The sequence below is a fragment of the Pholcus phalangioides genome, unplaced genomic scaffold, assembly GCF_987345545.1.
Source record: "Pholcus phalangioides strain wild (caught in Gottingen) unplaced genomic scaffold, Ppha-v1.0 ptg000008l_1, whole genome shotgun sequence".
NCBI classification, from domain to species: domain Eukaryota; kingdom Metazoa; phylum Arthropoda; class Arachnida; order Araneae; family Pholcidae; genus Pholcus; species Pholcus phalangioides.
Window position 1 is genome coordinate 11,169,592 of NW_028301601.1, and position 64,772 is coordinate 11,234,363.

At 38.7% G+C, this 64,772-nt stretch overlaps 2 protein-coding genes across 2 annotated transcripts; one reads left to right on the top strand and one right to left on the bottom strand.

Annotated features, from left to right (window-relative positions):
- Positions 1 to 8,618: 8,618 nt before the first annotated feature.
- On the bottom strand, positions 8,619 to 36,882 carry LOC149083677 (RNA-binding protein RO60-like). The gene is made up of 7 exons (XM_089234160.1): positions 36,810 to 36,882; positions 30,551 to 31,080; positions 26,786 to 26,997; positions 22,582 to 22,872; positions 19,010 to 19,252; positions 16,299 to 16,468; positions 8,619 to 12,274 (listed from the first exon to the last, which is right to left on the bottom strand). The coding sequence occupies exons 2-7, from the start codon at positions 31,071 to 31,073 to the stop codon at positions 12,142 to 12,144; spliced, it is 1,572 nt and encodes a 523-aa protein (XP_089090286.1). The 5' UTR covers positions 31,074 to 31,080; positions 36,810 to 36,882; the 3' UTR covers positions 8,619 to 12,141.
- A 205-nt stretch (positions 36,883 to 37,087) lies between these two features.
- On the top strand, positions 37,088 to 53,295 carry Surf6 (Surfeit locus protein 6). The gene is made up of 4 exons (XM_089234161.1): positions 37,088 to 37,338; positions 43,824 to 43,979; positions 47,997 to 48,086; positions 52,548 to 53,295. Exons 1-4 carry the CDS (start codon positions 37,140 to 37,142, stop codon positions 53,186 to 53,188), a joined length of 1,086 nt encoding a protein of 361 aa, XP_089090287.1. The 5' UTR covers positions 37,088 to 37,139; the 3' UTR covers positions 53,189 to 53,295.
- Positions 53,296 to 64,772: the final 11,477 nt, after the last annotated feature.

Consider the following 64,772-nt stretch of genomic DNA (forward strand, 5'->3'; position numbering starts at 1 on the left):
CTTCTGGTTGTTGCCCCCTAGATAGCAGCATCACCCTCCCCCAGGGAAGCCCGGGAGGGGCCCACAAACCCGAGTGAAAGCCATAGGAGTCCCATCCACACCCCCGCTGCCCGGTCCCAGAAGTCCCCTTTGTTTTATTGAAAGTAAGTAAAAATGAAGTAATGAATTTAATCTCACATGGGCGGGGCAGCGCCTTTGAACACATTTTTGTTTGATATTTGGATATATACAAATTTACAAGTTTTACGATATACTTGTTAGTTATTTCTTCACTGTCTTTGGTTAGATGGCTCGAGCGAGCCCGACAATTTTGTGTGGCCAGCCCAGGAACTTGGCCCACTTCTCTTCGGTCGCTGTCTCTGGCTCGGGTTGGCCCGTTGGTTCTGCGTGGCCAGCCCAGGTGCTGGGCCACTTCTTTTCTTTCGCTGTCCCTGGCTGGTTGGCTCGGGTAAGCCCGTTAGTTCTGCGTGGTCAAACTAGGGGGGGGGGGTCCGGTGCCCCGGGCGCAGGACAAAAGAGGAGGAGTAAATTTTACCCTTTAACCTCTCCTCCAAGAATTACAAGGGGGCGCCTAAATGAGTACCTACTTGAATGGCCGACCAAGTATCTAGTTGCGGCCCTTTTTTATTATGCCAGAGCCATGCGGGTTTCGTGTTCGAGAGAAGAAATGTGTCCCCATTTCTCTATGCCTACCCACGAGAGATTCGAGATTCTAATTTATATAATTAAGAAGCTCGCTCATTAAACTTAGTTCAACTTCCTTGTGTGCGAGTGACTTCCGTGGTTACAATCGGACATGAATCACGAGCGTAAAAGAGTCTCTGACCTCCAAGATTAACGTTGAAAAAGTAACGATAATGGAATCGTTTTGCTCAGGTTGTGGTGGTCGAGTGGTTATAGTGCCGGACTCGTGATGCGAGGATCCGGGTTCGAACCCCACAGTGGTGGTCGGCTGAAGTTGGTTTTCTGTGGTTTCCCAACTTCAAGGCGCAAATGCGAGCCGATCTCCCCGTTAAAAAAGTCTCGCCACAGAGAGCAACAGTCCTACAACGGTAAATCATTCAACCATAACACTTCACTCATAGTTAGTAAAACTTGGGGGCAGATGACAGCACTACACATAACAAGCATTACACAGAAACAAACTATACGTCAGGTTGCACTACACGTACACGCACATTCCCGCATTTACCGATTCGTTGGGGGGTTTCGCGGGGGGGGGGGTGCATGTGGGGTGTAGCAGTAGTAGGTCGGGGATCCATGATGTTCTTAAGTCAGCCACCTCGTTGGGCAATTTGCCTGTTGTGGCGTTGTATTTGTATTTGTATTTGTATTTGGCGGTGGAGTTCATCTTATTTTTTTTTTTTTTTGACGTCATCGCTCGCTTATCAGTCGACGCTCGCTCTTCAATGTGATCAAGTGGACGATAAACCGATACGATAAGCCAGACAGACCCTCATCTCACGAAAACAGCAGACTTATCGACTCGCAAAATACTGATAAGCGTATCGGAACACTCTCATCCTTTGTAGGTAAGGATGAGCGGCTGATAATGCTTTCCCGTCATAAATTGATAGTTCGTGTAATTACGAGTTAGGACCAGTGGCGTGTTTACGGGGGGGGGGGGGAACTTATAGCCCAGGGTCGCGAATGATTGACCAAGACAATTAGTGAAATAGGAGAAAGGCGGCACATTGTATAACCCTTAATAAATACACCTCTGCCCAGACAGCTGGGGGGGGGGGGGGGGGGGCTAGCTAAAAATAAGCGTCGAGATATTGCGTGGGCCATGGCTTTCCGGGCTGGCATCTAACTGAAAACAAGGACTTGCGGGGCTGTTTGACCTGATCTCCTGCTCTCTGGCTTACTCTTTTGGTCACTCATGCTCACATGCTTATATCTCTTCGTTGATACAGAGTGGCGGGCTATGTTCTGTTTAGGAGGTCACTCATGCTTTCCACATTCTCTAGGTCACTCACTGACTTGATCCAGAGATGTCATTTCAACTTTTTCCAGGGAGGGGCAAAGAACATGTACTCAATGTATATATATACCATTTTTAGTGTATTTTCAAAAGCCTTTACCCCCCCCCCCCAAATGACGGAACTGACCTGATCAATTGCTTTCTAGGTCACTTTTTTTTTGGTCATTTACATGCTTGCACGCACTCTTTTATCCACCCACATGCTTATAAAATCTCTGTAAGTCACTAGTTTTGGTCATTCGCTGACCTAGTTCCTTGCTGTCTAGCAGAAGCTGATCTATGGTTTTACCACCTGTGGGAGGGGGACACTCATAAAAATTTGCATTTGTCGCCCCTAACAACTTGTCGCTCTGGGCCAAGCCCCCTTCTCCGTAAATACGCCACTGTGAACCCTAGGTATGATTAGAAGACCCTGGCCAAACAGCGCAGTAGGTTCTTTGTTTTCGATTTTGAGGCAGTGCTTGGACTTGTTAAAATTAATACATGCATGGACATGAAAATTAATCATGTTAAAAGACGATCCAACAAGTTGTTAGAGGAGTAACTTTTCTTTGGCTCCGCAGTGTATGTTCAATAATAAACAGGGTCGGATTAACCAATAAGCACGAGCTTATGGCATCGGGAGAAAAGGCGCACCACAAAAAGTGGCAGAGGAATAAATTAATTGCCAACAAGAACTTAATGCTCGTTTTTGGATTGAGATCTTGCTCAATTTCCATAAAGTAAGCCCAGAGGCCATCTCAACAGCATCATAGGAGAACCCCTCTCCACAAGCATGGCTATAAATAACTACTACTACATTATACATGTACCTCGTCCATATTCCTCTGCGGAACCTCTAACGAATTCATACATTTTGGAATGTGAGTGTACGTGTACTGAAACCTGACGTGAAGTTGGTTTCTGTGTAATGATTGTTATGTATAGTGCTGCCATCTGCTACCAGTTTTTTATAGCTATGAGTGAAGTGTAATGATTGAATAATTGTATCGTTGATCTGTTGCTCTCTGTGGCGAGACTTTTCAATGAGGAAATCGGCTGGCATTTGCACCTCGAAGTTGGGAGCCAGAGGAAACCAACTTCAGCTATTATTACCTGCCAGTCAATTTGCACACTCTCACCCACTCTCCAAAATTATAACCAGATCAAATTGTCACGATGCCTCTCTGCTGGCATCATAGCGCCGCCCCCCCCCCCGGGCAAAAAATTACTTACCCCCTAAAAATACCTGCTCACTACTTTGGGGTCATTCAAATATTACGTCAGCATTGATGGGGGGGGGGGGTGTTTCCCGATTTGCTGACTTTTGATGACGGAGGGAGGGGGGGGGGGGTTTGGATGATGTTTACGTCATCAACCACCCCTTTATGAAAATATGAAATATTCTCAATAGCATCTTACTCGGTGCGCCAAAACGAGAAAAACCTTTCGCTAGTTTGTGGGCACGTGAACTAACATTCTCCCTATTGATAAGTGGTTCCCTACAGAGCCACTTTAGTCATCTCTGAATGTTTCACGGATCCTTTAAGTGCTCTGGAAATGTGTCCGGGCCGCTTAAGTGCCCTGGAACTGTGCCACGTATCACTCAAGTGATCCGTAATTATGCCATGGATCACTTGAGTAATCTGGGAATGTTCCGCGGGTAACTTGAGTAATGTAGAACCACACTGGGGACCGCTCAAGTGCTCTAAAACTGTGCCCCGTGTCACTCGAGGAATCTGTAGATGTGTCGCGGATTACTTAAGTGATCTTTGAGGCCTACTTCAGGGATCTGAAAATGTGCCGCTTAGTTCATTTTTACAAAATTAGGTTTGAGGGGGGCAAGCCACACCAGATAACCTTATGGGCCACATTTGGTCTGCAGTTCAAGGGTTTACCATATATGGCTTAAAGGATGGATGGACAATGAATTTCTTAAAGTGAAATTTTGAATTCTTACCCTTCAAATAGCACTGAAATTAGCAGAAATTGATTATAACAATATAAAGGTATTTTCCTTTCGAAACTTTATTTTTAAAAAGTACGTTTCTGATCCCAACAATATGCGTTAGGAGGACAGTGCTGACGGGGGGGGGGGGGGGGATCAAAAATGGCTACAAATACAAGTATTACGTAAGCAAATTTTTAGAAATTTTTGACCCCCTCCCCTTGTCAGCAAAATTTCGTCATCAGCTCTGCCCCTCTGAATCCCAACTCATATTTTCATAAAGGGTGGTTGATGGATGACGTAAGCATTATCCAAACACCCCCCCCCCCATCAAAAGTCAGCAAATCGGGAAACCCCCTCCCCCCACATCGATGACGACGTAATACTTGAACTGTCCCTTTACATACTTACTCTCGAAAATTGTAAGTAGACCTGTCATCAAGACTAGGGCTGAGAGGTAAAGGGGGCGAGGGGATGGCAACCAAAATTACTTGCATGCTTAGGCCCTTCATATGAATTATTCCGGCCCTGATAATGAACACGATCAGCCGAGTCGAGACACACATACAATACAAAGAATGAAGCGACAGGCGTATGGTATTTTGAATTTAATGAGAATTATGTATACACAGATTTTTCGGTTACAAAAAAAAGGAAATCAACGTCTCATTTTTTTTTCTTCCTACAACTCAAATGTAGTTCCGAACGTAATCACACGAAGAATAATCACAAAAGAAAAAAAAGAAGCTGCCTTTTACCCTATCGTCAAAAACTTTGCTGATTTTTTTAATGACCCCTCTTTCATTGCGTCGATCAATCATCAATCGAAATTACAAACAGTTTTATTAATCATCGCTAATTTTCTTCCCTTCAAAACTCAATATTGCTTTTAATCAATTGACACGAAATCGGCCGATTGAATTGAAGCGGAGGTAAAAAAAGGGCAATGTAATGGATTCATACAAAGATGAAACATTGCCTGGGTCGTCACTCTATTCCCACTGACCTGGGCAGTGTTCTTCGACTGCTCGTCCGGGGCCCGGTCCATGGGGAGTACATTTCGGCCCAATCTATTGCAGCCGATATATATTATTATCGGATTCGAAAAATAAAATATCTGTAAATTTGTTTTTATCGTCAATCGTTCTGTAAATTATCCCTCCTATTTGTTTCAGCATTTCTTGCCCCGTTCCGAATTATTCTTCCTATTCATCTTTTGCCGGTCCGCAAATTATTTTTTTCACATTTAGAGTCTTTGCGGTCCCAAATTACTGTTTTAATAACTATGTATATCTTGACGGTCCACTAGTTACCCCCCTCCTATCATTTATTTTTTGCTGATCCGAATTATTTCTCCAGTCCAAATTATCCCTCCGATTTATCTAATCTCATTTGCTGGTCCACAAATTATTTATTTTCTGTCATATTCCCCAGACCCTCCTCCCCCCGTTTTCATCCGTGCACAGAAAATTCACCGCCAGGAAAGTTCATCGACATGAGTGAGAATGAATGATCGAGTGGGCAAGTGAACGATTGAGTGAATGAGCTAGCTCACCACCAGGTCACTAACGTCCGTATTCACCGACAGAGTTTTAAACTACAATCGCATGTTAAAGGATTAGCGATCGACACGGATTAGTTAAAATCCTGAATTTAACCAATCCGTTTCGATTTCCAATCCTTTCACCTGCGATTGTAGTTTAAACACTGTCGGTGAATACAGTCGTCAGTCAATCACGAGGTAGCTCATTTTACTACTCATTCACTGGGTCGGCTCCCTCTGCCACTCACTCACTAGGTCGATCACTCTCACAATAGACTGGTCACTCACTTGATCTCTAGATTGCTCATTTACTTCCTAGGCCACTCACTCATTGTTGCTCACTTTTTCATTCACTCGCTGGGTCACTCATTCTATCATCAACTCACAATGTTGCTCACTCTGTTATGCACTCAATCACCTGGTTGCTCACTGTCACTAGCCCAGACTAAGTTGCTCATTCTATCACTAACTCACCGGGTTTCTCCCTCTGTCACTTGCTCACTAACTAGGTCACTCACTCTGTTACTCCTTGATTAGGTTGCTAGCTCTGTCACACACTCAATCACCTGGTCACGCACTTACTCACTCATTCTACCACTGGCTTGTGCTCACCATGACACACACTCACTAGGTTGCCCAATCACTCTCTATGTCACTTACTCTATCTCTAGGCCGCTCGCACTGTCACTCACTCACTCATTAGTTTGCTCACTCACAAACATTAACCCACTCTTTCAGTCATTCATTAATCACTGCATCATTTACTGACTCACTCACTGGCTCACTGACTCGTGTCGAACTGTTGTCAGTGAATTTTCCATAAACAGTTTTCAGTGGTCCACAGGTTTGAAAAGGTCGAAGAACACTAGTCCACTGGGTACTTGGGATGCAGGTTGTTAAGGAGCCCAGTTCTTTACAGAGTGCATCATGAACACCCCATGCTCCATTCATTAACTAAATTTTTGCTAGTTCTTTTCAAAATTTTCTGGGCATTTGACACGTAATAATGACAGCCCTGAATATCTTTGTACTACTTCATGATTGTAAATGTTATTGGCAGTGACTTATGTATAGGTGGTTACGGTTGAAGAATCACAGTATTATTATGACCATGGCCCTCTACAAGGGGAGAAAGTCAACAAGACCTGGAGCGCAACTATCGAAGTAACTTTATCAGTTACTGATGCTTTCTAAGCAATAGCCAATCTGGTTCCACTGAAGAAGTAAACCATAATAACTTGCGCCATATATCATCTAAAGGACGGGTGCACAACCTCCGGCTTGAAGGTCAAATGCGACCTGTGAAAAGTGTTCCGGCAGAAAAGTATCAATACACACACACAACACAATGAACCAAAGCTGGCCATGTTTCTTACATAAAAATACAGGAAATCAGGATACATACATACGGATATCACCAATTATCACAAAAAACTGCCATGTACAAGTAAAGTTGCCAATTATTGCAAAAAATATGTATATCAAAGGCAAATAAAGTTGCCAATTTCATAAAAAAAAAATTGCCAAAGGAATTAATTATATAATAAATGCCTTCGGCAATCTTTTAAGTCATAAGTTGTGAAAATAATCAAAAAAATTTTTTTTCAAACTCCAATTTAGCCTTGTTGGAAATAAGGTGAAAAACTGGACATTTTATGAAAAGATTGGGACAATGAAAATTATTACTAGAATGTCCCGTCACACTGCACGTCATAATAGTCACCCCATATACGCAAGCTTCTGGACCACGAGTGGCAGAATTACCACATATCTGGCCCGCAGACTGAAAAAATTTTATGCACACCCCCCCCCCCCCCCCCCGATCTAAAAACCATTCACAAGGTCCATCAAACTGTTCCATTTATTGTACTGGCCCTCGAGACAGAAAGATCCGGTAATCGATTCCTGTAATTTTGGTCATCCCAACTTTTTTTTCAAAAATATGACAGAAACACTGACATAAAGAAACTAACGTTTCATTTTTGTCTGGATAAATCACTGCTTTGATTTTACACCCATGTCACTACTTTTCACTGTGCCAACTTGAAATCAGTATTCAAATAAATACGCGGAGGAATTTGTTTAAACAATTCGTTTTTATAAACAAAAAAATATATTCAGATTTTTCATTAAGTTGTCTAATTATAATCAATCACGTGTTTATGCAAGATATCAACTATAGTCACCACAACAAAGCCTACAGGACATACAAATTCTACTAAAAAGACACCCTCCCTTTATCTAAAAAATAAAAATACATTTACGTATGTTATAAGCCTAATATACATTTGAAAAAACACTTTCAATATAACACACCTCCAAATGAATAAAACGTAATGTGGGGCTTTTTCGCCCCCTGCTATTCAATAAAAAAAAATCTCTCTATGCTATACTATCAACTTAAATTACTACATTATAAAACATCCTAGTCGTCATCTTCATCAACATCAAAGCCATTAGATTGTCAAAAACTTTGAAATTAAGGTGTCCGAATTGAAATTTTAAAACAATAATTGACTTGTATACCCACGGCCAAAATTATTAATGCATCTAATTAATCACTTTTTGTATGTGTTATTGGTCTACACATAAAAGATGGGGTGAATTAGGGTTACCAGAAGTCCTCCTTTTTTTGTCATTTCAAGCATCTTCCCATGTTTTAGAGAATTTGTGCTTTTGTCCTCTCTTTTTCAGGTTTCTGAAATTATTTTATACATATTCTACTGTTCATCGACATTCAATTGTGTTCCCCCCCCCCCTCACACATTTTTACACAATTTGACCAATCGCTGTCAAAATTTCCAGAATATAAGAACCCAAGTTGCCTCCAAGCATGGCAGATGCTAGCCTAACCACTTGTAAGCCCAACTTGCTCTGCGATAATATGAGAAAGACAGTCCGAAAAAACTCTCAAAGAAGAAAGCCCCAACACATCTCCAATTTAAGAATACCATTGGTATGCAAACACTCAATGCTGATTCCTATGGCGAAATCACCTCTAGCAAAAACAGCAATGCTCACGAAAGAAGAAAAGAAGCCTTCTCAGGGTAGGGAAAGAAAACCTCTTGTCTTGCTCCAAGCAAAGTAACAAAACTGACCAGAGTGTAAACAATTCATTATAAGTGAGCGGAGATGCATCATTATTTGTTGTTTTTTTTTTTTTTGCTCCAACTCATAATCAGGGGCGTCGGAGAGATATATGTACAAAATTTTGATTTCTGAATCAATTCTGAGGGTGCTCGGGCCCATGCCGCAAATTACCATGGGTGTTGAGCACCCCCGGCTCTGATCAAAATGACATTTTGACTCAGTTGAGCTACAGTATGTTTCAATTCCACGTATAGCTATTTGACTATCATCATCCTGCTATTCTTTCTGCCTGGTCTGAAATTCTTAGTGGGGGAGGGGATTGTTTTGGCGGTGATTTGTTATCAGTACAGCGGCACCATCTGTTGTTGAAATGGGAAATTGGGTAAAATGACACTATCAAGAGTGCAAGCACAGACGTCCTCCTTTCTCAGTTTTCAAATCTGGTAACCCTAGGTGAATGTATCAAGAAACACTGAATCCATATGCAAGAATACTAAATATGTCACTGATAATTTGAAAATGCAACATCTTTCAACAGAGTCGAAACATTCCTCTGGGGAATTTATAATAAATTGGTGTTGTACCAGAAAATATTGTGTGTGCATGTGTGACTCTAATGGTTATGGTTTTTTTTGTGAAGTATGGTTTATATGGCAATGCAAAACACAAATGCAAGCCAATCCACCATTTAAAACAGTCTCTCTACAGAGAGCAATGAGACAAACACTGTAGTAGATCTCGTTATGAAGTTTTTTTAAGAAAACCATCATAAAAAACGCTGTAAGTGGAAAACACTTTATGCAGACAGAGAGACCATCTTGGGATGGTTAGCGCACTTTAAGCAGGAAATCTTGATGAATATTAGTGGAGACCACAAAACTAAATCATACTAAGCTGGAAAAAATTATAAGTGGGATCCACAGCATTTCAAATTCATGCCTAGTACATGATACAGTCAAACTGAACTGCCAAATTGTTTGCTTCTGAATTTGGAAGACAGATGATAACACATGACAGTCATTCCTCAGAAACAAGTGTGACTTTAGATACACAACACCATGCACACACATATTCTCACATGCTCAGATTTGTTATAAGTGTTTCTCAGAAGGATTTTTATGAGGTTCATGCACAGTCTGATAGTAAAGCAACATGTGGGTGCCACAACATAAGGTTCAGAGTGTGCTTAAGTTAAGCTGCATTCAAATCACTGAATCGTGTTTAACACCATGTGAAATGTGATACCCCAACATGATTCAAAACAGTATCTGCAGCAGTTGGTTTAATAACACCTCAGATGCTGCTAAACACCTGACAAGATATCGACGTCTGCAGAGCCACTAAAGGAACTCACATCAGACTTTATTACTTTGCAAATAAACTTGAGTTGCCCTCTTTAATGCAAACTCACACTTATAACAAATCGTGTGGTTATCTCACTACAGTAGAGTCTCGATAATCCGTGGTGAATGGGACCGAGGCCACCTCAGATTACTGAAACCTGGGGTCATCCAAAAAAAATCAGCTTTTAGGGCTTTTGTTCTTAATTCAATGATTTAGTTCAGTGGTTGTCAAACTTTTTCTACCTGTGACTCTCCCCAGAATAGTCTAGAAAAGAATAGCTCTTCAAAATATTAAACAGGCACCAATCACTACGGGGGGGGGGGGGGGGGGGGGTCGTCAACGCATGGCCAGCAGAATACTTGTGGCCCACCAAGCTCTTTGATAACATGTTTAATATAGCTCAGTGTCCATGGGCCTGGTTGAAACTGAAAATGTGGCATGGTGAATCAACAGTTGGAAACCCCCTGCACTGCATCAACTCATGATGCCCCTGGCAGATGTTGGTGACGGCCCTTAAGAGCAGCAACGCATTTTGAAAACATCTCTGGCTTATAATTTTGTAAAGATTAGATCTGTCAAGACCGATGGCCTCTTTATGAGAGGCTAATGGGGGGCTCGTATTCCTGGGCCTCGATACAACTGTTATTAATTTTCTTGCATTATAAATTCATTATAGAAGGTCCTGTGGAAAATTCTGGCATGGGGTTTTACTGAAGATCTCAGCCTAAGGATCAAGATTCCTTAAAACTGGAATTACTCGCATTCGTTGAAAGAACCAAACAAAACAAATGTGAAAAGTGCTTTGAGAAGAACCTCAAAAAATTCTAGCACCTCAAATTATCCCAAACCTTGAACTTCCGAGGCTCGTATTATCAAGACTCTACTGTATAAGACTTCACTTTTGGATATGTTTAATTGTGCAGGTATTATAGTCTTTTTCCGATATAGTGCGAGCTGAGATTCTAATCACTTTCGTTTGACAAAGAATACACACATCTACTGAAGTGCTGCTGGTATTTTGAAGAACCTCCTCGTAGCATTTTCAATGACCATCAGTGTATAAAAAATATCATTAGCATTTTGGATTCTGGAAATATTGACAGAAGGTTTAATTTTGACCAATGAAAAAATTATTAAAGCATACACAATATCAAATTTTGCACGAAGTACACTAAAAATAAATCAAAACCATAATGCTCATAACAATCATATATACATTTTTTTTTCAGTGGATAGACTAAAACAACAATAAATCACAACAAAGATTATATGCAACGAAAAAGAAATCAAGAACACTAGAAAAACACTGAATGGCAATAAAGCAATGATTAGATTCGGCTCTGTTTGATTCAAAAAATGACACATGCACTTTATAAAAAATCAAGGATTAATCAAATCGGATTCACTGATCATGCATGCACATAGAAAACCAAACAGCAATAATGACTACATAAGCCTAACGATTATGATAACTCAAACTTTGTGACTATTGTTATCATGTGAAATCGATCAACCACAACAAAACTACATCCTTTGATAAAATTGACGCCTCTCACAAATTTCAACAATTCAGTTATTTTGATGAATTTTTTTTCCACAAAGGCTTGATAATGGTCTCGACAGGCAAAGAATGATTCTGTCGATAATGAAAGCTTCAGTAGAAAAACCCAGCCCCATGCTTTAGATAGAATTTTGAACACAATTTTCATGACTGACGTTCAGAATTTCTAAAAATTTTTGAAGGAAATTATACATAAACGAAAACTATACAACAATCATTCCCCCTTTCTATAAAAGCAGCGGGTTCAACATGAAAAACGTACAAATACACTTTAGATATCAATACAAGTATAAGAACTGCTACAGTTCTAGCACAAACACTGGGAAAAACATAATCATGTTATTTGCGCTCTACGCAAAGCAAACTCTTAAAATCTTAATTAAAAACCATGAAACAATCAAGTTCCAGTTTAGAAAAAAAGCTAAAACCATGAGAAAATATTTCAGGATATGATGAGAAATTTGTTATTAATTTCTATAATTTGCCCCTTCCCCCTTGGCAGCGAGCCTTACCATCTTGCGTTGATCCCACAACCAGCAGTGGGTATAAGATTCCACATTAATTTAGGAAGCTGGAAGGGTTAGAGGGGGAGGGACCATACAAAAAAGAGCGCTCCACGCATAGATTTCGGCATGTAAACTTGATAACCCAATCACTCTAGAATAATGTCATGGTGCACTTGATATTTAGGATTAGAATACACGACGTGCGAAATCCTGGATCACTCGCAACAGGCTGACATGAAAACCTGCAATGTCCAGCATGTCTGGTTCATCTGGAGGCGCTATCCGGAATTCACTGCAGCATAGAGCACAGGAGACGTATCTTGAAAGGGCAAAAAGAAAAAATTAAATATAAAAAAAAATTTTGGCAGAGAATTAAATAAAGCTCTCTTTAAGTTAAATAACATTCAATATGTGCTGTATTTTCTGGAATAAGAACAGCCTGGAAATATGTGGATTTAAAAAAAAATTTTAAATGTTTGTGCGATTAACTCAAGTGTCGCAAATTCCTACAGTAATGAAGTTCAACTTTTCATTAAATGTTTTCTTATATTATGAATGGACTTGGAAAGTTTATCAGAAAAGCAGAGACATATGTACATGGATCAGGGTGGCTACTATGATGCAAAATTCCCTCAAAAATATTATTTTTAAAAATTTCAATTGTATGTCCATTTAAATTAAGTACCTCATAGGCCCTGGAACCTAGGGGCTTAGGCCCCACAAGCCCCCTCCCCTCTTCCCCAAGCAATTTTGTGAGGTCGCAAGTTCTTTAGTAATTCATGAAGATTCAATGCAATCCCACCCTGCATATGCCTTTGTGGGTCATATATATAGAAGTCTAGCAATCCAAGAGCTCCCTGTTTTCTTTGTATCACAGCACATATGATGAAACATTCTCTCCCTAACAAGTTCTGCAAAGCTCGACCGGGCACTACAGGTGCAAATAAACCTGGGTCCAGAAACCCCCCTCTCAAAAAAGCTGTTTTTAACATACAGCACAGGGTGATTTTGACCGTGAAAACAATTTTTTACATGTTGGACACAGAATACATGAATGTAGTACACAAATGTTTCCCAATATAAAAGTGGATTCTCACATCCTGCATATTCTTCAATCTGATAATAGAGGTGCCGACACAAAGAAAATATTGGAAGGGTGGGAACTGAAAATTGCCAGTTGTTCCGTATATATGGGGACTCAAACGTGTATTTGGGAAGAGGAAGGGTGCGGTACATTGCATATTCATTAATTATTTATTAGGAAGGGCTCTTTTTCCCTCACAAAATTTATTTGGGGAGCTCAAATGGTCTCAGCCCTTTAGGTTCCAGCACCTATGTCTGATAACAATAACTTATGAGGGAGTACCCAAAAGTAATCAGAATTTTTTTTACAATTTGTTTATTCAATTTTTTCACAAAAACTTCTTCAATTCACTTGAATGTACTCTCTGTTAGAGCTAATAAATTTGTCAAGTCTTTTCTTTTTATTGCTGAAATTCATCTGTTTTGATGCTGGACAGCGTCTCCATCATTTTTGTTTTCACCTCATTCATGTTGTAAAAATGCTATTTCAGCTCCCTTTTCATTTCATCCGTAGGAATAAAGAAAAGTCACACTGAGCTAAATCAGGTGAATAGGCTGGGTGGGACACTGAAGTCATACTGTTTCAAATTAACAACTGGTGCACTTTGAAGGATGTGGGAAACGAAGCATTGTCATGATGCAAAAACCACTCGCCGTCTCTCACAAATTGAGTGTTTTCTGTGCACACTGTTTTGGCTTTTTTTTTTCAAACTGAGAACTCAGGGCTATCACCATGGGCAATTTACTACCTAGTGAGTTGTGTCAGAAGTGTGTGTGTACCTAACAGTCTGAATGTGTATCTAGTGTCTGATTTTTCAGTGCTGCCATCTATATTTCAGAAGTAAACTGAGTGAAGTGTGATTACTGAATATTTCTATTGCTTGTAGGGCTTGCTCTCTGTGTCACAAAACTTTTTCACAGGAAGATCAGCTCGCATTTGTGCCTCAAAGTTGGGAACCACAGAAAAGGAGGAACAGGCGCTAAACAGATTCCATGATAAAATTCACAGATGCCAAATACAACATTTCCAAGCAACGCCATTTTTCATATTGGCTCAAGAGAAGTGGCTTTACACTTATCGCCATGTGCTACAGATGCTCTGCTTACTGTAAGGGTATTCTGGTTATTTTTTGGTGCACCTCGGTATGAGGGTGAAAAAAAATGTGTACAACTTCAGCTTCAAAATGTTCACAAAAATGATTTTAAAAAATTAAAACCAAAATCCTGGTAACACAAAATGGTGATTTTTCCCATGTTGTGATATGGTATGTACTTAAGTGGAAGTAATGACAATACCCAATGACTTATTCCAATAAGTCATATCCTGTGTTATCAATCTTACTAATGCATTGTAGCAAGGTATTTGCTAATTTAAAAAAAATAAATTTTAATCAAATTAGAATGAACTCGATAAAATAATGATGTTTGATTGATATGACCAATAACATCAAGATGTGTCAAAAAAAAAGGCCAACTAAGAGTTGCCAACTACTACTGATGGCCGCACTCAACTATGGAGCTAGTACTCTTGATACTATGGAAATTGATTTTTTCTTCAATTGTATAATTTTAAATTTTTTTTTTTTTTCTGATAAGAATTTGGGTCTTTGGGGTTTCTTGCTGTATTAGACCTTTTTCTTTTTTTTGATAATCTTTTTATCGGAACAATAAATTCATTCATGCATGTGAGAGAGTTCAAGAGAAGACAAACTCAGTCCTGAAAAAGGGTCGGTGATGGCAAGCATATGTAGGAGATAGTTGCTCTTTTTTCCTCCAAACATCTCCTACATTAGGGTATACTATTGCCCCACTCCCCACTGTAAAAAAAAAAAAAAAGAATAAGTGAAATTCAGTGTAGCAAGATTGATAATGTTAACATTTCAAAACCAGTTTCGTGTAGGGAAAAAGTTAGAGCTGTCCAGTTTTTTCAAAACTAAAAGGGACTTATGTCATCTTACAAGATATACAGAAAACTGGATGTTGTGAAGATATTTATTATTTGAGATGTTAATTTTTTAAGGAAGGAAAAAACTCATCTCTGCTTCTACCGGGAGTCGAACCCGGGTCCCTCGATTGCCGGACGAGTGCTCTGACCACTAAGCTACAGAGGAGATAAGAGATTTTCCTTCGCTAGAGAGTATTTGTGCCGAACGGAACCATGTAATGGACGGTGAACCAATCAGCTAATAGCTCATGGACGACGAGCCACCAGATGGCTATATATATGACATGAATGTCGCTAGATGAGTTTTTTCCTTCCTTAAAAAATTAACATCTCAAATAATAAATATCTTCACAACATCCAGTTTTCTGTATATCTTGTATTAACAAGTGGAGAGCGACATTCATGTCATATTTATGTCATTTTATTTGCTTTGGATATACAGTCGATCCTGCTTCCGTCATGAAAAAATTTTGCAAGCGGGAAAATGCTTTAAACGGGAAATCTTAACAAGAATTAGAGTTGAGACCATGAAAATAGGTCATACTAAGATGGAAAGTGTTGCAAGTGGGAACGTTATAAGCAAGATCGACTGTAGTTATCAATAGGTTATTGTTATTAGAAACTCAAAAGTCAAATGTAATCGCATTAAACTACATGCAACATATTTCAGTGATTCTTGCATTTGTAAGAAACATGAGAGGCCACTCAATAAAATCTCCAAAATCGTAAAACCTCAGTTATTACAAGATTCATTGAAAGACTGAAAGACTGGTTATTTGTGGAGATGAAGACTACAAGGAAGAAAATTCATCTCTGCTCCCACAGGGACTTGAACCCAGTCTCTCGCTTGCCGGACGAGTGCTCTACCCTCTAAGCTATGGAAACAGAATATTTCAACCTCAGAGCATATGTATATGTTGAAAGGCTCCGTACATGGACAGCGGCCGCAATCAACTAATAGCTCATGAATGACATAGGCCACCAGATGGTCACATGCATATAGAAATGTCTTCTCTATTTGTTAATACAAGATTCATTGAAAGACTAGTTTCTCCATGCTCCAAGGTTGAAATATTCTATCTGTTACCATAGCTTAGATGGTAGAGCACTTGTCCTGCAAATGAGAGACTGGGGTTCGAGTCCCTGTGGGGGCAGAGATGAATTTTCTTCCTGGTAATCTGCACACACATCTCCACAAATAACCAGTCTTTCAATGAATCTTGTATTAACAAGTGGAGAGGACATTTCTATATACCTCAGTTATTGTACTCAGTCCTTTTTCTTGCACCTAACATCAAAATCAGAAAAAGCTTACCTTGTGTTAGGCAAATTCAATGCCTCTTTGTACTGTTTAAGAACTTCTGACGCTGAAACATTTCCTCGAGATGTCTGATTGTCTGTAAAAACTAAGATCACATCAAATGCTTTTTTCTTGTCCAGGGCCCACTGTATAGGAGCTACGAAATCAACTGGACCCATTGGAACCTGGAAAAAAAAACAAAAGAGTTACACATTTTCAATATAAAATAAAAAACTAATACCAACCAAAGCAGAGCTGCTCTTAAGGGTGTGTGATAAGTGTGGTCGTGACTTGGGAGGACCCACACTTATAGTAGAAATAAAAAAAAATATGTATACTATCAATTTTTTTTATAGTAAACTAGATATAATACCCGGCGCTGCCCGGGTTTGCTTCAATGAGGCTGTTTGGATCTCATGATATATCTATTCTTTGAGGGACATACAAACCGTGTCTAAGTTAGCCAATATGGTGGCTTTCTGAGCGACTTCATGAAATAAACAAATCTAGATTTAAAGAAACATAGAAACAAATATTTTTTTTCCTTTTTTAAGGGGCGCTAGGTATTTCGATCCTCCTCCTGAACTTCAAGTTACTTATTTCTGCCTGTTTCTGCTTCCAAAAATGCTTAATTAAAGCTGCGGAATTTCTACGATGTACTTTACAGATCCATAATTGATTTTAAAACAACCTAAACTATATCAATTTATGCAGATGAATATCAAAAGACAATACGGAGAACTTAATTTTCATGTTTGAGAAGATATAAATAAAAAGTTGAAATTAATATTATTGCCTGGATATCCAACTCAAAACTAGGTCCGGCAAATTACTTCCTATTTAATTTCCTGGGCTTCGTATATCTCTAAGCGAACTCAATATTTCAAAAATCGAGAATTCAATACAATTTTTAAAATTATTGATGTGTTGACACACCACCAAATTTTTGCATTTCTACAGTAAAATCAGCAATTTTAACACTGATTTCTATGAGGATCACCCTTCTCCTGACTATCAAAGCGATGCTGATGATGATTATGACGTCATTCAAAAAACCTCATTACTGGGAGTATTGAAAATGTGGCAAACCATTATAAAGGCATAAATATTATACATATACTGACAGCGTTGAAGAAATGACAAACCATTGTAAAGGCATGCATATACATGTCTTAAACGCATTGCTAGGAAACCACGGAAACCAAAGTAAACGTTCGGAAAGTGATTGTTGAGGCCGAGAAACCATTGTTGCTTGACAGTTTTTTGCCCTGCTCTGACAAAATTTTAAAGTAGCCTATCGTTTAAGTCGGGTCACATTTGGTATATATGCAAAATTTGGCGACGATCGATCTAAAATTGTAGATTTGTATAGAGAACATACACACACACACACACACAGACAGACAGAAAATCAATTTTATATATATAGATGAGGTGTGTGAGTTTCAACTGATTTGATTCTGGAATTTACATCAATTCTGGGAATTATTTTTCTCATTAATTTTGAATTATCAATTCTGATATTTTTCCTTTCATTAATTTTGAATTTTCATAGGTGCTGGAATTATATCTTTCAAGTATTTATCATTTTTTTATTCATCAATTCAAAATTTTCTTCAGTTGTAAATTTTCATTGATTTAAAACTTTTACTATAATATATATATATATATATATATATGAAATGGATATCTTTCAGCATTCCTGTATATTCTATGATAATATATAAATCTTTAAATGCCCGATTTCCCCACTCTCCCAAAAATGTAATTTTATATAATCAGGACCCCAAAATTATTTTTGCACCAGGACGAACATCTGATAAGGACAGCCCTGCATCAAAGCAATACAAATTCCCAAAAGAAAAATGTGAGATTTTATTTTCTACATCACACAATTAACTCAACCATGTAGGAATTTTCAAAGGGCTCCCCCTACAGTAAAAAATGTGAATTTTTAAAGTAGGTCTAAGTTTAGAAAAAAGTCTGGAATTCTAGCCTGAATGAGTTGTCACATCTTGATACAAAAAAAAACATTATTTTTATTATTAAAAAAAAACCATTTCCAGAGGTTATGACTCTCTCAAGCTTTCACTCGATTCAATGTAATTTTATGATAGAAAATAAACCCCATCTTTCCCCACATTACGAAAAAACCAGAGATCAATACAGGGTGATTCAGAAAAGATAAGAAAAACTTTAAGAGGTGGTAGTACACACCAATACAAACAATTGTCATCACAGAATGCATGGTCTAACATGAAACTCGAGCACACTAGCGTGTTTCCATTTCATGTTAGACCATACATTCTTTGATGGCAATTGTTTGTATTGGTGTGTACTACCACCTCTTAAAGTTTTTCCTATCTTTTCTGAATCACCCTGTAGACATATCCTTAAAACAGCTTTCCTCAAAGTGTGCACTGTGGCTCCAAGGGGCATCGATACACTTTGTCAGGGACGTCGTGGCAAGCTCTAAAGTGATTCTTTTATAAGTGTGAAAATACCCATTAAACTTCTGGGAAGCCGCAGATCAACCATGAATTGGGCAAGGAAGCCACAGGTGACAATAGTTTCAGAACTACTGCCTTGAAATAAACAGTTTGGTGAAGAAATCTCTCCTTGAATCACTTTCTATATCTGTATTTTGACACATATAAGAAGGAAAGAATTTTAATTAGTGCAACACATAATGCAATCGCAGCCAAATAAAACAAAATCATTAATACATTTCTCATTCTCTGTGCAATGTCAGTAAGAGACATTTTGTTGTTGATATCGATAGGTGCAAGCTCTTTGGCTGAAAATCCTAAAGCTGTCACGTTTGAGACATCTGAACGGGCTAGAGCCATCAATATCACAGCGCTGACATCAGCAGGAGACAAGCTCGAACATCCTGCGGTGTGAGTATTCACCATAGTACTCCTCACATCGACAGCTACAAGGTACCTCTTGCCTGTAGATGGAACCATCTGCAACAAATGAAAAAAATATGTTATGGCATGAATACAATACCTACCTAAACACACACAAAAAGACATTTTAGGTTTTTTTTTAAACTAAAAATGTTAACAAATAAACCCGAGACATAAATCAGAGATGTGACACATTAATGCTTACTAGGTTGAATGCCTTATTCACTTTCTATCTTGGACAAAGTTCTACTGTGTTACCTGTTTTGCTAGAGATGGGACAAGAATCAACTGCTTTAACGTTTGTAGTCAGCGCTCGTTTTTGTGAACCTGTACAGACTTGAAATTAGTTTGTAAATGAGAGAGACGAAAAAAAAATGTGGAAAATAAAAAACAAGTTGTCACTCACAATTATTTGACTATTTCCAGAAAATCACTTATTTTGTTTGCTTCATCATTGCATTCAGCAGCGATTTCAGTAATCAATGATTTTAGCTTCCCTTCTTTCCATTCACTGGTGACAGTTGTATCCACAGCTCTACTTTCTCCACATAGTATCTGAAAAGTTAGACTGTGCCTTTCCTCAAATTTCTTCTGCTGTCCATCTGATCTTTTGAAATCCTCTAAGTTTAACTTTGTGGCAAATAATGTAGTTTTTTTTGTTTCAAAACATTTAATTGATTGCCAAACATTTTCCTCAGCCAAACAACAAGTGTCTTTCCAAGTTCTGGAAATCTTGCTTTTCTGAAATGGTATAGTAGAATGCCGCTGGATCCACTTGCAGCAGAAACAAGCTTTTGCTGATCTTCAATTAGAATACTCATGCACATTTTGACAATTTGTTTTAGTAAGAGAGAGTTCGCACATTAATTTTTTTTTAAACTTTTTCCCCCATCCACTGTCAAGCACAATCTTTTCTGTTTAGTTGAAATGGTGAAGAGGAAAGTAGACAAACAGCATATATCGTACCATTTCTCAAATCATCAGTTTGTCCAATCATAATGCATAAAAGGTGAATTACATTGTCAACATATCTTCACTTCATGGTCAACCCCCAAACTATCATATATAAATTTTCATGTTGACGATGGCAAATTTATGAACTCTTTATACCCCCCCCCCCCTCTCTTTCTCTGTTTTCTCTTAAGACACGTAGATCTGAATTGAAGTTTACTTTTGGTTACAACGAAGTTGAAGTTGGATGGAAAATTTTTTAATAGCGCAAGAAAAAGAAGTTTGTGAAATAGAAAGTTAATAGAGTTCATAAAACAGAGCGAATTTTAACATTATCTCCATGGCATGCTGTTCAGGACAAAGGACCAGTCCATAAAAAAAGCCTGTTCATAAATTGGAGGTTCGTAAAATTAAGTGTCAAGTCTAGTTTGTTTCTTCGTAATCAGGAGTATGTTTCAGTATTTCAGACTACACCAATGGTTTCAACCAGAGGTCATTAGAGAGGTTTCAAGAACATTGTGAGCTTGGATTAGAAAATGATCAACTTAATGTTTTTACACCATTATATGCTGAAAATATTGTTCTGTGAAGGGGCCAATTGCCATTATCCTTGTAATTTGTAATTTCCAATGGAAAACTAAACTTACACCCTCCAATCTAGTCCCTTTGCAATTTTGAATGGAAAACTAAACTTACACCCTCCGATCTAGTCCCAGAAACATCAGACATTCCTACCCGTTCCAAGTTGCGGCCCTGGCTATGAAGCACATGTTCATTGAACATTCAGCAACAAAATTTGTGAGGTAGACCCATCTAGATTTGACTGCTTAAAAAGTGTATGGACTGGTCAACCTATCCCAACCTCTGACGAAATATTTTATTTTCTTCCTCAACTTTTATAAGAGCCTCTAAACCACCAGGGGTGCACAACCTTTTCAGTCTATGGACTGAATATGTGATGATACTGCTTGAAGGCCAGAAACTGGTATATATAAGGCAGGAGTTGACGAATCGAAAAAATATTTAGACGCTTGTGGTGCATTTGGATTAAGGAAGACAAATTATGTAGACAAAATGAGGAAGACTCAAGACATGTGGCATCTGTTTCAAGCCGAACACTTTACTAGAATAAATGTAAATAAACATGTGTTGCCATCCACTGGCAACTAAATCATAGAAAAATTATAATAGTGAACTACACAATTTATATCAAACTTTCATTATTGTACAATCAATATATCATATTCCTCCCTCCTTTCACAAATTGAGCCTATCTGGGAGTTTTGTGCTTCTTCTGGTTTGTCGTAGAGCCAACAGCATGTCTGCAAACTTGAGCACAAGACCATGTCCTTTAACAGGATTTGGTTTGGTCATGGTTGAACTGCCCACCTCCGGTGATGGAACATCAGTTTCTTCAAGTGATGGTGCTTGTACTGGGTCAGGGGTTACATCATGCAATGGTGTTAGCACGATAGCGGAGGAAATTCAAGCTATGCTTGGTACAACTGGACGAATCTGGTCATGGTTAGCGTCAGCCCAATTTCTTTGGAGTGAAGCATGGTATTTTGCACAAGAAAAACAGTCTTAAACAAAGTTTAATTCTATTTTTCCCATGTTAAGAGACATAGCGTAATGAAATCATAAAAATTTGCGTCACCCTTAGATTCCAATTCAGTAACCACATGCCCATACAGATTTTTTAGTAGCCATAGCGACCTGGTGCCTAGAATTTGCCCAACCATGATATAAGGTGGCCATATTGCCCATATTTTACAAGACATTTCTGTTTTTTCTGTAATTTTGGTCCTCCCGACTTTTTCTTAAAAAATCTACCATATTTTCAACGAAGCTTACTTGAAGTTTTATTTTTTTACTGAAATTAAAGATCAAGATTATTTTCATGAACCATATTATGATAATCATAGCAACACGCATTTATAAAACTGAACATTTATTTCGTGAATTAATGTATATTTTTATGTGATTTGCAGTAGCATTTCATGACCCGCCATTTGCGATTTTTCAGTGATTGGAGTCATAAATGACTTTGATTAGTTTTGTTAACTTTTTCTGGCCTGTCTGTATTTCCCCAATGGATCTAGATTTCCTGTATTTTTCTCTAAAAAACATGGTTAGCCAAGGTATAAAAATTGTGTTGCGTGTGTATTGATACTTTCCTTCTGGAATGACTCTCGTGGGCCGGATGAAACCTCTTTGCTGGGCCGTATTTTGCTGTGGGGTTGGAAATTGTGCACCCTTACTCTAAACATACCTATACTTTCTAGCAAGGCTAACGACATCCCCATCTAAATGTTAAAGTTATAAATAAACCATTTTGTTTCAAGACAAGCATAATCGCATTACTACACTATAAAATAACCAACAACATTACACAATGTCAGGCTGAAAATATGTCTATGTGTGTAAATACTTACTTTGAATGAACCAAGATAGAGATTCATCAAAGCCTCCTCTAACTGTGGAATATTCTGACGGACAACGGTTCTTCCAGGAACTGGTCGGTTACATGCTTCCCACTGCCGAATCGGAAGAAAAGTTTCCATGGGTCCGAGATTTCCTGAGGATAGAGTATTTTCGTCTCTTAATCTTTCCAGGAGAGCTTTGGTGTGTGCACTGTTTACCTTCAAGAAGCCAAGCTTGTGAAATCTCGGCAACTGCTGTAGCAGCACATGCAGTTTCAGTCTCGGTATAAGGCAAGTCCATAACTATTTTAATAAGGGCAAAAAAAAAACCATTTATGCTCGCATTCAAATGAAATCAAACAGAAAAATAAAGTGATTATTTGAGAGAGATCAATTGTCAATGTAAAGGTTCAGAGACATTATTGACTAGGTTGAATCAAACAAGAATGTGTTTGGAATTGTCAGGCACAGACAATCAGTTGAGTGATGTAGTGCGAGCTAGTGCCAGAAGCAGATTTATGGTTTTGCCCCCCTGTAGGATACACATATTTTGCTGCCCTTCTAGTCTACCTTCTTGACTACTCATTTCTCAAATTCTCTGTTCTGGGCTACACCCCTTGCCCCTGTAAACATCCTCTATCAATCTTTTTGTCACACCTGCTTGCAAACTTTCCTGATCACTTTTTTTTATCATTGACATGTTTGAAATTTTCTAGGTCACTCACTGACCTGGTCCCTTGCAGAGCCATCTAAAGAGCATCATGGACCCCCTAGGACAATAGTGATCTTTCTAAGGCCCTACCTGTCGAATTCTCGAAAATTTCAACAAGTTCTTGTTTTTGTGAGGCCCCTCCTCCTCTTGAGGCCCTGGACTGTGCTCATGTAAACCCATGTGTTACAATGGGAGAGGTCTCTTGCTCTTTGTCACTGTTTCGGACATTCAAGTGCTTGCACACTGTTTTGGTCATTTAACCCTAGATAACTAAACATTTGTCTAATGGATCAGTCACTGAGTAACACTGATTTAAATTTAGTTATCTAGGATTAAGAGCTTGCACACACTGTTTTGGTCATTTAAGTGCTTGCACACACTGTTTTGGTCATTTAAGTGCTTGCACACACTGTTTTGGTCATTTAAGTGCTTGCACACACTGTTTTGGTCATTTAAGTGCTTGCACACACTGTTTTGGTCATTTAAGTGCTTGCACACACTCTAGATCAGCGGTTCTCAACCTCTTTGGACTCGTGGAGCCCTTTTAAGTAAAAATATTCTATGGCGGAGCCCTGTAGGCCAATTTTTTAATTATTCATCAAAGTTACAGATTTATTTTTACTATTTGAAAATATTTATAATTATATTTTTTTTATTTTACTGTTTTTTTTAGGAGCGACCGCGGAGCCCCTGGACAGTGCACAAGGAGCCCCAAGGGCTCCGCAGAGCACCAGTTGAGAACCGCTGCTCTAGATCATTTTTTCAGCATGGTTCATAAGTCCTTTAAAAAAAATTCAAGGAATATTCAAACCCTTTTCTAGGTAAAATTTTGAAATTCAATTCATTTTCATTGATACTGCGGTTGATAAAAATCATGATTTTTAAAAAACATGAAATTTAGTCTTTTAATTTACATTCAACATTTAATCATCTTCAATTTCGAGTTTGGACTGCTAATTTATTAAAAAATACATATATATATATAATTTTCATAACACTCATAATTTCCATTTCAACTTTTGACAGTATAAAGTTTTACAGATCTTGGTTTGAAAAAAAAAAGCCATACAAATGGCATCTAAGCAGAAATCATTTAATGTTTGAAACAGTATTGAAATTTATACTCAATAAAAAAAATCAGAAAACACTGTCACATACACTATCCCATAAATAGAGGTACAAACTTTAAGAGGAGCAGGGTTCGTAAATATTGGAACATTTTTGAAAATATCCAAAATATTAAATATATCCGATATTTTGATATATACCTCCGATATTTTCAATACAATGGTAAACATATTGTTGATAATGAACATTTTCAGCCTTGATGTAAACTAATAGTTGGAACATATCCCTTTACCTAAAAACATTCATCTGAAATATTTACATAATATAATGTTTTTAACATAACTTTTTGTATTCAATATCAAAATTGTGATCTGATATTTTCGACAGAATAGTCAAGCTAATATAGATTATAAAAATTCTCACAAATGGTGTAAACTATAAAATTTAGAACATTTCCAACTTGACATCAAGATTTACATTTGGTAATTATTAATAAGATATTTTAAATCCTTTTTCACATTTAACTGGAGAAGCAGGCAAAATATGATAGTTTTGAAAATATCTATACTTTTTCTTGACTGAAAATATTAGTTGATTCTCGACTGAAAATAGAAAACTATTCTTGACTGAAAATATTAGTTGATTCTCGACTGAAAATAGAAAACTATTCTTGACTGAAAATATCAAATCATACCGACTGGAAATATTTAACCATTCTCAATTGAAAATATCAGCCCATTTACAGCTAAAAACATGAGACTGAAAATATCAGCCCATTTACAGCTAAAAACATGAGACTGAAAATATCAGCCCATTTACAGCTAAAAACATGAGACTGAAAATATCAGCCCATTTGTGTGTGTGGGTGAAAATATCAAATCATCCTTAACCGAAACATCGAAACATCCTTGATTAAAAATATCATCTCATTCTTGACTGAATATTTTTATGTTTAAACAAATCTGTTTATTTATTACATTGATTGATAAACTAATTTACTGATGAAAATACCAAATCCTTTTCAACTGAAAATATCAAAAATGCCATATGTCATGATATTTTGAAAACTAATATTGGATATATATTGTGATACATATCAATGAACCCTGAAGGGGAGGTAGAGCACATAAAGAGAATCGTATAGGAAAACATTGACCAGAAATGTCATTATATGACGTCAGGAAGCGCTGCTCATGACAGCACTGGAGTGGAAATGTGTGATTCTTTTTGGCATTCTAGCAGTATTCACAGGAAGAACATGGAATGATATAGGAACAGGGATGAAAAAATGGGGGAAAATCTCATATTTCCACTAAAGCACTGTCATCAACAGTGCCGCCTAGCAACACATGATGACATTTCTGTGGTCATGGGTTCCTATGTAATTCTCAATCCTTCGATATGATGTTCTCTAACTCCCCTTAAAGTTTGTAACTCTATTTACGGGACACCCTGTATGGAACTGACATTCATTAATCCTTTTAAGCAGCAATTAGAAATCACTTAAACTCCCCTTCAAAATGCCATATCTTTTTTAATGAAGTAGGCTTTCTTCCGATTTTCAGCAGGTGTAAACCAAGGGGTATAGGAAAAGTTTTCCATTGAGGAGTCAACTTTACAAAATATCTGGGCTTTTCAATGCTAAAATAAAAGGCTTTTATCAATGCGAGGTATCTCATCATTGCCACTTAGAGTTAATTTAATAGAAATATTTAATTTAATGAAATATTTTGAAGTAACAACTTAAGTATAGTGTTTTGCTGACAAATTTTAGGCAACACCTTTTTAAGCACAGAAATGCCCAAGCCGAACACCCCTTTAAAAAGTCTAGCCACAGACAGCAACAGGCCTACAATCTTACAATTATTCAATCATTGCACTTCACACATAGTTAATGGCAAGCACTACACATAACAAGCATCACACAGTAAAAAACTTCATGTTAGATTCACAACACATACATTCCAACATGCATCATTTGTTAGAAATTCTGAAGAGGAATGTGGATGAGTACATGTTTTTGTTTGAGTCAATGAACGTGGTAGCCAAGGTCAATAAGATACTCGCCTAAAGTACCAAAGGCTGTGTAGCCGTGCCGCAAGTTTGATATCCGGTTCGTCCTTGTCAGAAATGTTCCTGATGCAGGGGTACAATGGAAACGGCGACATGGCCACAGAAAAAGATTGCTACCGCAGGGAGTCCCACACCAAGGGGTAAGGCTGCTGTTTGGAATCAGCAATAAATTGTAGTTCCTGATCTAATTAGCCCTCGTGAGCAGAAAATGACCATGGTACGACAAAAATGATCAATGTTGGAGTCAACAACATGGTACAGTGCTATCAAATTAGACCCAATTAAATGTTCACTAATGGGTTTTCCCCCCTTTAAAGACAAAGAAAAAAAATGTTTTCAATCAAAGAAAATGCATATACAGACCTCTTTGGACTTCAAAAGCTTTGTAGGGATATGCTCGAAACAGAGGTCGTGCATTTCAATGAGCCTGGATGCTGTATGGTGGTCTGTTGTATGCTTGACTTCTTGAACAGCTTTCAAATAGGCAAGAACTTCCTGAGCTTCTGGAGCTTCACCGTACTCTTTCACAGCTGCATCCAATCCCCCAACCAGGTATTTCAACACTGCAGCTGTGCCTACAAACACAGAAATATGTTCTATAAATACCTCTGGCAGAACAGAACATCAGAGGTGCTAATAAATAGTTAACATTAAAAGTGAAGAGAGTTTGCTCCTTAATAAATAGTTAACATTAAGAGTGAAGAGAGTTTGCTCCTTAATAAATAGTTAACATTAAGAGTGAAGAGAGTTTGCTCCTTAATAAATAGTTAACATTAAGAGTGAAGAGAGTTTGCTCCTTAATAAATAGTTAACATTAAGAGTGAAGAGAGTTTGCTCCTTAATAAATAGTTAACATTAAGAGTGAAGAGAGTTTGCTCCTTAATAAATAGTTAACATTAAGAGTGAAGAGAGTTTGCTCCTTAATAAATAGTTAACATTAAGAGTGAAGAGAGTTTGCTCCTTAATAAATAGTTAACATTAAGAGTGAAGAGAGTTTGCTCCGTGTGCACGAGTTAAAAACTCGTGCACACGGTATAACTCGGAGCATGTGCACGAGTTATACCTACAAGTACATATGCGCAAGAGAAAAATTTAAACTTTTTGTTCCTTGCATCGCAATTCAACAATAGATGATTCAGCAGCCTACTAAGCTCCCATCATATCCTCCCAAGACGTACAGTTTAAGGGTTAATAAATCAATAAAGTTTTGCAACTTTCAATTTGTCAATGGTTGGACAATTCTGTTGGTGTTATTTGAGTGACTGTTAGTCGTAAATGGGTATCTTTTTCTATAGAGATTTACGACTAATTCAAGACTTTTCTGGCTCAGATTTTTCATGGTCAAATTACTGTATGTCTTCTATCCCAAGCTATGCAAATTTTGGATCTTCCTTCCAATCTCAACTCTTCAGCCAATTTGTTTGCTATGACTGGCGGCAATGTGAAACTTAACTCTTGTTTATAACTTGGTACAACTTGTGTCATTTAGAGCTATTGGAAATATCTCTTGTAGGTACCTCAGTTCAGTGGCAGGATTGAAATATTTTAAGCAGTTCACTGGGGGAACTCATGGTTAAATACACAGAGTTGACGCTCATTACAGTGACCATACGTTATATCAGAGACCGCAACCTTTTACAGAAAATGCGGCCACTTCATTGGATTGCAAACACCTCGTAGACCACTTGATTGATCACTCAGTAAATGTGCAGCGAGTCGTTAAAGTGATCTGAAACTGTGCTATAGGTCGATTAGGTGATTTTGGTACTATACTGTAGGTCATTTTAGTAATATAAAACTCTGTTGCAGTTGACTTGCATGATATAACTGTGCCAAACGTCGCTTAAGTGATCTGGAATTACATTGCATGAAATTTGAGTGATCTGAAACTGCTGCTGGTCACAAATTATCTGAAACTGTGCCACAGTTCACTTGAATGATCTGGGAACTATACACTGTGAATCACTTAAATGATTTCGAACTATGCCACAGACAGATTAAGTGATCTGAAACTATGCCACAGACAGATTAAGTGATCTGAAACTATGCCACAGACAGATTAAGTGATCTGAAACTATGCCACAGACAGATTAAGTGATCTGAAACTATGCCACAGACAGATTAAGTGACCTAGAACTGACATTCACAGTAGAAGGCAGCAATATGGGATAACCACTTTTTAATCATATAAATACCTGCATGAATGATTTACATGTTGTTCATTCTTACAATGTTAAGCGTTTGTGGCAGCGGATCATATCAAATGACTCTAAGAGGCCACACCTGACCCACAGGGCATGGGTTGAGCATTTATGTGTTATGTTAACCATTCCCCCCATAATGACCAGTATGATAAGTCCCAAATATATTCATATAACAGTTCATCCTGTAAATTTTTCTTTTTTACATAACGTCCATTGTTATTTTTTGTGGTGGTGGTGGGGGGGGGGGGGGGAAAGGGGCTCATGGTCACATTTGTGCACCCCTTGTGGAATTTTACAATGTGCAGTTGTTACATGCCACACATACCTTACACTAGCCCTGCCAAGGAAAACAGCCGATCTGCAGATATTTGCTTACAATATTGTAAAGAATAGACAAACTAACAGTTGTACCTAAAGAGAGAATTAGCAGCAGATACAGTTGCCCCAAGTAGCAGAGTTTTGGGAAAAAACAAAAAAGGGGGCATTATAAAATTGATTTTATGAACAGCAGGGCCAGCAAAATTATGTTTGCCCTCTTCCCAGGGGAAAAAAAATACCCAGACTCTCTTACTTACAGCTCTGGTTGTACCACAACTCAAATTTTGTTCTACACCTAAATATCGAAATAAATTTTTCAGAAAAACATTCTAATAACTTAGTCACTCTTTAACTTCAGCATAGCTAATTCCTACTATGTTCAGAAAATTCTGGAACTTATTTTATAAAGGAAGAATGAGTACAGTTAGAACCTATTTGGTGTTTCCTTCGACGTAACTACCCTGTGCAATTATGCATTTTTGCCATCTTTCATATGCAGATGAAAATTACAGATTACAAGCCCTTTTTTGTCATATCCTCCAGTGTCTTTGCCGCTGCTCTTCTTTGAAACCAGAGAATTGTTTCCCTTTTTTCCAATGACCGAGTGAGTAAACTGAACACTTCATTAACAAATGTGTGTCAGGATGTCACCGTCCGGCGCTCAGGTACCACAGACATCACTCCGTCTGTATCCGCCTATGTCATTAATGGATAGGTTTGAAATCTGTGAAACAGGGCCTCAATGTATTTATTACTACGTTCAAAAAGTTGAGACTTATTTTGTCACGGGAGAATGAATACAGATAGAACATATTTATTTGGTGTTTCCTTTGAAGTAACTACCCCGTGTAATTATAAATTTTTTGCCATTGTTCCTACAAAGATGCAAATAAGGATTGCACGATTTTTTTCCACATCCTTTAGTGTCTTCGTTGCTGCTCGCTGCACTTTGGAAATTGAGAATCTTTGTCCCTTGAGTCAATTCTTTATCCGAGGAAAAGTCACATGGAATGAGATCAGGAGAATAAGATGGTTATAAAAGTATCAGAATGCGATGTTCTGAGAGGTAATCTGACACCAAGGGCCTGTGAGATCTTAAACGTCTGCATGATTAGGTGACCCGCAAGCAACCAGATCTTTCAAAGGCCAAGTCATGGGTGCTCCATCACAATTATGCTCCAGCTCACAGGTCCCTTGTCAGATTACCAGTCAAAACATTGCATTCATTGATCTCATCCCACATGACTTTTACCTCAGATAAAGAAATAGCTCAAGGTGCAATGATTTTAAGGTTCCAAAGAATTGAAGTGAGCAGCGACAAAGGTACTGGAGGATGTGACAAAAAAAAATGCAACCTTCATTTGTATCTTTTCATGAACAATGGCAAAAATACACGATTGCACAAGGTAGTTACTTTGAAGGAAACACCAAATAAACAAATTCTCTCTGTACCCATTCTTGCGTAACAAAATAAGTTCTGGAACTTTTTGAATGTGGTAACATAACTCAAACAACACACACATTTTAAATTGAATCAAGTTAAAAAAACGGGAAATGAATGAGAATATCTGAAAAATATATAACAAAAAAAGACTAAGAATAATACCGATGTTCTTTGGCTTCACATGAGCTAGGCAGAGTACATCCTTATGTGACCATTTCTTATAGGAAACCACTCGTGTTGCTTCTGCAGCCAATTCTTTAGCATCTCTCTCATTGTACCAGTTAGAGATAAATTGCCTGGTTGAACGTCCCCATCCAGTTTTCGGAGCGGACAGCTTCTCATTGTAGTGGACAAATGCAAACATAGCCTCCGAGGACTTGCAGACATTCCTCATGGCATGAAACGCTGTACTTTTAACACCCAGACCAGAACGAACAATGCTAGCAAATGCATATGCAATGGTGTCGGGATTGACAAACCAACTTTCTTCGTGAAATCTGACTATTTTTTTAATGGTATCATGACCTTTGCCTTCATCGATGAGCGTCTTTATGGCCATGCTGTCTGGTAGAAAAGCTGACTGGACTGGCCTCCACAAGTTGCTCTCTGTACCAAGGTACAAGAAACGGTGGAGCTGTATTGTTGCCGTACTTGACAAGCCCACATTATTGTCGCAATCTGCCATTTTGAACCTGTGCAAAAATTATAATAATTAAAACACATTTATAACATTAATGCAGAACATAAGAAAACAAAGGAGCAAAGATATAAAAACAGAGACAACAATTAGTCGGTCCAATATTAATTCATTCAACCTGAATAATAATATTCACAATAATATTTCAGGTTTTCGGAATACTTTCTAAAGGTCTTGAGGCACTCTTGAGTAAATTTTCATTTGCAATTCCTGAATCAATAGCATTAATGATAGGAAATGAGTGTCATACCATATGGGAATTGGAATGTTCCCATTCTAACAATTCTATTAACTATTCCACACATAACTATTCTATTATTCACACATGAAGCAGAGGTTTCAAAAGTAATCCATATTTGACCTGGGGCAGGTGTTGCTCTTTTTATACTTCTTAAAATAAATACCCTCCTCCCCTATGCCCCAAGACCGCCCTTACTGGATAGGGTTAAAAAATAAGTGCCTGGTTCAAGAATAATAGATGAGCGAGAGGAGTCCTAATAATTTCGGTGCCTCTTAAAATCAATTTTATATATTCTGTTGGGGGAAGGAAAATCGAAAAATATAAAGAATGAAAATTGTGAAAACTCAGAGAATAAAAATAGCAAAAATTCAGAATGAGTGACAGAAATAACAGTGTAAGAAACAGTGTATTGACATCATCATTATTGTGTCCCAACTCGAGACCTTAATATTTTCAAATGTTCATCAACGGAAGAGCCCTTCTGGATATCAGTGCCGACTTTTCTGAAAGAAAATTTAGTGTGGTCTCTGCCAGAATCAAACCCCGGTCCTTTTGCAATTATGGCACTAATAACCAATATACCGTGGAGAGCCACAGATTTTCTCATACTTACTTTTGATGACGAGGGAGTGGGGGTTTGAAGGTTGCTTACGTCATCAACCACCCCTTTTTGAAGATATGAAATATTCTAAGCTGCTGATGAAATTTTGGTGACGGGTGGTGTGTTTTGCTGACAAGGGGGGGGGGGGTCAAAAATGTCTGAAAATCTGCTTATGTAATACTTGAATGGCCCCGTAGACCTACACTGTGGGCCTCTTAAGTGCTCTAAAACTGTGTCAAATGTCACTTAAGGGACCTCTTTTATCAGCCACCTCGTTGGGCATTTTGTCTGTTGTGACGTACTGCTTAAGCGTTCTGGAATTGTGCCAGGGGTCACTCAATTGATCTGAAAATTAGCAACGGGCCACATAAATGGTCTGGAATTGTGCCACTTAAGCAATCTGTAAAAATTTGCCGCTTAGTTCATTTTTACAAAATTTGGTTTGAGATGGCTAGCCACATTTCGGGGCTTAATGTAAGTTATGATGTGGTGGATGATGAACTTTTGCTGACAGGGGGAGGGGGTAAAAATGGCTAAAAATCTGATGACGTAATATCTGAATGGCCCCTATAGCAGTAGGAAAAAGAAAAGACCATCTTTCTCTATTTTAATGTCTGACAATCACTTTGGTACTCATGGGTAATGTTTGCATATGACACAGAATTTTTTTCAACCTGTAATTAGAGAGGACACCTTATATATTAATAATAAGGCTTCGGAAAAACCAAGCTATGCATATATACAGTCTAACTTAGTCAATTTGTAATTTAAGGGGAACTGTGAAAAAAAGGTTAAAATTACCCGATTCCTCGATACCAGATATCTGTAAATTGGTCACAAATCGGTACGTGCAGCACAATCCTCAACATTCCAGTAAGATTCATTATTAAACTCAGCTGCTACACAGTTTTGCTAATTTGGAATCTGCATCACTATTTCTTGACTATGATCAAGGCCGTAGTGGGGGGGGGGGGGACTTGTGGGTCTGCCCCACCCCCAAAAAAAATGTTGTGAGAAAATGACCAAAGAAAGGGAAAAATATGGCCAAATCTATTGTTCCATCACTTTGGTCCCCCCGAACGAAATTTCTGGCTATGGGCCTAACTATGATAAAGCCTTATACACGAAATTGTCTTGTTACAATGTGTGGAATTTCGCTGCATTACCTTATATTTTGAATTGCAGTTGCGCCTTCAAATGTAACACTAATGCGTCACTGAACTCACGTCAAATTATGGAACAATATTTACCCTATCAGGCTTACTTGTGACGACCCCAGGCTATATAGCGAACATTCCATTATAACGACCGATAGAATAGTCCCAAATGTTTTCATGTAATGACTAACTTATGTGTTTTCCCTTATATACCAGTCACCCAATATAATGTCAACTTCTCAATTTCTGTTTTCGACAGGACGATCGTTGTATCAAGCATCAATTGTATATGTTTTCCCTTTTGATATAATAATCAGCCAATATAATGTCAACTTTCGGTGAAATGATTGGAGTCATAAAACAAGTGATAAAACATTATATGAATATCCAACGATTTCATTCATGAGCATGCACATTCCAGGAGAATTTGGACATCAAATTACAAAGTACTGACATATCAAATATTGAATGCGAGTAAAACTGATTTTCTCGAGCGATACTGTAATAAATGAATTGGATTTCTGATCATGACCATGTGATTTGGAAAATTATAATTTGTCTGGTGTGGAGAAATCGTTCTGGATCAATCGCATTGACTAACTGAAATCATTAATTTTTTCTGTATATACCCGCCGTGTATCTATTCGCTCATCTGAAGCATGTCAGTGACAACTACCATACTTATGGAAAATTAACCAATGTTAAGACGGTTTTTAATGCATTAGGTGTGATTATTGTTATCGGAATTTTCACTGCAGATGTATGATTAACATAAGCACCTTTCCAGAATTATGTAAATAGTGTAACAAACAGTTGTTTTTATAATGTTCGGGAGGGGGCATATTACAGAGGGGGCTCCATTAAAATGCACATCAACTGAATAGCCAAGCATCTTGGCTAATATTCCATAAGCAGGGTCACGTCAAACTTGGCGATTTCGAATTTCGCCTTTCTTCTCTTGGTAAACTACAAATTTTTTCCTCGCCAAGCATCATCAATATCATGAAAATCAAAATGCCTGACAAAAAAAAAAGAAATTTGACATTTTTTTTTTTGATAAGCTAGAACATCATGAGGAGAAATTTGAGAACCAACGAACATGTGCAATATTGAACACGGCACATTCACCAACCCATTATATTTGGGTTTAAGAGTTCTTATTCTGGCAAACCCAATGCCAACCAAATTTCTTTGTGGGATTGTTGAAAACCAATGCCACTGACACATTTCTTGCGAGAAACTACAATTTCTGCAGGTATTATGCTGAGGGCGCGGCAGCCCAAGTTGGTAAGATACTCCCCTAAAGTACCAAAGGATGTTTAGAGGTGTCGCGAGTTCGATACCCGGTTCGTCCTTGCCAGAAAACTTTCCTAACACAGGGATACAACAGAAACAGTGACATGACTGCAGAAAAAATTAACCGCAAGTTATGCTTGGTGATGAACATGGTTTCGGCCTGAATAAATTTCACGATAACGAAACCCATGACGCTGGCGATAACAGGAAATGAAAATGACACATTAAGCGTATAAGGATAGCACGTTAGCTTGAGAAACAGGATGGTTCTCATCAATATACGAATACAAATGCAATGCCACAACAGGCAAAATGCCCAACGAGGTGGCTTCAAGGCTGCTGTAAGTTGCCAATGCTGGCGTACTGGCAGTGGATTGCCATTTCTTCTCTCCCACTTCTTTCTAGAAGCTTCCATTACTCATCCATTATAGATGGCACTTAAAGAGCGGGCGATTCAAATTCATAATGGCATTTTTTCCGTTTGTTCATTAGCGTCATTTTTTTTCCAACAAGTCATTGTCTCAGATTACTCTCAATTACCTGGCGCTAGTTGTTTTTAGTGAGTCTTTTCAAATGTTTGAATAGCCATTTAGTCTTTTTTGTTCCAAGCATTAGGATTACATTTTCGTCGGCCAGTAAGGTTGTATTGTTTTATCTATTTTTCTTATTGAAAAGGATGTGGATACCGTAAGTCTGGGTTTTAATTTTTCATACATAGAATATATTTATTTATACAACATGCAGGACCGTTGTTTATTTAAAACAGTGGATACCTTATGTTTTGATATTTAGTTTTAGACAGTGATATTCTTATTACTGCGATTGTGCCAGGGTTTAAGCTGGATAAAAAATTCCTTTCGCAAAAAAGCGAAAATGAGGGGAAAAGCTTTAGCAAAATGCTACAATAACAAAAGCTAAGGGGCCATTCAAGTATTACATCAGCAGATTTTTAGCCATTTTTGACCCCTCCACCCCTTGTAGGCAAAATTTCGTCAGCAGCTTAGAATATTTCATACCTTCAAAAAGGGTGGTTGATGATGTCAGCAACCTTCAAACCCCTCCCCCCTTGTCATCCCAAAAGTCTGCAAATCCAAAATCCCCCCCCCCGATGCTGACGTAATACTTGAATGACCCCTAATGTAATGATTGATGGTTGGATGTCTACTCGTTGTGTACCTCACGTACGCATTTTTGCGAAAGTGGCGGCTACTTTTTTCGCATTCTGCGATTTTCTTTCGCATTTTGCGAAAAATGTGACCATAGCTTAAACCTTGGATTGTGCTTATTGGTTTTAGCATGGTTATGTTTGCTTGGGCGTTAAAAATCGCCATTCTCTGGATTATACAGCACTTGGTCCAAGAAACGGAAGAGAAACATTACTGTCGCCAGTGAAATTTTTTTGAAAGAGCGGAACAGCTTCGGTATACGGGACACAGTGAATTGACGATTTTTTTCCGGCGATAAGTTGCCATCGTTGGCGGGCTCTGGTTCGTTGTTGTTCTGCTGGGTTGTCGTGGTACCAGAATGTGGTGGCGCTGGTTGTTGTTTTCCCGTGTTCCTAGCGCGTCTTTCAAATGGGTCTTACTGCCATTTTCAAACTGGTTTTTTCTTTTTCCATTCTATTCTCTCTCTTTTTTTCTTCCAAATGGTGTCACTTTATAGCCGCTGCGTTTTGAAAAACCGTTGGGATAATTCATTTTCTCTTCCTTCCGTATATATGATGTAGTGTGTGTGTCAGATTAATTATTTTGGATATCTTTTCCCTCAGGTTGTACCTTTAATATTTTCCAATATTTATTGTTTTCTACATGCAGGATGCCCCTGCATCCTTTTTATTTTATTTTAAAAAATCTGGATACCCGGAAAGTGAGTCCGAGTTTTTTCCCTCGCAATGTGTCTAACGGCCTTGGCGACTTTTGATGGGGTCGTCGGACATATTTGGCACCGAAAAAAAAAAGTCGCCGAAAATCGCCAACCTGTCCCTTATACCGAAGCTGTTCCAAAATCTTAGCCAACAGCTTTGATTCTAGTTGTGTGTATGGGGGGGAGGGGGGGCTAAGCTTGCTTCACCCCAGGGCCCTTGCATCCACACATACCTATGCCTTAGGATAGGTATAATAACTGAAAATATTGGGAGGGCCTGGGCCTTGTATCTCAATATTTAATAATATTATAAAAATCGTGACAAACATTAGGGAGGTGGGCCAAACACATGTTTCTCACCATATCTACGCATATAGGGATATCCTTACACAAACATTGAAAGGGGTAGTTTGAAATGTACGGTGTAATCAAGTAAACAAATAATTTGACCAATACTGATAATCAGAGATAATTAGAAAATTATAATTATCAAAATAAATAGTATTTTAAAGCATTTATAATCCAAATTGAAATATCTGTTACAAAGATTTTTAAACAAATCTCACCCCTTTTAGTTTAAGTTTCAGATGAGCGAAGTCAACAACATGAACCCTGTCATTTAACAGCTGTTGCAGTTACAGTTCGACGATGACGAATTCCTGTAAATGAATCATAACATTTATTAAGGAGGGGAAACTAAAAAATATTAATTAAACAATATTTATATATAAAATTTATTTTTAAAATTTATGTATCAGTCATTTTTGTATTTAAATCATTAATAAATTTATAAAATTCGATACGTGACGGTTGATGATAACTAACCGTGACCGTAAACTGGAAGAGAAAAAAACGTGTTTCGTTTGTTTTGTTTACAGTCTTGTAAGTTTGTGGTCATGAAGCGGAGTCGGAAGATTTCAATCGTCGAGACCACGATGGAGATCGACTTCGAATCTCTTCGAGAGCGACTAGTCGAGGAGGACAGGTTCTTGTCTAGTCTCATTGACACAATCCCTCCGAAGATTTATTTCGATCAGGAAATGAAAGAGAAAATCACGGCTCAAAAGCACCAAGCTATGAATAAAGCCGCTGCTGGTAAAGTATTACCGATATTTATTTTCATTGTTCTTTGTATCAATATAATAGTTATAGAGGATTGTTTTAAATACATAAGGTTGAAATAACCAGCTTTTATCATTGTTTAGAAATCGGTCCGGTTTCTTTGGTTCATTCCGAGTATAGGGTATGCTAATTCCTAATTGGTCGCCAAGTTGGCATATCTAACGCATATGCCTATATATAAATCGGCATCATCATCATACCCCCATACTGTCAAGTTTATCTCCGCCTATGCTTTTCTGGGTGTTGCTCTGATGCATTTTTAAGATTTATTGGGGGCTCCTATCGTTTTGCTATTAACCGTAGCAAATAGGGTTACATACATGGTCCCCACAAGACCGAGGCTGACAGGGCTCTAGCCCCTGACAATTCTCATCATTTTTTGCATTTTTACGATATAAATTAACTATAGAAGAGCCCATGAAAAGTCTTACCGGGGGCCCTGCTCCAGGATGTGGGGGCCATGGTTGCATATATAATCCTAGCAAAAATCATTGAGCCTGCCAATGGGAAAAATAGTTACCAAATAGTGGTATATTGGAAATTGGGAATTTACCATATGATCCCTTATTGCCGGGGAGGCCAACTTCTCACTGTGCAGCGGCCAACATAATGGTGAGCTGCAGCATCAGGAACAACACCCCACTGCATAAGCAGCACCAATTTATGTGCGTCACAAGTGATATGGTGGAAAAGGGCAATTTTGTCATTAAAATTTTTCCCTGGCCTCCCACTTCTTCGTAAACTAATACATATCCATTGTTTATCTGGTTCCCAGCTGGTAGATGCAATTGCCATGATCGCAATTCCCGCCTTAAAACATTCATTTTAAAAAATACCAACCTCAAATATATTGTTCCAGATAATGTCTCGACGACGAACCCAGGGCGTTGATGAGGTGATATTAGATCACGAACACCGGTAGAACCACACAAGGTATTCAACGATCAAGTGGTGGAGTCCAGTTAACGGATATCTCGACGACCCCAGGGCATTGATGAAGTGGCATCATTAGATCGCGGACATCTGCGTGCTACACGTGGATTTCGGCGTTCAAGCGGTGGAGTCCGATGGTGGACGTCATGGCAAAGGGGTAGCAGCAGATTGCAGCGTCATACGAGGAAACTATAAGATCACTGCTATTGGCCATGCCAGCCAATGCCAGATCGCCATCTGCAAGATCTACGAAGGCATTAAGATCGAGAACGGACACCAGACATCCCTGAGCGGCATTCTTGGAAAGCAACTGACGGGAACATCGGACCAGCCGAGTTGTTCGAATGATTTGCGAATTTAGCGCTACATGAGACAAGGCCGATTTGAAGCACGGACGTGATTATATATAGCTCTCAAATCACTAAGCATGCAAATGAAAAGTAACACACATGCGCCCCCATTAGCATCGGCGTTCCAAGCGGCAAGTTCGGAAACTAGTTTCCGAATTTAGCGCTACATGAGACAAGGCCGATTTGAAGCACGGACGTGATTATATATAGCTCTCAAATCACTAAGCATGCAAATGAAAAGTAACACACATGCGCCCCCATCAGCATCGGCGTTCCAAGCGGCAAGTTCGGAAACTAGTTTCTTTTCTTCCTGAAACAGTTTGTGACACGTCGGCATTGAAAACGTTCGTTAGTAACAAAAGTTTGTTTAGTCGACAGAAAATAATTATAAACATAAAGTATATGATAGACATCACACAAACTCAATAATAAAACATAACACATGCACTACCATTACATAAGGGATAAAGGTCAGGCGAGCGTCAACAAGGCCATGTTACAGTACGCAAAAACAAATGAGACTCGAGGTTAGCACCCCCTATGGTCTGTTTGCCCAAAGCTTGATGACAAAGAAAAACCTGTTACCGCTATGGATCCCTGCGTCACAGATGGTGCTATAAAGAAAAGAAACGACAATCTAGTTCCAATGAAGGACCAGAGAAAAAATACCAGCCTTCGAGTAAGGAACTCACCAAGGAAATAAGGGATTATACTACATCTCTTCCACCATTTTCAATGTATTATACTGCATTTATACATATAGAGTAGAACTTCAGTTAACAAGCAAAAATATTGAAAAACATTTGATTCCATTAACGAGCGATGATTTGCATTATGAGCAAACATTTTACGCTTCGTTTATTTATTGTCACAGTAACACAACTGAGCTGATAGTTTTCCGCTCTCGCCCACACGTGTACTGTGGAATTGTGTGTAATATTTTCCCATACAGTCTCCAGTCAGTGTGACTTATTTTAAAAATGAACACCCGTGTACACAGGCTTGACTGGCTGTAATACGAAACTAGATGTCACGGAACAGCTGTCCTATGGTCCGCCACTTGGCGATGTTTGGTGCCAAACATGTTTGATGGCCTGACGAAAAGTCGCTAAGGCCGACAGACGGCGAAAAAAAAGTGTGCAAAACCTAATAGAAATCACCAAGCATAAAAATAGGAAAAGTATCAGTTAAAAAAAATTACACCTGGACCATTTTTTTTATAAACAGATCGGGGCGTATGGAATTCCGGGCATGTTGAATAAATAAATATTCTATGTATTAAAAACTAAAACCCGGGCCCTTGTTAAGTTCCGGGCATGAAAAATTCTCTAGGTTCATTTTAAATAGTAAACCGATAAGACAGAAGGCATGACAATGGATGAATAAGTAATAAATACAACGAAATAATAAAATGGTATGATACAAGCTGACCAGTAGATGATAATCCAAATGACGCAAGCTACAGAAGGAATAATAATCCAAATGACGCAAGCTACAGAAGGAATAATAATCCAAGACACACGCTTGAAATAGAAAAATAGCTGTTTGGAATTTTTGAAAAAACACTGTAAACGAAAGAAAAATCCTGGCAAAGCTAACGCCACGTACTATCACAACGCGAAAACTGGAAAGATGTTGAAAAATACGGCAACCCAGAGCCCCATTATGGCAGTCTTGGCGACTTATCGCGAGAAAAAAGTCGCCAAAGTTATGGCGGACCATACTGCATCTGTTCCGATGTCACGTTGCAACCATGTGTATGAGCGCTTAAGAGTTTAACAGTAGGATCTTATGGAGGGTATTTTTTGAGGAAGAGAAAAGTTGTGTAAAATGCGGAAATCTGTGCAAAATTCTGTAGAAAAGAACCAATCAAATAAAGCTGTAGCAGTGTATGTGTGCAAGAAATGAATCTGTCCAAGAAAAATGCAAATTTCCCCTTTTTTGAGAAATCCTAAAAAGGAGGCAAAAGCAAGTGTCATTAGATACATTCTTTTTCAAAGTCTGACATAGAGAATTAAGTTTGCAGAAAAAAATAGGTCTCTAAGTCGTCCAAAACACTAGTCCTCCTCTCTCTCGTTGTTTAGAGTAAGTTAATTTGTAAACCTTATCGTATTGCATTTTTATTTATGGCGTTATTATATTATTGTTGTGTTGTATTATTGAATGTGAAGCCATTTTTATTAGTCACTTTTATGCGAATGTATAATTGTGGAACTAATTATGCGAATTTCCATTATTTCCTATGGGGAAGTGTGTTTGATTCGAATAATGAGCATGTGTGCCAAAGAAATGAAGCTCATTAACCAAAGTTCCACTGTATTTTTCAATAAAATTCTTTTGTTTGATAAACTCTCAAAATTTCCCACAAACACCAACAAAATTCCCACGTGGAATAATTTTAGTCAATTTTTCCCACGAGTTACCATCACTGTCTTTACAAATCAAACACCTCAAAACAGAATGTTTTTTATTGTTCTGCAACTAACCCTCGGTTGTTGTGGTAGATGTTCGACAGTAAAAAATTCCATAATAGTGTTTTCTATACCTTTCTTAAAATTCTTCCCGGTTGTTCTGCAGTAGCACTGAATGGAGGAACACGAAACAAGCGCAGCTCGACAACATAAATACATTAGGGCCACATATACACTCAGAATACACATTCCGGCATGTACCAATTCATTAGAAATTCCGTAGAGGAATATGTACGAGGTGCATGTATGGTTTATTAGTAGTAGCACTGAATGCTCTGTAATGTATGTCGCAGATTTCGCCATATTCTGCTTTGGGTCAAACACCATGGTCAGAATGGAGCTGAGCGCCTGCATGTAAGTCTAATGCAAAATTCTGATTGGTCGCTTGCTAAATGGAGTTGTTTCATTGGTCTATTTGAATTTTCTTACTACTCCTGCTCGTAATGAACCTAAGCCGTGGCATTGTGATCGGTGGTGTTGGTTTATTACCATTTACTAGTGCATTTTTAAGCCACTATGCAGTCATGTGCTCATCGGGCTAGGGATTTGTCTAAGGATTCATGTTTGACCCCTGGTTGATCCCACAGTGAAGTTGGTTTTTGTGTGATTTTCCAGCTTCGAGGTGGGAATATGAACTGATCTCCCATTTGAAAAAGTCTTTCCCCCGGGAGCGGGCAGACCTACAGCATGATACTTAACATGAAAATTCAAGCATTTATCATCTTCACTTCAAAATATGGAAGCATCATCAAGAACACGAAACAAGCACACCTCTGACAACACAAATATGTTGGGGTCATACACACACACAACAAATTCCTACATGTCACTGCTATATACTAAGGGTGATGATGTCCACTGGTACCAACTCGTGTATGTAGACAGGGAATATAATAAAGGTGATTTGTTAGAAATTCCACAGAGGAATATGTATAATATAGGTTGCATAGAGTTACCAGATTAGAAGTCTGAGAAAGTTGGATGCCTGCACCCGCACCCTTAATGCCACTGTTTTCAATCTTCACAACAGATGGCACTATAATAATAAAAAAAAACTTTCCCACCACAATTATTTTTCCCAACTAAAACAAATGCTAAAAAAACAAAAGCAGAAAAAGATGCAAATACTAATCAGTCTCAGTCAACTTATAATGAATTGTCCCTACAGCATCTGGTCAATTTTATTGCAGCCTTTTCCTGGAGCATAGCAAGGTTCTCTTGAGCCAAGAACATTGTATTTTGTTACATTTATTTTCATTTCTGAAAGCTTTCGTAGTCTTGTTAACCCTAGAATACTAACTAAAATAAAAACAATGTTACCTATACAGTCGAATCCCATTTTAACGAATGCCGTTATAGCGAAAATCTCGTTTTAACGAACACTTTTCTAATCCTCCAAATAAGTTTACATAGGAACAATGCTAGGTGACCTGGAATTCTTTTATAACGAGATTTCGTTTTAACAAAGTGATTCCTCCGGTCTCTTGGCGTTCGTCATAACGGGATTCGACTGTATTACCAACTATGTTTCTGAGAGGTAGAGTTAGTTTTCTAGGGTTGGGGGGGGGGGGTTGTTCCGCAGTTCGCTGGCCACCTACTATTTTGATGCTGACTGCTGAAACTAGGCAGTACTTCAAGTAGGCTTGTGGTGGTTCGGCTACTGGAGGCAGTTTGAATCTACAAAGATATTTTATTACCTTTCTCAAAGTCGTGTCAGTCCAATTCAAACCGTTGAACAGTCCCCTTAAGCTCTACTCTCAGAATGGTTTTTTTTTCTTTTCTTTCTGCGAGAGGTGATTTGGCCATAGGAGTCAGCATTAAGTGTTGTTTGCATTCCATTTTCTTCATGTCTGAATGGAAGAAGTAACATCCCCCATGCGCTCTGCTTCAGTACATGGCATTTGATGGCCGTCTTAAGAGCATCATGGGTCCTCTGGCTAATTAATTTTTTTTTTTTTGAGACCTCCTACCCTAACCAGAAGTGATTGCTTACAAATTTTCATAATAAATTGTGAAAAAATCCTTACAAGATTAATCATGAGGCCCACAGGCGTTGCCTGGGTGAGCCCATGCTTTAAGACGGCACTGTGGTGATTAAGAAATGGTGTTCTTAAAATGGATGTTGCAGGTTTTCTTTTTCTTGAGCTGTTTTTCTTGACCGTCTTTCTCATATTCTGAAGCAAGCTGGGACAGTCGTTAGAATAGCATCTGCCCTGCTTAGAGGCAATGTGGGCTCTGGTATTCTTGGAATTTCAACGTCAGTAGGTCAAATTTTGTAAAAATGTGTGGGGGAAAAAAACACGAAAACCTCTTGTTGTGTCGATAAAAAGATATATGTTTCAGTGTGAAAAAAAAATTTCCTCCTAGGAAAAAAAATGAGAATGATTCCGGAATCTGAAAAGGACAAAACGGTGAATTTTTATAAATATAAGAAGCAGATTGAATCCTTGAAATGATATTTAAAAAATAGGCATGTCCTCTCTCTTCTAAAAGAGGACTTCTGCTAACCCTAGAGGTGCATGCTCGGTCAAATAGTAGTAGCAAGTGTTTGCTATATTTTCCAACAAACCTCTTTAGCTATATATTTTCAATGTAATTTTACTGTGATGTTTTTGCTTTGATATAGTTATATCAGGTACATTTGTTACAGCCGTTTGTTTCGTGTTTGGTGATTGGATTTCTAATTAGTTTGATTGTTTTACAGCCTTGAAGATAGGAGTTCATGGAAAAGAAATATCGTCAAAAAATAAGCACAAAAGGGCTCGCCTTGATCCTCTGCAACATAAATCTGTCACAGAAATTCAAGAAATTACTTCAAAGGATAAAAAGAGGAAACGAACGGACAGAAAGGCCAGAAAAAGTAATCATACATTTGATATTCTGTTCAGTATCATCGATATTATGATGGACTAGCTATAATACCCAGTGCTGCCTGGGTTTTCTTCTATTACTGGGATGATTGAAAAAGTGACGAACCATTATAAAGGCATATGCATGTCAGAAACACATTGCTAGGAAACCATGGTAGCCAAAGTAAACATTCTGAAAGTGATTGTTGAAACCCAAGAACTATTGTTTCCCAACAGTTTTTTTTGCCCATTTCTGGCATTTAACCTGCTCTGACGAACTTTAAAAGTAGCCTATCTTTCAATCCGTGCCCTGTTTGGTATATTTATTTATTCAATATTGTTTGACCTTAGGCCTATACAAGAGGATGCGGCAGATCAATATATATAAAATTGATTTTCTATTTGTTTGTGTGTCTGTTCTCTATACAAATTTACTATTTTAGATAGATTGTCGCTAAATTTTGCATATATTTGATGATAATATATAACCCTCATATTTCTCCGTTAGACTCAATCATTCCCAAAAACTTCAGCCCATCTTTTCAATGCCATCAATTTTGCCACTTCAGACTGACAAATTTAGCTTCTTCCCAAGAACTATTATTGACTGGAACAACCTACCACCAAATATTGTAGATTGTACTACGATTTCCGAATTTTCCTGTTCCATCAATTGGCATTCATAACTTCCGTTCTGACTGAAAACACTTCAGTTGCAATGAGTTTTGTGTGATAAAAGAATAGAGATGAAACAGGACATAAAGTCATGCATTTTCATCGGCACACAAATCCATGACTTCTGCAGTTTTCCCCATTTCACAAAGATTTTGTTGGTGGGAGCCTAAACATCAGTTTATGGTGCCCCAAATGTGCGTGTTTGGATCTAGGTCTGGTGACCTTGCATTTCAGGAGATCAAGTTAAATGTCCACAGAGTGTTCCCCCTACCATTCAGGATTCAATGCTCAGACAGTAGCAATGACACAGCTCATTGCCCTGTTGAAAAATGGGGTCATCTATATGTTGCTGCAGTCTATGGTCATCAAAGATCTTCACGATGTAGAGAAAGATGTCCTCCACACTTGTTAATGCAAGATATGCGTAAAACTGGCTGCTATATAGAGAGCTGATTTTTTTAAATAAAAATTCGCCCCTTGTTCTTCGATAGGGACTCAAACCCACAGCCTTTCATATTGAATATTTCTTCATTGGAGTGGATACAGTGTATCCCGCTTATAAAGTTTTTCAAAAAAGCCATCGTGAAAAAAAAAAATTAAAACGTTTTAAACGGGGAAATCATGAGTTTTCATAGGAGTTAGGATCACAAAAATGAATCTTAGTAAGCAGAATCGACAGTTTATATACATATGTTTGTTGAACGGTACCTACCGTACAATGAACATGACAGCAATCTGCTAATGGCTCATAAATAACATCAAACCCACCAGATGGTGACGACATGCTGTAGGGGAAGAGAGATGTCCTCTCCACTTGTTAATACAAGATATACAGCGGTTTTTTTTGGTTCACAGAATCTTTGCCCCTGACATCTCGCCCCTAGTAGTTTCGCCCCTGGAAATTTCACCCCGAACATTTCGCCTGCCCTGACCACATGAAGAACCCAGTGAGTGACCAATTGAGTGATCTTTTCAGTGATCAAGTGAGTTGAACATTTACCCTTCTGACATTTCACCTGCCCTGACCATATGAGAGACAAATCTAAACTGTCTTGACCGTATCAATGAACATGTGAATGATGGTGAGTGATTGTATGACTGATCAAGTAAGCTGGTTATTTAGCCCCCGATGACATTTTACCTGCCTTGACCGTGTGAGTGACCCCATGAGGGATCAAGTGAATTGGAAATTTACTCCCTTCATATTTCACCTGCCCTGACCGTATGACCAAGTAAATGACCGTATGAGTGATCAAGTGATTTGGACATTTACTTGTGACACTTTGCCGGCCCTAGCCATATGAGTGACCCTATGAGTGATTAAGTGAGTTGGACATGTAATTTCTGACATTTCACCTGCCCTGAGTGACCGCCGCATGAATGATCAACTAAGTGGGACCCATAAGTTTTACCCATTTAAAAAATTAAGTTTTACCCATTGGCATTTCACCTGCCCTGACCGTAGAAATGACTACAGGAGTAACAAAGTAAGTGATCATATGAATCATATGTGAGTGACCATATAAGTAATCAAGTAAGTCATGAGCTGGACCAGATATCTAATTTCACATCCGACATTTTGCCCATTGTTTGAATGTTAGGTGAGTTTGCAGCATACATATGTCTGTTGCTGTCATAAATGCATCGGCTTGGCGTACGTCGAAAGCGTTAGGGGGAAGGGGAGGTAGTTTGGGGGATTTTAATATTTTTCTTCAGGACTGTTATACTCCAGCTTATGTTGAAATTTTTTGCTTCAAAGTAAATTTGGAAACAATTACTTTATGCTTCACAGCAAATTCCAAATTCTTAGGTCCATTAAAGTATTACATAACCACCTATAAGAAGGGACATGAATAGGGGGGGTCATCTTTGCAGACACTCACTCGGTCAATAATATGGTCACTCACTTTATCAACTCATATGGCCAGTCTGTTGTTCTTATGGTCACTCATATGATCATTCACTTGGTCAATCGCATGATCATTCACTTAGTCACTTGTTTGGTCATTATTATGGTCACTCACTTGGAAACTCAAATAAGCACTCACTCTCGGTCATCCATATAGTCAATCACTCAGTAATTCCCTTGGATACTTATACCGCCACTCACCTGGTCATTCATACAATCATTCATATGGTCAATGACTCTGTTACTCATATGGTCAACTTGGATACTCATACAATTGAAACTCACAGATACGGTCACTCACTTAGTCATTTGTACTGTCACTAGCTAACTCCTAAAGTCAATTTCACACTCACTTGATCACTCACGCACTTATATGGTTACTCATGCGGTCTGGGCAGGTGAAATATCAGGTGCGAAATTTTCGGGGATGAAACATATCAGGTGCCAAATGTACCGGGGTGAAATATGATGAGGACGAAATGTTCCAAGGGCGAAATTTACGGATCCCAGTTTTTTTATATCTGAATCGTCATGACGTCACACACACCAGAGGTCCCATTTTGATCCACATTAACAATCCCCAAACTAGAATTCCACCTCCACTGGCTTAAAAAGTTATCTTTGCTGCCATGAGTCATCCATCGCTTTATGAGGTTCTTGCCATATATACTTTACTCTGTCATCAGCATGTACCAATGTGAATGTCTGTACTCATCTGTCCAGGCAACCTTTTGACAAGTTTCAAGGGTTCAGTGGGGATGTTACAGTACCCAGGCTAATCGTTGAGCCTTGTGACATGCAGTCAGCAATTCTCTGGTATTCTGATAGAGCGATGGCTTCTGTACCCCATCAGAGGAGACGATTCTTGATGGGATGGCTACTTATACATTTTGGTGCACCCACTTTAAATAGCTGAGTGATTTATTGCAATGTGGCTTGTCTGTCCACTGTTACAATGCAAACCTCACTCATTCACATGCTGTTAATATGTTGTTCACAGAGTTGGCCGTGGCAGGAATTCTTTCACTGAAATCAGCTTATCATGAAAAAATCCCAGTGTCTGTACAACATATGTAATAGATTGACCAATACATCAGGCCCGACAATTTGGCCATGGCCAAATGCACTTAGTAGATCCCCCATCTTGCACACAGTGCATGCAACTATGACTGCTCCCTTGAGTATAACTTTTTTTTAATTACCTGAGTGCTAATTATGTCATGTGCATTTCTGTCACAAGCCACCCACAGTGCCTCTTTTATAATATACTGTCAGCTGTTTCTAATTTAATTGCTTTTCAGTGTATATTCCTAACACATTCCATTTTTCTATTTCACATTTTCATGCACAATCCACGTCTTAACCTGTATCGAATGACGATTTCTTCATGCAGATGTATAATCAATTATTTTCAATAAATTTTTTCCCACTTCTATTTTTTCAGATGCCGCGCTGTTATCAGCAAGTTTAACTCGAGCCACAAATATCGAGGAACTTAAGCAAAGGTTAAAGCAGCGGGTGAAAGATCTACAAGGTGATAATTACATTTCATCAAAAAATATTGTTCATTTATCTCTATAATATGCTATCTATTATCATTATTCATTAATTTTTTTCCCCATTGTTCAGAGAATGTGAATAAAATACAAATTCAGTCGAAAATAATTTCTCTCTCTAAAATAAGGTATATCGATTCTATTAAACAAATACTTTCTGAAGCTGTAAAATCTTTTCAACAATAAAGCTTCTGGAATCTTCATCTCAGAGGTTTGAAATTCGAATTAATTCAAGGTGCTGGATTCTTCCATTCTTGAGACCCCCCCCCCCTCTTTTTATTCGACTGATACAGGCGATTTCAGTTGCCAATTGATCTGGCTAACTTTTAGTCATCTTTTTCTTTGTCCCGTGGTTTACTGAGTTTTGCCAGAATGTAACATGCATCATACATAAAAAATTACTTGGGATAGGACGAATATAGATTTGGTCAAATATTCGGCTATAGTGGCGAAATTAATTATTATTTATATTCTGCCAAATGCCGAATATCAATCTTCTTAAAATTCATCATAATTGTAAATGAAATTGGTTGTTTTTAATTTAAAATAATAATATTGATAATTTCAAATGATTCATAATGAATTTTAATTTTACAATTTATTTAAATAAATATATTATTAAAAAACCTGGTAATTGAAAGATTTTTATTGTCGTGATACTGACAATCAAATTTAACGATGATGTATTGCATTTTAATATCACTTATAGAATTGATTTATTTTTAATACTTGTCACAATTTTACATCTAATCAAGAAAACGTCAACCATTATATACCCTCAACTATTAATGCTCATAAAATTTACGATTTATTTTCTTATTTTTCCATCTTTAAGCCGGGTTTTCCTAGGAATAGGTTTCTTGCGCAGCGTGAACCGAATTAGACCATTTCGCGCAGGCAGAAATGTGTTACATAATCACGCAATGTGTTTGTGTTTTCCTAGCGAGGCGCATCAAATCAGGGCGGCTATATAAAGTATATAGCTTCGGCATCAGCTACTCTGTCGTCTGCATGCTCCGGTTTGAAGGGAAGGAAAAGAAAACACACAAGAGGGAAGAGAATATCGGCAAACCCGTGGCGCACGACCCATTCGACTCCTCCCGGAGCAGTCACCCAATACTTCCCAACGTAAAGCGCTGCCGTGAGCCGTATTGCACTCTGTAGGAAAACAGTCATGCTGCTTTTCTTACTGGTGAGTGGACGGCGTGTCGCGCTGGGCAAATCACGTTGCGCGGCACAGGAAACCTGCTCCTAGGAAAACCCGGCTTTAGATGTTCTTTGCCCCTTTTGCCTCTTTCATTAGCTCAATATGTTTCTTATCAAAGTACATTCTTCAATTAGTGAGCTTGTGTAATTGCGGTAGGATCCTATTTTCAGTTTCATGTTTAAAAAAGGCATAGGCATTATACACCACACAATGAAATATATTCTTATTTATTGGAAAAATTTCCAATTAATATAATTTTTTTAAATTAGTTTGTTGTGTTTAGACTTACACAGATATTCGGCCGGACCAAATGTTTGGCAGAAGGGCCAAATGGCAGCCGAATATTCATCCCATCTCTAAAAATTACAATCAACAAAATCTGAACTTTTTTGGATCTTAGAAGTAATCATTTCATTCGGGGGGAGCACTTCCATTTCGGAAGGGGGCCCAAAGTGATAGAACAATAGAGAGAGATTGGCCATCTTTTTCACTTTTTTGTCATTTTTCTCATTTCGGGAGAGGGAGCAGACCTCCAAGTCTCTCCCCCCGCTACGGCCTTGATTTCATTACCAATTTCATAATATGTGATGTAATGTAAAGTTCAACTGTATCATCCGAACTTTTGGTTTGAAAGATTTCTAATGCAAACAAATAAGGACCCAAAAAGATTGTTTTATAACTACTCTTACAAAGGTTTTTAATAGCTAGCTGATTTTCGAAGCTATATTTAGGAAAGAGAAGATTCAACTACCCTTTCAGAGAATTGAACCCATGTTCTTTCACTTTCCGGGTGAGTGCCCTAGACCACTAGGCTACAAAGGCCAATATCTCAATCTGTACGGTCCTGTTCAGTGCATACGAGCTCCAAGGAAAGAGTGAGATATTCGTTGCCTTTGTAGTCTAGGGCGTTCACCTGGAAAGTGAAAGGATGTGGGTTCGATTCCCCGCAATAGTAGTTGAACTTTCTTTCTTTCCTAAACATATCTTTGCATCAGCCAACTGTAAAACCCCTTCATATGGATAGCAGAGAGTGACATCATCCTCTGATAACTATTCTTAGTAGTCATTCTCTTGAATATGTTATATATGTTATTATATAACCCCACAGTGGTGGTCGGCTGAAGTTGGTTTTCTGTGGTTCCCAACTTCAAGGCGCGAATGCGAGCCGATCTCCCCGTTAAAAAGTCTCGCCACAGAGAGCAACAGTCCTACAACGATAAATCATTCAATCATAACACTTCACTCATAGTTAGAAAAACTGGTGGCAGATTGCAGCACTACACATAACAAGCATTACACAGGAACAAACAACTTCACGTCAGGTTTCACTACACATACACACACATTCCCGCATGTACCAATTCGTTAGAGGTTCCACAGGGGAATATGAACGAGGTACATGTGTGGTTTAGTAGTAGTAGTGCGTTATAGTGTTCGAGTCCCACCGTCACCACAGTGGTGGTCGGCTGAAGTTGGTTTTCTGTGGTTCCCAACTTCAAGGCGCAAATGCGAGCCGATCTCCCCGTTAAAAAGTCTCGCCACAGAGAGCAACAGTCCTACAAACAGTACAAATATTCAGTCATTACACTTCACTTCTGAGATATAGATGGCAGTACTGAAAAATCATACACAACACTAGATACGCACACAGACTGATAGGTACACATACTTACACTTCCGCACAACTCACTAGGTAGTAAATTGCCCATGGCGATAGACCTGAGTTGTGCTCGGCTTGAAAAAAAAAAGGGTGTTATAATCCTCCGCTGTGGTGATCGAGTGGTCACAGTGGTGGACTCACATCACGAGGACCCGGGTTTGAACACCATCATCACTACAGTGGTCATCGGCTGAAGTTAGTTTTCTGTGGTTCCCAACTTCGAGGCACAAATGTAAGCCGATCGCCTGTTAAAAAGTCTCACCACAGAGAGCAATAGACCTACGACGGTATAATATTTAATCATTGCACTTCACTCATAGTTAGAAAAATTTATGGCAGATGGCAGCACTACACATAACTAACATTACACAGAAACAAACTTCATGGAAGATTCCAATATGTATTATTTCATTAGAAGTTCCACAGAGGAATATATGAGGTGCATGTCTGGTTTAGTAGTAGTAGTCCATACAGATGGTGCACTCTCCTCATGTTTCTTATGCATATAGTTGTTTTGTGTAGTGCGTCTTAATCCTTGTAAAGATGCAGCACCCTCCCCATGTGTCTTCTTGTGCATACTTTGTTCCCAAATTTAGTTTTACTTGTTCTGCTGATATGTAGGCACAGGGTTGTACTCCTAACTAATTATACAGTAATAAATTGCTATGTTTTTAATATGTTTTATATTCTGACTACATTCAGTATCAAGGTAAATAGAACCTGAAGGCTTGGTGTACCTGTGGCCAGCTCCCAAGCACAGATCCAGGACTATGTGACAGGGAGGGTGAATTGTGTGAGTTCGTTTGATCGTCCTGTATTTTAAGAACAGTGAAATTTTCCCATATTATTTGGCTCTTAAGAGGGGTGGTCGTTCCTACCACTCCCCTGTATCAGCGCCTGAGCAAGAACAGACATCTTCAGCTATAAATGGAGCGGAGGCAGGCATCTTCAGTTATAAATGGAGCGGAGGCAGGCATCTTCAGTTATGAATAAAGCAGGCCCTGGCATCTACAGCTGAGATAGACAACTTGACACATGTACTGTATTCAAAAGGAGTGGAAGCAGGCATATTCAATTGCAAATGAAACCGGGGCAGATATCTTTAGCTGCGAATGAGAAATGAAGCAGAGATAGACATCTTCAGCTTCAAATAAAGCTGAGGCAATCAGATCAAGGGTGATGTATCGGAGAAGAGACATATTGCATAATTGCATCTGGTCATTCCATATTTTACAGGACAGACAAATTTTCCCCATATCATTGGGCTCTTGGGATGGGCGATTGCCCCCTCCATATAATTCATTAATGTATGATGTAATCAACACCTTTCTTTCTTCTCATGCTCTCAAATTCTGTGTATGCAAGACTACTGGCAACTTTGCTACCCCCACCCCATTTCTTTCTTCCTGTAAGCACCTCTATGCTCTTGTATTAAACACGTTTGACTGTTGAGGATAAATATTTGAATATTGAATTTATTATGCTGTTATTTTTCTTCCTCTTACATCCGTGAATTTTTGTCGTGGTAAAATATCAATATATTTTGTTAATTTCAAAATCTTTTCTTTTTAGCAAAAAGGCGAAAAGATTTGACAGATGCCAAAGGACAGAAACGTGTGAAAACAAAAGAGAAGAAAAACAATCGGCAGAAGGGCAACCTCAATAAATCCAAGACGAATTCTGAAATGACCGACAACATTTCCAAACCCAAAGTAGAAAATACAGGTCTAAAGCCTAAACCGATATACAACAAAGAGGGTAAAATCATTTACAGCAAGTTCGACTTTACAGAATCTGGGGAGAACGTCAAGGAAAGTAAAAAAAAGAAAAAGAACAAACTGACTGGGAAGAACTACCAAGACCTCCTTCATAAAATCGAGAAAGAAAACGAGAAGATTAAAACCATCAAAGAGGACAACCCTGAAAAGGCTAGTCAGCTGATCCAGAAGAAAGCATACGAACGGGCTATCCAAAAGGCCGAAGGTTTGAAAGTCAAAGACGATCCAGCTCTATTGAAAAAATCTATAAAAAGGCAAGAGAAGATGAAAAAGAAAAGCGCCAAAGAATGGGAGAAGCGTAAGGAGACCACAGAGAACTTGATTAAGAAAAGGCAGGACAAGAGGAAGAGGAACATCCAGAATAAAAAGAAAGAAAAGGTAGAAAATAAAATTAAGAAAGCCAAAAAGAAAGGAAGAATAATACCGGGCTTTTAGGAGTCTGCTTGAAATTCATATTCGGACATCTCTGTGCATATGTTTGTGGACGCATACTTGTGATTTCGAATCGTTGAAATAATTTGCCAATAAATTTATTATTTTTATCTTTTTTCGATGCATTCAATACGCAAAATAATTTCTTTTTTAGGGGTTTTTTTCTAGTTTATACAGTGAAGGCTACCTAAAATTTTTCCATTTCCATTCGTAGTGTTTCTCAGCTTTTTATGTTTCAAGTACCCATAGCCCCCATAAGGGTAGCGCTGACAGGGCCCGGGAGGATTCTCGTGATTTTTTGGGTTTTTTTTTCACACTGTAAATTTACCATAAAAAACTCGTGGAAATTTGGCTTAGAGGGCCCTGCTGTGGTTGAATGATCATATGGACTGATTCGCATTGTGGGGACTTGGGTTTGAGTCCCACTGTGACGACAGTGGTGGTCGGCTGAAGTTGCTTTTCTGTGGTTCCCAACTTCAAGACAAGAATGCGAGCCGATCTCTCCGTTAAAAATTCTCGTCACAGATAGCAACATTCCTACAATCATTACACTTCACTTCTTGTATTTATGGCAACACTGAAAAATCAGACACAACACTAGATATGCATTCCCATCCTGCAGCAGGGCCCTTAGTGTGGGATCATTGGCGGTAGCACCCAAACCATCAATGGTTAATTTATAGTGTGAATAATCAAAAAGTAAGAATTGTTCTGGGCCCTGTCAGCCATGCCCTTGAGAATATCATAGTTATTCGCTTTGCAACAAAGTGCTGTACTGGGGGAAGGTTACCCCCAAGTCTGTCTCAATGGTATCACAGCCCCCCCCCCCCCCGGACAAAATAATCTAGTGTGCTTCTATTTTCTAGCACCAGATCTTATCATGGCATCCCTCCATGCATCCAAGACCCCCCCCCCCCAGGCTGTGTGTGTGTGTGGTCAAAACCCAAGTGACAGCCCATTAACATACCTGCCAACTGTTACGATTTCATCGTATTTAATACGATTTTAGCAAGTTAATGCGATTATACGCTTTTGCTTCTAAAAATATATTGGTTTTTTTACCAAATCACTAATATTGACATTTTCCTGCCTATGACGCAAACTGGTCGCTTTAGAAATCATCGATGGACTGTTGGTCGGCATCACTCAACACCATCTGGAACCAGTGCTGGATTAACCATTAAGCAAAATAACCACATGCTTAGGGTATCGGTACGAAAGGGGCACCACAAAGGCTATCAAATGGTTTTTTTTTAATGTACGATTTTTTTTCAATACCGATCATCCGATAGAAGATCCTAAAATTTTAAGAACACTTGATTGTATATTTGAAGATCATTATCACAACGATGGCACTAAAGATGAGAAACTAATAATATTGTAAACTAGACTTCACGCACACATTATTGCTGAATTTTCGTGAAGTACGCACATGCAAAGAGATTTTTCTGACGCACTACTACCTGGCTAAAAATTCCTACCTACCTATTTGCACATTTACTCTTGAAAATCGGAACCAGATCTAATTGTCACTTGACACCCCGGAGAAGTATGGCATGTATACATTACTGCATTGGCCCATGCAGTAAACCAAGTTCTACAGAATAAGGACATGATTTTTGTGGGTCATTAGTGGATGAACTCAAGTTTGATCTATAGAAGTAAAAGAAATTCTACCAAGTGTAAATTACAAACTTGAGAATGTATTTAAAAGGAAAAATACCCAACATAACGGTGATTCATCAGAAATAAGATACCTATTGGCAGGCCGCAACTGGATACTTGGTTAGCCGGGGCAACTACTCATTTAGGCACCCCTTCATAATGCTGAAGGATAGGTTAAATTTGCGGCCTCTTTTGTGATGCCCCCACCCACCCACTAGTTGTGGCCCTGCCTATTGGTAATGTTATGGCCATTGTAATATTCAATTGTTTCTCCTTGAAGTGTTGTTACAGCCTTTATATCATATCTCATCAACCGTTCGTCGAAGTGGTATGGTTCTAATTTCAAAAATTCTCACAATGTGACCAGAAATCACCCTGTACGAGTTTTGAGGATGAAAATACAGTGTGTACAAAACAACAAAAATTTAAATTTTTATACAATTCCCCCCCCCCCTCCTTTAACTTCGAATTAGAGAGTTGTTGCTCTTTCTCTTCTGAGCCCAACAAACAAATTACATGTTTTTAACTACCTGAGATATTTAAATTCAAAAATTCGAGTCAGGTCCGGGCTTAGGAGAATTTCGCGGCCCAATGCAAAAAAAAATTTTGCTGCCCCTCTAAAAAAATTGTATGTAGTTGCTCCCCGACTCTTACAGACTTTTCGAGTTACGAACATAAATCTTGAACGGGAAATTTTTTTTCAGAAAACGCATTTTATTACACTCATTATTTCAGGAACGTGTTGGTGGTCTGGATCGTAATGAAACACGATCCATTGAGAGGGAATGACATTTAAATTAATTTTACAAAAAATTCATAAATTATTAATAATAATTAGCGTGGGTCCACCTGCTGACACTTCATCGTGGCTCGAATCATATTGAACAGACATTAATTTTTGTCATACTTTTAAAGCGCTTCGTCATCTCCTTATCAAATATACGTTGCAATTCGGTAACTTGATCATTTTTCGAATTTTTTTTGCCCTTTTTGTTTAATTAACGTAAATTAATAGCAGTAAAGGAATCAAGTACTGACCCCCACCAGGCCCGTAATATGGAGGGTTAGGCCCACCCCCCGGCTTTGAAAATGCATTAAAAATGGTATATATATACACATTGTGAGTACGTGTGCTTTCCCCCCCCCCCCCGCGGAAAAGTTGAAATGACGGCCCTGACCCCTACAAGGGTGGGGCTGACAAGCATCGGTCTTAAGAGCATCGTGGACCCCCCGAGCCAAGGAATTTTTTTTTTGAAGCCACTACCTAAACAATTCAACTATGTCTCGTTTTTCTGAGGCATCTATTCTCTTGAGGCCAAAGCGGCTCGAGATCTTTATACAGCTTTGCTTGAGGCCCTTCAGGCACGTCCCGGGGGGAAGACATGTGTTAAGATGGCACTGCCTAAGGTTCGCACCAGGCCTCCTCCTTTTTTAGTTTTGAATCTGGTAAGCTTATCTGAAGACCGAATTTTTTTGTGGAAAGAAATAATTATTTTTTCTTTATAGAAAAAATCGATTATTGCAAATGTACGAATTTTGTTACCGAAATTTTCGCCTCGTAAAAAAAGTTTATGCTAAAAAAAATAACAAAGAACTCTTTCTTTTTCATCATTGCATGAGTTGTCTGAAATTTCGGGATTAGATGGCAGCACCAACACTATATAAATCAAGCCTTAGAATCTGTCGTCTGCTTCTCTTCAGGTCCTTTGTTTCGGACGTGTCCTTGTGTCCTGAAAAAATTACTGAACTGAAAGTTCGAACTTCCAGTTCTGTTTGTGAGCTTGGCTTGTAGGGAACCGAACAAACCGTCTGTCGTCTGCTCATTAAGGGGTAATTTGTTTTGGACGTCTCCTTATGCTCAAATAAAATAACCGAACTTTCAGTTTAAATTTCCAGTTCAGTTTATGAGCTTTGTTTATAAGGAACTGAGCGGAATAAAGAATATAGTTTTTTTACTTTAAACTTCATCATCACCACATGAGTCACTTTTAAATTCGAGATTAGATGGCAGCACCTACTATAAAGTGGAATTTGGAAATTCACTTCTTTCGAGCTTACCTGTCTCCCTCTTGTGTGGAGATAATTTATTTTGGATGTCTCCTTGGGCATGGAGGAAAGAATAACAGGAGGTGACGTGACGTGACCAGCGCGTCCATTGAGAAAGCATGGGGAATCTGGGTTGCCAGATGAAGCCAGTGATCGCTCTACTAAAGGGACCAAGTAAGCCCAAACAAACCGTGGCCTTCCTATGAGAAACATCCCCGTTTTTGAAAATCATTTAAAAATTTACTATTCACTTTAGGAATTCGATTTTTTCCCCTCAAATTCTGTGGATATATATATACAATTGAACGTGAGCTTTTTCAATTTTAGTTGTTATTTGTTTTCGAATATTAACTTCAACAACATGGAACCTCTTGCAAAAACAACCAAAATTTACCCATATCTTGTGCCACAAAATTTCTTCTCGGCATTTTAATTTTAAAAAAATTATGCAGAAGCATGTCAACACCTCAGTGCTGAGAGAGACACAATGTCTAAAGACACTTGAACAAGCGGTGTTTGAAAAAATATGACCTTTTTTTTTGAAGAAAACATTATATATGCAAAACATTAGCATATATAATGCCTTTCAGCTATTTATATTGAAATATTGTAGAAATACTTCCAGTCCAGGTAGAACAACAAAAACTCGAGCACAGACAATTTTAGATTTCAAATTCAATTTGAAACTTTTTTATCAAATTTTCGTACACATACCACTTTAAAAGCAAAGTAATAGGTACAAAACGAAGAGGGGAAAAAAATAGCCCAAGTGATTATTTTCCTAAATACTATAGGCCACAGAGATGAGTTATCGCGGCTCGTAAAAAAAGTTTTTTATTTTTAATATTTTTTTTCTCAATAGTACATCTACATAGCGGAAGGTTCGGATGGGCGGCATATATTTCAATCACGTATTCAAGAATATGAGAGTGGAACGGAATAAGGGTGGCGAAATTTGTACAGCCAGCAAAACCATAAATACACAGTGGCGGAGGACGCTCGAGCACTTCCAGTACTTTGTGGCACGGGGTTGCAAAATACTGTTTGCGCCGGATGGCTGAACCATGTTTGCCCCGATTGGCAAAAATCCTAGCTACGTCCCTGTCAGAAGGTGCTCGAGCACCTCAGGATTGATTCAGAAATCAAAATTCCTCATGTAAAGCTTAAGACGAGCGCCCACGGGCTTCAAACACTTTCGAAATGTCCCGGTTCTATCATAATGATGAACGAAACAAAAAAAGCAATATAAACAGTTAAAAGAAAAAGAATTATGAAAATTGCATTTTATTGGAGCTTCATATTATTTTAATTAATCATATTTCCATAGACATTAATGTGATGCATCAAATTTTTAAAATAAATCGAAGGCACTGAACTAAAAACATTTGACGAGTTGAGAGTGAAACATGATCTTCCCCTTTAAAAAATAAATTAAAAATATAAAAACCCCTTATACAAGGATAAACTTTTATCTTTCCCCTTTATCGGATCATGTAGATTACCTGAAGACGCATTAAACAGTCATGGTGCTTAAATTTATTTAGTTATTAATATTTTAAAAGAATTCGATCCGGCAAAACACATGTTAAGTATAGGGAAAAGAGCGGTTTGTTTGGGCTGACTTGTCAGCCCATAGGGTTGCCGCAACGGCTTCAATTTTCGTGCCTGATGTCACCTCCTTGTATTCTTTCCCCCCTTGTGTGTTAACGCATGCGCCCACCAGTGCCATCCAGGAATGAATTGTGTAACGGGGCCTTCGTTGGATCGTCCCGACGGGACAGGAAAATTTAACGATATTATTCGGTTCTTACCTATCACCCCCACTCCTGGATCCGTTCCTGAGCAAAGGCAGACATCTTCAGCTTTTTTTTTTTTCATACCGAGCACAACTCAGGTCTATCGCCATAGGCAATTTACTACCTAGCGAGTTATGCAGGAATTGTAAGTGTGTGTACCTAACAGTCTGAGTGCGTATCTAGTGTTGTGTATGATTTTTCAGTGCTGCCATCTATATCTCAGAAGTGAAGTGAGTGATGTGTAGTGACTGAATATTTGTACTGTTTGTAGGGCTGTTGCTCTCTGTGGCGAGACTTTTTAACAGGGAGATCGGCTCGCATTTGCGCCTCGAAGTTGGGAGCCACAGAAAACCAGCTTCAGCGACCACCACTGTGGCGACGGTGGGGCTCGAACCCGGGTCCCCGCGATGCGAGTCCGTCACTCGACCACCACCCTCCGTCCGACCATTCGACCACCACAGCGGCAGACATCTTCAGCTGTCGTCCCGTGTCTGCTCCCCTCTAGCTGCAGCCCTCGGGAGCAGGTGGGTCTTGTGACCCGGGCGTCGGATCAGAGGTGGTGGCCACCAAAATGCGTGCTTGCCCCTGCTGACTAAGCATCTAGTTGTAGTCCTGCCTACTCTTGTGGGAAGGATCGCAACTAGTGGGGGGGGGGGGCAAGTGGGTCCAGTGCTCTTGGCGCCGGACCAGAGAGGGCACCAATTTCAACTTTTAACCCTTCCTTCAACATTAAAAAGGGAACCAAAATGTGATCTTGCCCGGCTGACCAAGCATCGATCCAGCTGCGACCTTGCTTGGGGAAAGGAGCCTATGGGGGTCCACCCAGGGACGTAGGGTGCCTTCTCGTGGCCCCGGGGCAGACTTTCTTGGGGCCTCTTGAAAAGATTTATTATCATGCAAAATAAGTGTATATTTTTTTGTAAGCTCTATTTGCTCGAGGCAGTATTCTGGTTGCCCCAGCCCTTTTACGGGGCATGGATCCACCCGGGAGGGCCTCAGTATAATAGGATTCGGTGAACATTTTTTCGGAGCATTTTTCATGCCAATTATTAGGCGAGAATTTCCAGCCAGAAGGGGCGGGGGTGGTGCTCAGATATATCACTTTCTTCGGGTACCAGGGCCGTCTTAAGAACAGCATGGGCCCCCGGGCCAAGTGATTTTTCTGAGGCCCTACCAGGCAAATTTACATGCATGCTCCTCGAAAATTTGTGTTTATGAATGAAAATTTCGAAAAAGTTCTCAAGCCTCCCTGGGAAAACATCATGGCATGACAGTTCACAGGTTCCCAGGAAGGCACGCATTTAACACTCCTAACGACAGTAGATATTGCGTCGTCCCGAGGCAATCCTCATCTAGAGATAGCCATGCTACTATGGAACATCAATAGTGGAAGCATCGCCGAGTGAAACTACAAACATTCACCTCCGGCGCACTATCGGTACCCCCAGACTAGATGGTAACTCCAACGAGAGGAGAGGTTTTCAAGGGGAAAAAATTGCTACATATCTTTTCTAGGCTCCCTTTTCGTTTGATGCTCTAAGCATGTTTTTTTGGTTAATATAGCCCTGTTATTCTTCAACGGCGGAAAGAAAGGCCAGACTTTTTTAATGAAAGTAATAATTTCTAGAACTAAAATTAGGGGGGGGGGCGGCTAATGAAATAAATTGTCCCCTGTGTGTGAGAACTAATGTAAATTCAGAATCGATGAATCAAAAATGAGAAAAAATTATCATCAGGGATGATCCAGCACTCATGAAAATTCAGGAAAATTCAGGAAAAACCTCCTCTAACGGCCACCTCCGAACAAAGGCCACGTTTTGTTGGAACCGAACGCGTCCAATTGACAAGGTAATAAAGGCATTAGAAGTTAGCTCCAAACAACGATTTCTGAACAACGGCCACTTTGGAGCTGGGGAAAAAATACGCATATCGCTATATAAGAAAAATAATTTTGAAACTAATTTTGGTCGAGTGGTCATAGTGACGGACTCGCATCGCGAGGACCCGGGTTCGAACCCCCACCGTCAGCACAGTGGTGGTCGGCTGAATTTGGTTTTCTGGGGTTCCCAACTTCAAGGCGTGAATGCGAGACGATATCTCTCCCCCCCCCCCCCCGTTAAAAAGTCTCACCACAGAGAGCAACAGCCCTACAATTCTAAAGATGCTCAATCATTACACTTCACTCACAATTTGAAGTATAGGTGGCGGCACTAATTCACACACAACAACACCATATTTCCTGTAGTTCCCAACTTCGAGGCGCTAATGCGTGCCAATCTTCCACGTTAAAAAGTCTTACCATAGAGAGAAAGAGGCCTACAACAGTACAAATCTTCAATCATTGCTCTTCACTCACAGTTTGAAAAATAGAAGGCGGATGGCGACACCATTTGCAGTATAGGTGGTGGCACTAATTCACGCACAACACCATATATACGCACTCAGACTACCTTTCTTTCTTTCAAACCGAGCACCATCTACGGGCGATTTACTACCTAGTAAGTTGTGCCGGAAGTGTAACTGTGTGTGTACCTAAGAGTCTGAGTGCATATGTAGTGTTGTGTTTGATTTTTCAGTGCTGCCATCTATATTTCAGAAGAGAAGTGAGTGATGTGTTACGATTGAATTACATTTGTACTGTTTGTAGGGCTGTTGCTCTCTGTGGCGAGATTTTTTAAAGGGGAGATCAGCTCGCATTCGCGCCTTGAAGTTTTGAACTACAGAAAACCAACTTCAGACGACCACCACCACTATGGCGACGGTGGGATTCGAGCCCGGGTCCTCGCGATGCGAGTCCGTCACTATGACCATTCGACCACCATAGCGGCACGCACTCACACTTCCGGCACAACTCAATCGGTAGTGAATTGCCCATGGCGATAGACCGGAGTCTTGCAGCAGAGAGCAACAGATCTACACAACGGTATAATTATTCATTCATTACACTTCACTCACTGTGAGTTGAGAGAAATACTCATAGTTTAAAAAAATTGATCGCAGATGGCAGCACTGAGCATAACAAGCATTACACGGAAACAAACTTCATGGAAGGGTCATTACGCGTACTCAGACATTCCAACACGTAGCAATTCGTCAGAAGTTCCGGAGAGGAATATGGACGAGGTGCGTGTCTGGTTTAGTAGCGGTAGTAGTAGTGCTCGGTTAGAAATAAAAAACTCTATGGGGAGAAAATATATATATACTTACGACATGAATGTCGCTCTCCACTTGTTAATACGAGATATACAGAAGACTGGATGTTGTGAAGATATTTATTATTTGAGATGTTAATTTTTTAAGGAAGGAAAAAAATATACGCTCTAGCGAAGGAAAATCTCTATCTCCTCTGTAGCTTAGCGGTCAGAGCACTTTTTTCATGTCATATATATAGCCCTCTGGTGGCTCGTCGTCCATGAGCTATTAGCTGATCGGTTTCACCGTCCATTGCACGGTTCCGTTCGGCATATATACGCTCTAGCGAAGGAAAATCTCTATCTCCTCTGTAGCTTAGCGGTCAGAGCACTCGTCCGGCAATCGAGGGACCCGGTTCGACTCCCGGTAGAGGCAGAGATGAGTTTTTTCCTTCCTTAAAAAATTAACATCTCAAATAATAAATATCTTCACAACATCCAGTCTTCTGTATATCTTGTATATATATACTTAGTTTTACTGGATACAAATGTTATATGGGTTTATTGAAGACAGCGGAGACAGGAAAAACGCCACTAAAGTGATATGTATAGTAGAACTTCGTTTATCCGAATATAAATTTTCCGAACAACTCGGTCAACCGAACACCTTTTCGAACTAATTCATTTCAAGTTTTATATAGTCAATGATGCTCGACAGTTGGTATTTTCTTGGAACTTGAATTCTTTTTTTTCCCCAACTCGATAGCTTCCCTCTATTGTACAATAATTCACTTCCAAGCAATTCTACATACCATACCTGTGAGCTATGGATATGTAAGTATGAGGCAGATCCGGGTATAGTGTATGAAGTTATAAACGATTGACAACAAACGAGCGAATAGGAGCAGATTTAGCTGTCATATATATATATATTTTTTTCGTCTGACGAATTCGTCTTGAATTCAATTGATTCCTTTGTTTCATCGAATTTGTTTCGAAATCGATTTTCCGAGCGTTTCGTTTTCCCGAACACCCTTCGGTCCCGATGTGTTCGGATAATCGAGGTTCTACTGTAGTTGTGCCGCGGGCTACTTAATTGGTTTACAAATGCACCGCGGGTCGCTTAAGTGATCTGCAAATGTACTGCGAGTCACTGAGATGATCTGGAATATGTGATCATTTTATTCTTACAACATTATGTTTGAAATCGTGAGGCACATTTCGCCCGTTCGTCACGGGTTTAGCAGGTATGGTCTAGTTCAGTGGCTCTTAACCAGGTTTGCGGCGAAGCATTTAATTTTGTGGTGTGCGAGATGGGAAACAAGATTATAACGTGTTGTGGCAGATTATTCACAGGAAAAATTGAGACGATGAGAAAAATTGATTTTTTTCAGTTTTTTTTAGAAAACATGGATTACACCGACATTTTTTTAGCTTTAGCTTCCAGAAACGTGTCACGCGAAACTCGCGTCGCAAAAGTTAACGATGGTACTTGCTTTCTATTTGGAATGAGGAAAAATACCATTAATATCCAAAGTATTTTGGGGTTTTTATTTGCATTCGTACCTCGTTTTTTGCATACTGCGCTTAGATCAGATACTGTCATGAGCACCATGGCCCCTCCCCACATCCTAAGCAGGACCCTTAGGATGAGATCTTTTGCGTGTCCAGACCAGACTTTTATGGGGGCCCCCTTTATGATGAATTTATAGGGTGAAAAAAACAAAAACTGGTGAGAATCATGAGAAGAATGGGGGGGCCACGATGAGCGCGACTCAGGAAAAACGTCAAAAAATTTAATCAAGTGCCAAACAGCAACATATTGTGATGTTCTGGCTGGAATCAATAAGTTCAAAACAATTCATTCAATCTTTTTCTTTCAAGTTCCGAGAGATTTAAAAAATATATAGTATATACTGTGTATATATACTTTTTTTTTGGTTTACAGAGTCCTCAGTGACTTGGAAAGTCAGTGAAAATCAAGGGAAGTCAGAGAAATTGAAACTGGTTAGGGAAAGCAAATATTTGTTGAAAGTCAGAGAAAAGTTCTGTGAAAAGTAGGGTGACCATACTTACCGTATTTCCCGGGACAGTCCCGGTATTTTCTGTATTTTTGGCCGTCCCGACTTTTTGGCAAAAGTGTCCCGGTTTTTCACGTATTTTACACGAAGCCTACTTGAATTTTTATTCTTTATTGAAGTCAAAGATTGAAATTATTTTTCAACTAATAAATTATATTATGATAATTACAACTATAAATGAGAATATTAATCTCTCACATTTGTCTTGGTGAACGTTTTTTTCGTGAAATTCATTTTAATCCGCTGCAATTTGCAGTAACGCTTCATTTCCCGCCATTGTGATTTTTTCCGTAATTTCAACAATATTTGGCAACTTTGTTCGGTTTTGGCGATAATTGGCGATGTCCTGTATTTTCCCGTATTTGGAATTTCAATATCCCGCATTTCTCCCGAGGAAATATGGTCAGCCTGGTGAAAAGGAAAAAAACAAACAAACAACTGAATAGTAGGCTATTTAAAAGAATTTATAAAAATTAATTAATGGATAATTAAATGTCATTAATTTCCAAAACTAAATTTTATAAAGAATAGGAAAATGCATTACTCAAGGGGTTGTGACAATTTAAATCATATTGCTCTGGGGGTGCGGCATGGGAAAGAAGGTTAAAAAGAGCCACTGGTCTGGGTTTTTTTTTATTTATAGTTGATCGTGAGTAGGAACAAATATCTATTTGGGGTTGTTGGTACACCGTCTTGATCCATATCAGATTTTTTTTCGCCAAGTCGTTTCTGTTGTGTTCTATGTCTCATCATTGCAAGCCTAAGATGCCAAAATAGCAATGTATAGCTCGATTAATAAGTTATTATAATATTATTAATGTAATCATACATTCTAGAATAATCAATTACAGAATGGATTAGCATTTTA

Coding starts and splice junctions, on each gene's coding strand:
- LOC149083677 (XM_089234160.1), bottom strand. CDS start 31,073: ATGGCAGATTGCGACAATAATGTGGGCTTGTCAAGTACGGCAACAATA. Junction 19,253..22,581: donor TCTATCTTGGTTCATTCAAA/GTAAGTATTTAC, acceptor CATTTGTTGCAG/ATGGTTCCATCTACAGGCAA. Junction 12,275..16,298: donor TTGAATTTGCCTAACACAAG/GTAAGCTTTTTC, acceptor TGCCCTTTCAAG/ATACGTCTCCTGTGCTCTAT.
- Surf6 (XM_089234161.1), top strand. CDS start 37,140: ATGAAGCGGAGTCGGAAGATTTCAATCGTCGAGACCACGATGGAGATC. Junction 37,339..43,823: donor TATGAATAAAGCCGCTGCTG/GTAAAGTATTAC, acceptor ATTGTTTTACAG/CCTTGAAGATAGGAGTTCAT. Junction 48,087..52,547: donor GCGGGTGAAAGATCTACAAG/GTGATAATTACA, acceptor TTTTCTTTTTAG/CAAAAAGGCGAAAAGATTTG.